Below are 72,089 nucleotides of genomic sequence, written 5' to 3' on the forward strand. Positions count from 1 at the left end.
CTGGCGCAAATTAAATTAATGTAATTTTTTTGCACACAAATAAAGCCTTCTTTTGGTAGTTTTTGATCACTACTGGGTTTTTTATTTTTTGCGATATAAACAAAAAAGTCTGGAAAAAAAACAATATTTTCTACTTTCTGTTATAAAATCTACCCAAAAAATCAAAAGTCCTCATAAATTTAAGCCAAAATATATTCAGCTACATGTCTTTTGGTATATTGTATATTTTGAATTTACACAGCTGTGACACTATACTGTGACACTATATAAGTAATGATGGTGTTCAGAGACTTGCTGTATAGTGAGATTGTTATAGCTGGTGCTAGCTGACACTGGCTGGGAGGTGCACTAGCTGACTAATACTGACATCAATAATGACACTAATACAGTGATCAGTGCTAATACTGTTAACTGTCACTGCAATAATGTCTCTGGCTGGGAAGGGGTTAACATCTAAGGGCAAAGGGTTAACTGTGCCTTACAATGTGTAATGTGTGTTTTACTTGCTTTGCAGAGGGGAATAAACAGTCAGATCACTGTTCATAGTACACAGAGTTCTGTGATTTAGCAAAACACAGAACCATGTATGTGACTGGCTACAGCCAATCAGCTGATTTCAGCCAAAATCATTGGCTAAAATCAGCTGCCAAACTCATGCCATGTCCAATGAAAGCAGGGATCGGCAGAGGGTGTGCACATGCTTAGCCCAAACCCAGAGGAAAGGCCATAACAGTAAAGCCGCATACACACGGGCGGATTGTATGGCCTACTAAGTCCGCCGAAACACATTTCAGCGGACAGTCCGCTCGTGTGTGGGCTTCAGCGGACTTTTTCAGCGTGCAGTCTGGCGTACTAAGTATTTTGGATTTTTCGAAATACTGTCCGTCATACTTTGGTTTCAGCGGACAATCTGCTCGTGAGTAGGCTAGTTCGACGGACTAAGAATGGCGCATGCTCAGAAAGGATTTACACGGCGGAAGGTTGCATTGCTGTGTATTGGACGTCCTATTTCTAGTCCCGTCGTACGTGCTGTACACGTCATCGCGCAAGCTTTCGACGGACTGTTTGTGCATCCGTGTGTGGTCAAGTCCGTTCATTCGAAAGTAGGACGGACTGTCCGTCGGATTGTATGATGGACTAAGTAGGCCATACAATCCGCCCGTGTGTACGCGGCTTTAGTCGCCCAGTATGCAGCCGCTGCCTGCATGCAGTACAACTACTGTGGGTGGGCAGCAAGCAATTAATGCAACTTTGAGGGAAACATAGAAAAAACACCCTAGTGCACAAAAAGGGAACCAACGTAACATCATGGCGATTCACGCAGCCAAGCCCTGTTGCTGCAGTATAACTGTGGCTGCTGGTCAGCAAGCGGTTAAGGCCCAGTGGCTTTGTGGCCCAAAAGGAGTGAATACACCAGGTCTCAATATGCAAGATCCTATGATCAAAGTCACCCACTCTCGGGGCCAGATGTATAAGTGGCAGGGCCATAAATCTCAAACTATCAAGTTTATATTGGTGTTTTTCAGAAAAATGTCTGGCTATAGGTTTTTCAACTATACCATAGGTGACATCATCCACGTGATCCTTGATACTTTTCCAAAATTGTCTTTTGATCTTCCCAACATAGAAAGACCCGCAGTCGAAGGTCATCAAGTAAACGATGCCCACGGTATTGCAATTCACATAGTGTCTGGGTTGAAATTATGTCAAGTTTGGAAATGCTATATATTTCCTGTCATTGATAAATTTACAGTAGTCATACTGGTAATATTGAAATGTGCCTTTCGTGAGAGATTTACATTGATCTACAGCACCCCCGGGGAGAAATGACTCAAGGATCTGTTCCTGTGAAATGTAATATGTGGTCTTTCATCAATGAATCCACTGATTATGGGGGTCCCCCATTAGGATATGCTAGTGTTTATCCAAGATTTTACTAATTTTGTCTGATTGGTTAATGAATGTAATAATCGGATGTATTGTAGGCAACATATTCATCTATTCTTGGAATAGAAGTAAATCCCTTGGGCTATCCTTAGCCTGTTTGTAGGCTGCTTTCAGGCATTTCCTAACTCCTCCTAAGAACCATTGTTGTAATTCTGCTGTCTGTTTTCAAAAATTAACAAGATGTCTGAGATGGGTACTGTTAAAATGTAAAAGAGAATTCCCAGCCATAGGTTTCATATATGAATCAGTTTGAATACAGTTCAAGGAATCTTTTTTGATTGTAAGAACTCATCTGAAATATGCAGTTAAGTTTTGGGGACCAGTTCCCAAAAAGAATATTGGGGAACTGGAGAAAGTGCAGAGAAGGGCAACCAAACTGATAAGAGACATGGAGGAGATCAGCTATGAGGAAAGATTTGAGGAATTGAATGTATTCTCTTTTGAGAAGAGGAGATTAAGGGGGATATAATCAACATGTACAAATACATAAATGGTCCATATAGTGAACTTGGTGTTGAGTTATTCACTTTAACCACTTCAGCTCCGGACCAATAAACACCTTAAGGACCAGAGGTCTTTTTGCAATTTCGCACTGCGCTGCTTTAACTGGTAATTGCGCGGTCATGCAATATTGCACCCAAACGAAATTTGCGTCCTTTTCTTCCCACAAATAGAGCTTTCTTTTGATGGTATTTGATTGCCTCTGCGATTTTTTTTTTTTTCGATATAAATGGAAAAAGAGCGAAAATTTTGAAAAAAAAAGATATTTTCTTCTTTTTGTTATAAGAAAAATCGAATAAACTAAATTTTAGTCATACATTGAGGGCAAAATGTATTCAGCCACATGTCTTTAGTAAAAAAAATGTCAATAAGCGTATATTTTTTGGTTTGCGCAAAAGTTATAGCGTCTACAAACTAGAGTACATTTTCTGGAATTTACACAGCTTTTAATTTATGACTGCCGATCTCATTTCTTGAGGTGCTAAAATGGCAGGGCAGTACAAATCCCCCCCAAATGACCCCATTTTGGAAAGTAGACACCCCAAGGAAATTGCTGATGGGTATGTTGAGCCCATTGAATATTTATTTTTTTTGCCCTAAGGGATTGAATAATGACAAAAAAAAAAAAAAAAATTTTTTTTACAAAAAGTTGTCACTAAATGAGATATTGCTCACACATGCCATGGTTATATGTGGAATTGCACCCCAAAATATATTCCGCTACTTCTCCCGAGTATGGGGATACCACGTGTGTGGGACTTTTTGGGAGTCTAGTCGCGCACGGCACCCCGAAAACCAATCACCACCTTCAGGATTTCTAAGGGTGCAAATTTTTGATTTAACTCCTCACTACCTATCACAGTTTCGAAGGCCATAAAATGCCAAAATAGCACAAAACCCCCCAAAATGACCCCATTTTGGAAAGTAGACACCCCAAGCTATTTACTGAGAGGCATGTTGAGTCCATGGAATATTTTATATTTTGCCACAAGTTGCGGGAATATTACAAACTTTTTTTTTTTTGCACCAAGTTGTCACTAAATGATATATTGCTCACACATGCTATGGGCATATGTGAAATGACACCCCAAAATACATTCTGCTGCTTCTCCCGAGTACGGGGATACCACATGTGTGGGACTTTTTGGGAGTCTAGTCGCGCACGGCACCCCGAAAACCAATCACCACCTTCAGGATTTCTAAGGGTGCAAATTTTTGATTTAACTCCTCACTACCTATCACAGTTTCGAAGGCCATAAAATGCCAAAATAGCACAAAACCCCCCCAAATGACCCCATTTTGGAAAGTAGACACCCCAAGCTATTTACTGAGAGGCATGTTGAGTCCATGGAATATTTTATATTTTGCCAAAAGTTGCGGGAATATTACAAACTTTTTTTTTTTTTTGCACAAAGTTGTCACTAAATGATATATTGCTCACACATGCTATGGGCAGAAGTCAAATTACACCCCAAAATAAATTCTGCTGCTTCTCCCGAGTACGGGGATACCACATGTGGGGGACTTTTTGGGAGCTTAGCCACGTACGGGACCCCGAAAACCAAGCACTGCCTTCCGGATTTGAATATAAAATGCTATAAAAAACAAACTAACCAGAGTCACCCGTAACACTTATACGGTGATCAGTGGTGAAAGGGTTAACTAGGGGCAATCAGGGGGTTCAAATTTTTAATAGGTAGTATATGGGGGTCCCTGGCGCTATATAAAAACCTGACGGGGAACCTAAATAACTAACTGGCTAACCAGCGTCACCAGTGACACTTATACTGTGATCGCTGGTGAAAGGGGGTGAAAGGGTTAACTAGCAGCAATCAGGGGGTTAAAACCATTATTGGGTAGTATATCGTGGTACCTAGCGCTATAAAAACCTGGCGGTGAACCTAAAAAAATAACTAGCTACCTAGCGACACTAGCGACACTGATGCAGCGGTCAGAAAAATTATCGCTTAGTGACACTGGCAAAAGGGGGTGAAAGGGTTAACTAGCGGAAATCAGGGGGTTAAAACCATTATTGGGTAGTATATCGGGGTACTTAGCGCTATAAAAACCTGGCGGTGAACCTAAAAAAATATCGGGATCGGGGGGGGTTTGTGTGCCTGTGTGTACCTACATGTCAGTGTAGTGTTGGTGCACACTTACTATTAGTCTTCTCCTCGTAGTCCGGTCAAAAAGACCGCCCCGAGGAGAATGACATCACTTCCTCCTTCCTGTGTAAACAATACACAGGGGAGGAAGCTTCTCATTGGCCAGGAGCGATCCAGAGGGGGTGGCCGAAAACCAACGGCCATCCCCTCATCACGGAGCGCTCCTGGACCGAATCGGACCGCCGTAAACAGCGGGAGGGGGTCCGATCGGACCCCCCACCCGCTGGAAGGCAATCACGTAGATGTACGTGATTGTGCCTGCCTGTGCCATTGTGCTGACGTACAATGGCAATACGGCGGTCCTGAAGTGGTTAAGGTCATCATAGAGGACAAGGGGGCACTCTTTACGTCTAGAGGAAGAGATTTCATCTCTAAATATGGAAAGGTTTCTTCACAGTAAGAGCTGTGAAAATGTGGAATAGACTCCCCCCAGAGGTGGTTCTGTCCAGCTCAGTAGATTGCTTTAAGAAAGGTGTGTATTCTTTCCTAAATGTACATAACATAACATAACTGAGTATTAACATCTATAGGTAAAGTTGATCCAGTGAATACCCGATTGCCTCTCGGGGGATCAGGAAGGATTTTTTTCCCCTGCTGTTGCAAATTGGGTCCTTCTTTGCTGGATTTGTTTTTCACCTTCCTCTGTATCAACTGTGGGTATAGAATTGTGTATACGGGATTGTATGATTTTTTTTTTTATTGGTTGTATTAGATGGACTTGTATCTTTTTTCAACCCAACTAACTATGTAACTATGTAAGGAATTAGAGAGTGTTCTCATGTCCTAGGAGAAGATTTTGTGAGTGGACCGTGTGCTTGGAAGCACTACATTTGAGCATGTACTACTAAGTACTGGCCATTTTTTTTAAACCAGGCCTAATGGCTATATCTCTGATCTTTTTGAAAAATTGGGGATATGGCAGAAAGTTGAGATGGACCTAAGGTGTGCAACATTTTTGGTGTACCCTGTTTTTACATTTTTTTTCAAAGAGTGCAGTGAAAAAGCCAGCTCTTGAAAGACTGTCATTAATAAGTGCTTAACACTTTATAATCACTCCAGGCTAAAAGTCATAGTCTAAAAATAAAATGGAAAAGACAAAATCAATAGACACACATAAGCTAAGGTGTTGATAATTGAAGAGCTAGCTATAAATCAGTTTTTGCAGACAGATATTGGTCCTAAAAAGCACACGGGCATTGCATATGTTAACATGTTCCTATCATTGGAGTTCAAAGAACTCAAGTATGGTTTTGTTAAGATAGAAAAGTCAACCACTAAAATCTCATATAGGCTTTCACATGATAATATCACTTGGAAAGCCTAATTGCTAGCTTCATGAAAATAACAGCTGGTGATATTGATATACAGGCCTTTGTTTGTTCACTTTGTGTTATGTAGTCGCAGCACCCCATTGCTTTCTCCCATAATCTTCTGCCTGTAAATCAACCTGTCACATACTTTCCCACAGAACACTAGAGTATAAGCTTCTGTGTTGATGCACATTCACAAGCATATTCCACTGTTGTCACCATTAAAAAAAAAAAAAAAAAACTGTGAAAAAAATAATTGCAGGCATAAACAATTAGGAAATATACCCTATGTTAAAAAACACATGCAGCCTGTTATCACTATAGTGCATGTAGATAGGTACAAGCTGTTAAGAGGGTGCAGGATATTAGTAGGTTTAAGATGTAATTCTCTAAGGTACACAGGGTTTTACATGACACTCATATATGATCTTTGGTAACTTTCAACAGACCTGCCAGTGCCTACAAGTTCTATGGCGATCTCTCTCTATGCAGTTTATCAGCAGTAGGGATGGGTGCATGGTTCAGGCTGAACTTTGGTTGTTCAGATTTACAGCAAACAATATGCGATGTTTGGGGAAAATGCGAAAGATGCCGGAACACCATTAAAGTCTATGGGACACTAGCATGAAAAATCAAAAGTGCTCATTTTAACGGCTTATATGCAAGTTATTGTCATAAAAAGTGTTTGAGGACCTGGGTCCTGCCCAAGGGTACATGTATCAATGCAAAAAATCTTTAATCTTTTTTTGGGAGCAGTGATTTTTTTTAATGCTTAAAGTGAAACAATAAAAATGAAATATTCCTTTAAATATCATGCCTGCAGGGTGTCCTTAGTATGCCTGTAAAGTGCCAAGTTTTTCCATGTTTAGAACAGCACCACAGCAAAATGACATTTCTAAAGGAGAAATTGTTATTCAAAAGTGATCACGGATGTAATGAATTGTCTGGTCTCTGCAATATAGTTAAACCTCATTGAAAAAAAATGACATGGGTTCCTCTCAGTCCACTACCAGGCCCTTTGGGTCTGGTATGAATATTAAGGGGAACCCTGAACCAAAAATTATAAAACAAATTGTGTGGGGGTCCCCCCAAAATCCATACCAGGCCCTTCAGGTCTGGTATGGATTTTAAGGGGAACCCTGCGCCAAAATTTTAAAAAATGGTGTAGGGATCCCCCAAAAAACCATACCAGACCCTTATCCGAGCACACAACCTGTCAGGCTGCAGGAAAAGAGGGGGAACGAGAGAGCACCCCCCTGAACCGTACCAGGCCACATACCCTCAACATGGGGAGGGTGCTTTGGGGTCTGGCCCCAAAGCACCTTGTCCCCATGTTGATGGGGACAAGGGCCTCATCCCTACAAGCCTTGCCCAGTGATTGTGGGGGTATACCGGCAGGGGCTTATTGGAATCTGGAAGCCCCCTTTAACAAGGGGACCCCCAGATCCAGCCCCCCTATTTGAATTGGTAACGGGGTACATTGTACTCTCACCATTTCACAAAAAAAGTGTCAAAAATTGTAAAAAAGGCAAGAGATAGCTTGGGACAAGTCCTTTATTAAAAGTAAAAAAAAAAAAAATGTCCCACAATGTAAATCCACGCTGCCCGAAGGACCAAAAAAGAAAAAAAAAGCTGCAACAGTTCTACCTTCATAGGAGGCTCCCGCAATGTGACGCTTCTTCTGGGTGACAGCTGTTATATAGCTGAGGGCGGGGCCACCTGGTGACATAAACTCTCGCCCCCCTCTTTTCCTGCTGCTCAGATAAGGGTCTGGTATGGATTTTAAGGTGAACCCTGCATCAAAATGAAAAACAAATGATGTGGGGGTCCCCCCAAAATCCATACCAGACCCTTCAGGTCTGGTATGGATTTTGGAGGGACCCCTATGCCATTTTTTAAAAAGTTTGGTGCAGGGTTCCCCTTAATTTCCATATAAGAACTGAAGGGCCTGGTATGGATTTTGGAGGGACCCCTACACCATTTTTTAAAAAAATTTGGTGCAGGGTTCCCCTTAATTTCCATATAAGAACTGAAGGGCCTAGTATGGGTTTTGGGGGACCCCCACACAATTTTTTTTTTACATTTTGGTTCAGTGTACCCTTTAACATTCATACCAGACCCAAAGGGCCTGGTAATAGACTGGGGGGGAACCCATGCTATTTTTTCAATGAGTTTTATCTATATTGCCGAGACCCCACAATTCATTACAGCCGTGAACAGATTTAAATGACTTTTTTCCTTTCCTTTCCTGTCATTTTGCTGTGGTAGTGTTCTAAACATGGGAAAATTGCACCAGTTTACAGGCATACTAAGGACACCCTCCAGGCACAATATTTAAAGAAATATTTCATTTTTATTCTTTCACTTTAAGCATTATTAAAATCACTGTTCCTGAAAAAACTGCTGTTTTTAAAACTTTTTTTGCATTGATACATGTCCCCTGGGGCAGGACCCGGTCCCCAAACACTCTTTACGACAATAACTTGCATATAAGCCTTTAAAATTAGCAATTTTGATTTTTCATGTTCGTGTCCCATAGACTTTAAAGGTGTTCGTGTGTCCTTCCAAATTTTTTGCCTGTTCATAAGTTCTGGTGTGAACTGAACCGGGGGTGTTCGGCTCATCCTTAATCAGCAGTACTCTCTATGCATACCTCCAGACTTCAGAATGAGGGACACTTGGGGGAGAAAGTGACCTGTGGTGAACATAGCATGACAAAATGGGTGTGGCCAAATGCTTATACGAAGGAGGGGCTGAATGGGGCATGTTAAAAAAAACTGTGCTTCCTTGTACTTATAAAATATGTTTTAATTGCTGTGCCACAAGTCTCACAGACAAAAAAACAGCACAATCATAAAAAAAGAATAAAAAGCTTCTTATACAAATGGTTTTGCACAAACTGTGGAAGAGTCCCTTACGCTAAGTGTGGATGCATTCAAGAGTGTATTTTGTACAGAGTGTAAGGTTCATTACATACAGTGCATGGTTCAGGAGTTAGTTAAACTGCAAAGACACCAATGCATTAAACATAGCATGCTTATGTTCTAAAATCTTGATTAACAGCATACAGGAGCCAGGGCAAGAATGCAGGCATCAGATGGCCAACAAATGAGTGCAGCCTAGTAGGACATGCAGCAGTGTGACCAGTGTAGGTTATTTACTAAAGGCAAATCCACTTTGCACTACAAGTGCACTGCAAGTGCACTTGGAAGTGCGGTCGTTGTAGATCTGAGGGGGGCATGCAAGGAAAATAAAAAACAGCATTTTAGCTTGCACATGCTTGGATGATAAAATCAGCAGAGATTCCCTCATTTCAGATCTTCCCCTCAGATTTACAATGACTGCACTTCCAAGTGAACTTGCAGTGCACTTGTAGTGCAAAGTGGATTTGGCTTTCATAAATAACCCCCAGTGTGTCTATGCACGGGTTGCCTGACAAAACCCCCAAAATGCATATCGGCCCCACCCATTACTGACATCAGAGATTGGATTTGACATCTGCATTCACTCTCATTCTCATTGCGGCCGTACCCCCACTGGATTGCCCACCAATCCCTGTCTATGCTGTATGAATGTTCAAAAAAGCACAAAAAAGAGCAAAAAAGAGGAAAAGGTCAAGCTATTTGAAAAGATTAATTTCCAAAAAAGATTTCAACTGATATAGATGTGTTACAAGATCCAAATAACATAATCTAAATAAAACAATATTGAACTTAATCAGCATCAATAAACACAGTATATAATTGTAAGAAGTCCACATAAAGGATTCATATCATGCAATAAATGAAAAAACACTCTGCAAAGTCCACATAAAGAAAAATATTGAATCCAATTCCAAAGTGAAGAAAGAACATGAAGATAAAAGTTGAAGGTTAAACTTCCACCACAACCACTGGGGAAACATGGAATAAACCTCACCTTGGGGTGCACACCAAAAAGTAGTGGAGACCCTTACCAGATAAAGTGGACCTCCTATCTCTAGTGGGGTCTTAACGCTTCCAGATGTAGCCCTCTGCAGGGTTTTTAGGACAAATCCATGGTATCAGAACCTCCAGTCTCCTATCGTCCTTCTCTCTCCTTACACCACTTTACTGTCCTGTATGTGGATGGACTCTCCTACTGATGGCAAAGCTGGACGCTCTCTCATACTGGAATGGGCCTTAGAAGAGGGTGCAAAAAAGGGGACTCCAATAGTGTGTTATCCTTAAACACTATTACTTTTATTCATAAAAAGGTTAAAAAACAAACATACAAAAAGATATCTAAAAAGTTTGATGGCAATAAAATACACAATACGAATGCCCGTGCTTCCGGGGTCACATGGAGAGTAGTGACTTCAATACGTAGCCCCACCCTGACATGTTTTGTCACACATGACGTTCTCAAAGGGCACGATCGACGCACTGAATCATCACCATAAATATACATGGAGATGGATAGATGTTCACACTGCTGCATGTCCTGCTAGGCTGTTAGCACATAATGAAGTAATCCAGGACAAAGCACCTGTGCACTGGGACCGTGGGACAAAAATTTAAATGCGGGAAAGTCCTCCCAATCTGGGACTGTTGGGAGTTATGTCTATGCATTCCCTATCACAGATAAAGCTCATTGTGAATATGGCTGCTCTGCCCTCACCCGTTTACACTGAGGGTGCTGGCTTATCCAAAAGCCACCTTTAATGACCCTTCTAAGCCAGCTGACCTAAGTTCACAGGCCATAGATGATTACAAAAAGTTCAGTCTGGTGAATTCCCACATAAGCCCTAAGCACACAGGGTTCATCTTGAACTCATGGTAGCAGTGAAACCAAACCTCAATCGTACATACGATTACAGCATTACAAAAGAGTGGCAACTTTCCCAAACTATACCTAGCCTTTTCATTAAGGGGCACATGGAAGGGAAACACACATAACAGCTTGCTTACCAGCTAGCTTGCAAAAAGAAACAAAACAAAAAAGACCCTGTCTAACAATTCTCATTAAAAGCAGAGGGTTTTATTTCCACACATTTGCAAATATATGCTTAAGCCTCCATGGCAAAACTAAAGCTCCTCTGTGTACTGCAGTCCTAACTCTATAATTTCCTAAGTTGGAGCACATATAGCAGTCGATATATTAAGGCAGATTAACTGTACCTGGAGGGAGCCCACCCCTCCTTAAAGATGCAGGGATGCACGGGACACCCAGCAAGAGCACAATGGCAGCTGAAGCCATCCAGTGCTTCCCCACATCAATTTCAACATCAAATTCAATCAACTGTACAAAAAAGTGGCAACCACACCAACCTATAACTAGACTTTGCAGTAAAGTGCAAGTGGAAGGGAAATGCACATCACAAACAAAGACTTCCCAGCACGCTGGCATTCCTTTGTTTCTGGAATAAAATAATGAACCCTTAGCCTGTCATGAGCTGAAACTGCTCTAATTAAACCCATAATTGCCTTTCCTCACTGACTAAATTGATAGAGCAAATGTATTTACAATGTAAATGACTCATATTCTTTTGTTTAGTAATAATTTCTTCTTTGGTATCTTAGTGGTGCATTCACCCCTTATTTCTCCTTAGAGTGGAACTACACTGCATCCGAGAACCATAAGCCAAAAATGCTATTTAATTTATTTTTAATATTCAAAGCAAACTCACCCATACAGCCATGTCACCATGCTTTATTTTGCTGAGAAATCACTTTTAAAAACACACCTCAGAATTTCTGACCATGACCATCTTAAGCATTGGTCTCCAAACTGCAGCATGAGGATTGGATTTGGCCCGTTGCTTGCTCACATGCTGTCACTGATACCAACAATGGGACACTATTCCTCTCACTGACACCAACAATGTGGCACTATTACTTCCAATGACACCAATAATGGAGACTATTCCTCCCATTGACAACCTACGATGGGGCACTACTCCTCCCACTGATACCAATGATGGGGCACTGTTCTTCCCACTGACACCAGTGATGGGGTACTATTCCTCCCACTGATAGCAATGATGAGGCACTATTTCTCCCACTGACACCAATAATGAGACACTATTCCTCCCATTGATACCAATGATGGGGTACTATTACTTCTCCTAATACCAATCATGGGGAATTGTTTAATTCCACTGATACCAGGACATTTTCTTTTGCCACTGGCCACAGACCGGCCCCCCTAACATTTGAAAAACATTCAACTGAGAAAGGGCAGATGATTCATGTCACATTTAGGCTAGGTTCACATCTATGCATTTTTAAGTACGACAACAGACTTGCAGGGTTGAATGTAAAAAGTCTCATAGTGTGTACCAGGCTTAAGATTCAGTTCAAACACAAGTTTAGGGAAGGTGGGGGAAAACACTGCGCTAAAAAAATGATACTAAAGTGGTAAGCAGCTGACACTCAAGCAAACAAAGCCAAGCTGAAAAATGGTAAATTAGTGTAGCGCTAAGTGTTGTGAAAATGATATACGTGAAAGTGTAATTAAACTCACAGTATGAAGGAAATCATACAGTGTATTACAAGAAAAAGATCAGTGTAAAACAAACTAGGAAGGGAAATTATATAAACATGGTTTAAAATTTGAGAAATCAATCTAAAGTGTCCTCATGGCTATAACAGTCCACAAGTGGTGCAGAAAAATGAATATTCCTGTAAGGGATTGCCAAAACACAGATTCAATCTGACTATGGTGCTGGAAACTTGAAACCAGTTGTCTGAAGACACATCTACACCGAGCATTGAAAGATGAAAAGATGGGTACTCTTACCGGTGTGGTTGGACACACATGCCATACGACAGTGGGTCATAAAGGCTTAGAGTCTCAGTCTGGTGCTGTATGTGGACGGTGGTTGAATGAATCCTGATAAGGGGTCTTCACCTCTCCGTCTTGGAACTCCAAAGGAGCTGGCACTTAGATCGTAAGCGTATGCAGGACTGGCTCTCTCTTTCTCCTCCAAAACTCGCTGAGCAATCCCCTGTTGAAGACCCTTAGTGTCAAAACGCGTTGGGACAGCTTCTCTGTACCCCACATTTTTTACTTTCAGTGATCACTTGTTTTAACATTTTGCATGTCATCTGCTATCTGTGACATATAACAATACATTTACGGGTCTTTGTTTGACCTGCGCCATTTGGAGCCCCTTTTGTGTTCTTTTTTCATATACAACCAAAAATCTTTTTTCCCATTCCGAGTTTTGGAGGAGAAAGAGAGAGCCAGTCCTGGATACTCCTTTGGAGTTCCAAGATGGAGAGGTGAAGACCCCCTATCCGGATCCATTCAACCATCGTCCAGATACAGCACCAGACTGAGACTCTAAGCCTTTATGACCCACTGTTGTATGGTATGTGTGTCCAACCATACCGGTAAGAGTACTTATCTTTTCATCCTTGAATGGTCGGTCGATGTGTATTCAGACAACCGGTTTCAAGTTTCCAGCACCATATTCAGATTGAATCTGTGTTTTGGCAATACCTCACAGGAATATTCATTTTTCTGCACCACTTGTGGACTGTTATAGCCATAAGGACACTTTAGATTGATTTCTCAAATTTTAAACCATGTTTATATAATTTTCCTTCCTAGATTGTTTTACACTGATCTTTTTCGTGTAATACACTGTATGATTTCGTTCATACTGTGAGTTTAATTACACTTTCATGTATATCGTTTTCACAACACTTAGTGCTACACTAATTTACCATTTTTCAAACACAAGTTTAGACTAAACATTGACTTTTTAGGCATTCAGACAAATGCCCGAACATTAACCTATTCAGTGGGAGCTGAACATCATAGCAGTAATACTTGACAGTTTCTCATTTTCAATGATTGTTAGAGGTAAGGTTAGGCACATTCGACCACAGGTTCTATAGACAGATTGTTATTGTCAGAGTCACATCGAATCTCCTATTCTATATCGAACTGATGTAACAATGAAAACGAAAATAAAGCATTTATTTATGTTGGATCTTTCATTTTTCGGATTCTGTGCTTTCGTTATCGTTTGTCAAAACGAAAACGAAAATAGTTGAAATTCGGATGAAAATGCATTCGGACAAAAACGAATGCACATGTCTATTAAGTACACCAGTGGGTACAAGCACAACTGGGTCCTCTACAACTAGTGGCCTCTCTGGACCCATTCACTTACATGAGTGGGAATCCCTGGCCATGAAAGAAAACTGGCAATGGTTAAAAAAATGGTAAGATGGTTCACCCTTTAGGTTTTTTCTTAAATTTTAGCACAAAAGTACCAAACCCAAGTACAAAAAACAAAAACAAAAAAACTAATAAAAACAGTGTGAGGTCCTTCATACCCTTTTGTATTAATATTAAGGGGGGACCTCATGCAAAAATAAGATTTACAAAATGCAAAGTGTGCCCCTAAAATCTATACCAGATCCTGCAGTCTGATAGGCCGTGGGGGGGGGGGGGTTACCTTGACAGTGGTGGGCACCTTGTCTCTTTGTTTATGAGGACAAGGACCCATTCCCCACTAACCTGGCCTAATAGTTGGAGGGGTCTGTGAGTGGAGAGGGGGTTGTCAGGATCTAGGAACCCCTTTTTAACAATTGGGGGGTCCCAGATACTACCCCCCATGTGAAACAGTAATGGGTGCAAAGTACCCTTCCTAATTAATAAAGATAATGAATTCATTAAAACCTGTGTCTGTCTTTATTTACACTTTGTTTCTTGAATGTGAAGGGATACTACAGTAGTGGAGGGAAAGGAACATAAAAAAAAGAAAAAAACGGAATAGTATAAATAGACTACTTATAATAGTGGGTGACATCCCATTTGGAATTGACTCCTTTGGGGTCTCCAAATGGAAAATCCAAAATGCCTCTTTCCTGCTAAGGATAGAGAATGGATTCCCATCCCTTACCGGGTTGTCATGTTGTCATTTGATTAATCTGTATTGAGATCTATACCTATGTAAACCATCAAAAAGATGTACAACATTGGTATTTTTTTAGTTTTGATTTTAGAGAGGTAATCCTTAATATATTCACATAAACATGGTTCTCCTAACACACTGTTTCTTACAGATGATAAAGGAAATCCCATTAACAACATATGTAGTTCGACAATTAACTATTGTCTTATGCCAAAAAATAACTGTTCATACAGGATCTCCCAATAATTTTTCATCTATATTGCCGGGAGCCAGGAATAAATTACAGTCACAAGCAAGTTTGAATTACATTTTTTACTTTAGAAATTTTGTTTTGCTGCTGCACTGTTGTACACATCACACGGATGCACCACTTTACAGGCAGACTAAGGGGGACCCAGGCACAATTGATTAAAGAAATATTTCATTTTTATTGTTTTAAGCATTATGAAAATCACTGTTCCTGAAAATATGGTAATTTTAAAAACTTTTTTTTTTGCATTGATACATATCCCCTAGGGCTGTGTCCCCATACACTTTTTATTGCAATAACTTGCACATAAGCCTTTAAAATTAGCACTTTTGATTTTTCATGTTCGTGTCCCATAGACTTTAATAGGGTTCGCATGTTCGCACAAATCTTTTGACTGTTCGCATTTTCTGGTGCAAACCAAACCGGGGGGTGTTCGGCCCATCCCTACTGTCGACCAATGAATGTGAGTAAGAATTTTTATTGTTTTAAAATAAATGTTTAAATAAAATGAGGATTTTACACCATGCAGGTTTCTTTTTTTCTTGTCTCTATCTGGACTTGAGTGGAGGTACTAGGGGGTAAAGATGGAGCTGCTGATCTGGGACCCCCTTCCCTTAAAGAGGAAAAGCGCTATATGGCCCATAATGTGAATAGGGTCATGGCCAGCCAGTGCATGTTCTGCGTCAAAAGTGGTGACACTTGGGTATTTGTTTGCACAGAAGAATATAAGAGCCTTTATGAAGCATGAAATATCACATAATGTGATGAACACTTTATGGACACCAAGTTTAGACTTGTGTCTGAAAAGGGATCCTGGTCAGGTGTTTAACAGGTGGGGAGGAGGCAATGTGATGCCCCCTCAACACCTATTTTAACCCTGAAATGTCTGCACCAGTGCGTTATAACTGCTTGTGTTTGAGGCAATCCTCTATTCAGCTGAATGGGTCATGGATGGCCCACCAAATGCAATCGGAATAACCGATTTTACTGCTGCCATCATGAAGCAAAACAGTGCAGCCACAACATTTGAACAACCCAATCCACTGTTTTTGCAGCTTAAGGAGGGGTGCTAAAAATGTGACTCATTTTTAACACCCCCCCCCCCCCCACTACAAGTCTAAATAAGCTCTTAATGCTGTAATAAGTCAGTTACCTCTACTTTGGTAGTAATATACACTTTACATGTTCAAATATAAGTTTCTGAATAAACACAATTTGCACATACAATAACCTTCACAAACTTCTGAAAGAGTAACTTCACCAAAGAAACTGGTAAAGCTAAGGTAATCGTCTGACAAAACAGTTTTTCTATTAAATATCATATTAGTTGTTGTCTGTTCACATTAATCAACTCTCTACGATCTTTTCAGTTAATTGAAGAACAGAGCTATGAAAGCTGTCATATATTGAAGTGTTAATTATCTAAATGATTTTATACATCAAAACCAATGACATGTCACTGAATTATATTAAGAATTTAATGTTAAATAATTGACCTTTTCTGTTTTTAGGATATCCGTTAATGTGTTTGAGTGTATATGCTTCAGTTACCTGCAGCCACTGTAATTTACATCAAAATGATGGAGAAGAATATGTATCTCAGAAAATCCCAAATGAGAATTTCACTGTAGCATTAAAAACTAAACAGTTTGTCACTTCAAGTTTCAAAGTTCTTTAGAGGTGATAACTTTAATTGTTGTTGCAACATCATTTTAGGACACAACATACATGCTTAAGTAACAGTGTATGTTTTTTTTTTTTTCTCTAATTGCACTTTCAAAATTGAGACTTAAAATTAGTGTGGACTCTGATTAAAACATGTCAAAATGTTATTGTTTTCTGTTATCTGTAACACTTTAAATAACCCAAATTAGTGCAGTGCTACCATACAATAGTGTACAAACATCAACAGTGCAATACTAAATAAAATCAGTGAAAAACACTGATGTCAATAAAATCTAATATGTGCAACACAAAAGTGCATCCAATAATCAATTTCCATTAAAGTATATCCAATATTAAAGTCCACTAGTGTCACAAAGATCTGTGATACAGAGCAACCGAGTGTGTTTAACCACCTCAGCTCAGGAATGTTTTACCACACTTCTTTACTTCATGATCAGGCCATTTGTTGCTGTTCGGCACTATTTTAACTGGCAATTGTGCGATCATGGAACACTGTTCCCTAATCAAATTTATATAATTTTTTTCCACACATAGAACTTTCTTTTGGTGGTCTTTGGTGGTATTTTATCACCAATGTGTTTCATTTTTATTTATATAAATGAAAAAAGACCCAACATTTAAAACAATTATATTTTCTTTGTCTGTTATAAAACATTCAATATTTTAATTTCTTCATAAATATAGGCCAAAATATATCCCCCCGGTTTGGTTCAAAATAGAACTCCTTGAACAGGCAAAACGTTCTAGCAAACATGCAAACCCTATTAAAGTCGGATTGGGACACGAACATGAAAAATCGAAAAGTCCTAATTTTAAAGGCTTATATGCAAGCTATTGCCGTAAAAAGTGTAGGGGGGCACTGGGTACAGCCCTAGGGGACATGTACTGTATCAATGCAAAACAAAGCTTTTAAAACAATCGTTTTTTCAGGAGCGGAGATTTTAATAATGCTTATAGTGAAACAATAAGAATTAAATATTCCTTTAAATATCGCGCCTGGGGGTCTCCTTAGTCTGCCTGTAAAGTGGCACATATGTGCGGTGTATAGAACATGCCGTAGCAATTTCTAGAAGATAAAATGTAGTTTAACTGCTTGCCGACCGCCTCACATCGATATACTTTGGCAGAAGGGCTCATACAGACAGAATAATATACCTGTACGTGGCCCTTTTTTAGAGGCAGCCAGCGGGTGCGAGTACCCGCGATCGCCTCACAGGGAGGAAGAACGGGGAGATGCTAATGTAAACAAGCATCTCCCCGTTTTGCCTGATGACAATGTCACTGATCTCTGCTCCCTGTGATCGGAGCAGAGATCAGTGACATGTCACACACAGCCATGCCCCCCCACATTTAGAAACATGCCCCAGGACACACTTAACTCCTACACTGCCACCTAGAGGTTAACCCCTTCACTGCCAGTGTCGTTTACAAAGGAATCAATGAATTTGTATAGTACTGATTACTGTATAAATGACAAAGGTCCCAAAAAATATGTCTATAATGTTCCGATGTGTCCGCTATAATGTCACAGTCATGATAAAAATTGCTGATCGCCGCCAAAAAAAATTATTAATAAAAATGGCATAAAACTATCCCCAATTTTGTAAACACTAAAACTTTTGCTCAAACCAATAAATAATTGATTATTGTGATTTTTTCACCAAAAATATGTAGAAGAATACGTATCGGCCTAAACTGAGGAAAAAAAATGTTTTTTTATATATTTTTGGGAGATATTTATTATAGCAAAATGTAAAAAATAATGCATTTTTTTCAAAATTGTCGCTCTTTTTTTGTTTATAAAAACTAAAAACCGCAGGGGTGATCAAATACCACCAAAAGAAATCTCTATTTGTGTGAAAAAATGGACGTCAACAAGAAAAGGGAATGTGGGTGGTGGGTTTCATTTGTTCAGTTCAAGGGACAGACAAAATACTTCAAAGTGCATTCTTCACTGGAAGGATCAGTCCTCATGCATGTAGATCAGGGGTGCAACGGAACAGCACCGATCCCCGATCCTAACGGGTCACCGCGGCTTCGGCCTAGTTCCGAAGTGGCGGCCATCTTGGTACACCCGTCGGAATTTACAACGTCATCACTCCGTCACAGAGCGATCATCTGTAAACAAACCGGCGTCATGATGATGCCGGTTCCTCTCTCCCCTCTCTGTACTGATCTGTACAGTGGAGGGGAGAAATCGGATGGCAACCACAGCCATCCGAGCAATACCCTGCCAATACTCTGCAATACTTACCCTGCCAATACTCTGCAATACTTACCCTGCCAATACTCTGCAATACTTACCCTGCCAATACTCTGCAATACATACCCTGACAATACTCTGCAATACATACCCTGACAATACTCTGCAATACATACCCTGACAATACTCTGCAATACATACCCTGACAATACTCTGCAATACTTACCCTGACAATACTCTGCAATACTTACCCTGACAATACTCTGCAATACATACCCTGACAATACTCTGCAATACATACCCTGATAATACTCTGCAATACTTACCCTGACAATACTCGCCAATACTTACCCTGACAATACTTACCCTGACAATACTCTGCAATACCCAGCAATGCCCTAGCAATAATCTGCAATACCCAGCAATATCCTGCCACTACTTATCCTGCCAATACTCTGCAATACCCTGCCAATACTTATCCTGCCAATACTCTGCAATACCCTGCCAATGCTTATCCTGCCAATATTATGCAATACTATCCAATACCCTGCCAATACTTACCCTGCCAGTACCCAGCCATACCCATCCATGCTCAGCCAATTACATTGGGGGAGATGACGTGGATATTACAGTGGGGGAGATGTATATTCCAGTGGGGGAGATGTATATTGCAGTGTGGACTATATGGTGGTGGCATTTTCACAGGTTTTTTCAAATTCAATTATTATTTGCTGATCCGAAAAATGATCCGATCCGTGACTCTGATCCGAGGAATGATCCGATCCCTGAGTTTTTTGATCCGTTGCACCCCTAATGTAGATATATCAGCATTGTCTAAACTCTGAATCATTTCCATCTTTAAGAAATGTGTGCTTGCTCCAGGGTATATGACTAAAAAGCTATTGCTCATTCCTTCCACATTGGGGCAGCCAAAGAGACTGCTTGATGAGGCCTGGATGAGGCAGTTTTAAAATGCATTAGGAGGTGGGAATCTATTAAATACAAACTGTATATTCACTCTCTTTTGGTGTAATTTTTTTTGGTTTTGGACAAACCAGATCTCTCTTTTTATTTATTGGCTTTCCTGTATTGAGTTGCTATAGTTGCAGATTATTACATCATCATTGTTATCCTTCTAGGTGGTAATTTTGCTCTCCTTTGAATTATGCGTGACTCCTTTATGTTTGGGGGCAGACATTAGACTCAATAGCAGAAATGGGGCATCCTGTGGAAGGTAGCAAATGTAAGAGGGATCAATCAGTGTGCTGGGTATGTTATGCAGTAGAGTGGTGGCTGGGATACATCTATTTTCTTGCCAAGATAGGTCTTGATGCATTCTAGTGCTATATGATGGAGGGAATGACCTGGGGGTTAGGTCTATGATGAAGCTCATTTCAAATGTAAAGATTGAATTTTTGCAGCTCCACTCTACCTTCCCAGACATGAGCAAAGTTAGGTCTGACATTGTGGGCCGCACCTCATGGAGATTGGCTCATTTAGTTAAGAGGCCAAACAAAGCTCTTTTTTTTTTATTAAGGTGTTTGTAACCTTAAAAATAAAAAAGCAGTTTTTGAGCACTCCTTTTTGATTTTTCATGTCACTATTGTTTTTGTGATTTTAGTTCCTCTGGATTACCTGGTTGATCCTGCCTATGCCCCTCTTCCTGATGGTACACAAACTACGATAAGCATTGAAGCCGATCTATGCTAGCATTGTCAGTTTACATCACCTGCTATCCTGCAGCTAGATACAGGCACAGTATGGAAGCCCACAGAATGCCTATATCTTCTGTGGTAAGTATATAACCATGCCCCCTGTCCATCTCTCCTCCTTTGATTGATGACAGGTTCACCAGGTATCCAATCCACCTCCTCTTTGCAAAGACCCTGCCCATTACTCCTTTTTGATTGACAGCAACTTCAATAAATCATGAATTTATTTATTGATTATATTTAACTATTTAACAAGGTTTAAAAAAATGGAGATGGGGGGGTTGACTTGTAGTCAGGAATAGTGGTCATCAGACACCAGGAAATGGAAGTGGATATTTGACAATATCATTGGGGGGGAGTCCATCTGAACACAGTAGGGATAGATATGTTGTTCCTAGGACTACAAGATGGGTTTCAGAGAGCTTTTTGGTTTCAAGGGGCACACAAGTGTAAGGTTGTGGCAGTTTGGGGCCTCTGAATTCTGTTAGATTGGAACTGGCGGGTAATGATGGTGGACCCATCTTTATGGGTATGGTGTCCTCAATTTCATTATGGCTAACTGTTCATGGGCTAGGAAATTCTGGATACAGAGATTCTGTGGTTAGTTTTGAGATCATCCCCTAGGCGGTGCGTCGCGGCTGAGGGCCTAATATATTGGGTCCCACAGAAACAGATATCTGATGTGTTATTAGTGCATTTAAAAACCTGCAACCTTAAGTTGTTTGTTGTTTTAAAGTGAACCTTGTATTCCTGTTACATTGTAATAAAAAGGCTTAAATGGCCATTTAACTCCACTTTGAATGTGATCTGGATATTTACAGGTAATGGGCAAGGATGGACAGGCTTGGTAGCTGGTAGCTGGTTGGGAGTTGACTGGGTACATTTATGCTAGTCTTGTAGCCTAGCTGTTACAGATGATAAACTGTTCCTACATACCAAAAATACATCATAAATTAAACACAAATTACAATCTCACAAATATTCAATTATGTTTTAAGAGACAAGGCAAAGGGTCGTTTTTTATTTTTGAATCTGCTTATAGTATAATTAAATTTGCTGAATGTTATGATCTGCATACACAAAATAAACAAGTATCTCCTTAAATATACTATAAATTACGATACTGGCAAAACTTACTGAAGCTTAACTTTGGAACAGTAACATAAGTGAATTCAGGAAATAAAAATATGTTAAGCAGTGACAACAGCTCACATTTTGCTTAATTAAAGTTTAATGTTGTTTACTAATTTCCTTTCTGTAAAACATTTTACATTATGCTCTGAAGGGTACATTATGTCAAATCAACTTACTCATGGATCATCTCAGCGGGGTGTTTGTTATGTTGGGGATATCAAGTCCCAAACCATACTTAAATACTTCTTCTTACAAATATCCAAGAGCAATTGAAATTAACTTTGAAAATCAAAAGAAAAACACATATTTTCAAATATAACACATAAATCAACAGAATAGATGAACTATTAAAAATAATTTCAAATTTATATTTGTATGCATTTTTTTTGGATGTGAATGAAGACTACAGTGCTATAGAACAGATTTCAATAATGTATAGATTACTTTTAAATTTCTAGTTGCCATTACTAAACTGTGTACAGTGGGAACATATCAGATTTGGTTCCTTCTGTTTAAATATTTGATTCAATAATATAAGTAACATGTAGTCAAAGGCTTTCCATAGATCTCTGCTCCTTGACACAGGCATAAAAAAATATGTATATTCAATATATTCAATGTGGCAAGGGCACAGTTTATCTACTATAACACAAATAATCCAATATCATAACATCAGCTAAGCAATTGTTGCATGTTGATGTACTTGGTGTCAGGTTTCCTTTGAGTATATAAAAAAATATAAGCTAGTTATACCATAGTTGTACAGTATCTCACAAAAGTGAGTACATCCCTCTAATTTTATATAATATTTTATTATATCTTTTCATGTGACAACACTGAACAAATTATACTTTGCTACAATGTAAAGTAGTGAATGTGCAGCTTGTATAACAGTGTAAAATTGCTGTCCCCTCAAAATAACTGAGCACACAGTTATTAATGTCTATAAACCGCTGGCAACAAAAGTGAGCACATCCCTAAGTGAAAATGTCCAAATTGGGCCCAATAAGCCATTTTCCCTCCCCGGTGTCATGTGACTCATTAGTGTTACAAGGTCTCAGGTGTGAATGGGGAGTAGGTGTGTTAAATTTGGTGTTAGGATCTAAAAAAATAATTGTTGCTCTACATAAAGATGACCTAGGATATAAGAAGATTGTCAAGACCCTAAAACTGAGCTGAAAAGTGTAATTTCTTCAGTGTTGTCACATGAAAAGATATAATAAAATATTTACAAAAATGTGAAGAGTGTACTCACTTTTGTAAGATACTGTATGCTTATATAACATTGATGGGGCTACTAAAAAAGTAGAATGTTCATTGCCAAATGGAGTTGTATTCAACCCTGTAATTTTCAGTAGAATGGATAGTTAAAGCCTAATTTCAGCCAAATTCTTGGATTGGGAATGAAGTTGAAATATCTGTTTTTTTTTATTTTTCATATCCTGCCCATGTAATGCATGTGCAAGAAAATGGGTCATTCTTGGTACAGGAAAATAGAAAAATGGAGAAACCCCCCAGGTGTGGGACTTTATAGGTACTACCATATCACATTCGTAGGAAAATATGTAAAAAAAAATTATTATACAAAGAAATACATAGTTACAATATCAGAGAAAAATATAAATAATCAAGGATGCATAACAATACACAAAAAATCATGGATAGGTGTAATGGAGTAACCCAAACCCAACGACGTTTCAGAGATGAGTCGTATTCTCCTTCATCAGGGGTTTTTTCAGGTAACACCATATCTACAAGATTTAGACAAGGGAATCAGCCCAAAAAATCACAACTAAAATTGTTGTAATATTATTTGATAGTACAATACATATACTTACATCCTAATCACTAGATCGGTACATTTTAGCATCCAAAACAATTTTAAAATAAATGCAGAAGAGACATCCTGATGCAGGGGCCAATCTGAATCCCGTCCAACCAGATATTCTTTAAAGAGTATATAGATGGTGAAAAAAAAAGGGAAATTGGAGAAAGCAAGGGAATAATATTTCATTCCCCACTTGATCACCTATCCTATCAGCCACACTGCAGTCCAAAATATCAGACCAACAGGGGGCCTACATGTGCACTGGGGTCCAGAAAAAGCTGGAGAATCTGCCAGGGAAAACAGAGGGACATCACTAATAAAATTAATTACGTGCTATATACAGAGGGATGCATATCATGTTGTAAAATGCAGCCTCACCTTAGTCAAACAGTGATGTCGCTTACAGGCCACTAATGAACAGGAGAGGGAAGCATCAAGGACCCCGGGGTCCCAATAAGTTGTACCCACTAGCAGGTAAAAAATAAGAGAAAAGGAATAAATATATGTATATATATATATATATATATATATATATATATATATATATATATATATATATATATATATATATGTTAAATCTCCAATTGGGAAAAATACAGCAAATAATATGGCCGGATGTATATGCATGCAGCATAACATATCCATAATGAGTGAGAGATCCATCCATCCCAAGGGACATTGATGTTCACACAACAAACAAAAAGGAATACTTGCACAGACTGGGCTCAAGTCATGACCCCACCAAGTATGCCAAAATCAGCGTCCATCTCCAAGCCCTGTCTCACCTGTACTCAAGCAAGAGCTTAAATAGTACAGGAAAGCATTGCCAACAATAAAAAAAAAAAAAACATTGTTAGAAGTTCTAATCTTTCCCCACTCTATGTACAATAAGTTTTTGCGTATTGTTATAATCATTCCCCATCTCTGTCCAAAATAAAATAAAACTTTTTGGCTGAAGTTGGGTCTTAATGTAAATATAGGTTCGCTGAACTAATTAAGCTTACTGATCCTATAGTACATGAACCCTAATGCCCTAAGTATATGAAGTAATTACAGTTAAGACATATAAAAGTAATATTTTGTATGCTGGGCAATGTAACCAAGATGTTAATTATAAATACACATTTAGCGTCAATAAAGCAAAAATTGATATGTTGGTTTTTGGTGGATGCTGTTAGTCTGAATTGCTGACTGGTTCCTTATATGTCTCAGGAACCCATTGAGAATTTACTAAAACTGATGCATACAGAATCTGGTGTAGCTTTGCATAGTAACCAGTCAGTGTCTAGGTTTTATTGCCAAAGCTTATTTGAAAAAGCTGAAGTTAGAAGCTGATTGGCTACCATCCACAGCTGCACCAGATTGTTTGCTTCAATTTTATTAAATTTCTCCTATATGTATATACTGTAATGTTTTCCCAGGGTATTAGAAAACATTGTTTTAGAAACATATCTACGTTTGTTTTGGCGATATGAAAATCATTCTATGAGTTAGATGGCTATCTGGTTAGGCATATGATGAATTAATTAATCTTATTTAATCATACATTCTTTGGTGTATATAATGTTTCAAGCACAGTGCAGAGTTTGACAACCTTTCATGTCCAGAATAGGTAATGCCTAGAGGTCTTGACCAAATTTAGCAACACCAGTATATTTTGGTTAGTCTTCACTAAAAATGTATGACTGAATAGCCCACCTAAAATATGTTTACATTACTTTTTAGGCATTCTTTTGGCATTTCTTATGTATCTCAATAAAAAAATAGCACATTCAGTATTTTGTCAAAAGCCATCAATATGACAGAAACATCACTCCATAGTAAAGATGCTACATTTTGGGTCTAAACAAACATTTTTTCATGCAAGAGTTGAAGTGCCATGTTTCTCTGACACGGTTTTCACATGACTAGGGACTAGACATGGGCGCCGTCAATAAATTTGTTTCGCTCCGTTTCGTTCCAGTTCATGTAATGCCGCGTACACACGATCAAACAATCCGGTGGAAAAGTCCGGCAAACTCAAGTCCGCCAAACAATCCCCCCGTGTGTAGCCTCCGGCATACTTTTTTGACCCGACAGTACAGGGGACTTAGAAGTTCGGTTTGCACAAAAATTTGCACGCCGTACTCGCATTTCGGCGGACAATCCGGCCGTGTGTATGCAAGTCCGCCGTACTTTTGAAATGAGCGGACTTTTCTTCTTCTCCTTCTCCAGGAGAAGAAGGAGAAGAAGAAGAAGAAGAAGAAGAACGTAAGGCGGTAGCGGCGACAGAAGACCGGGCCACCACCTGTAAAAGAGCTATAAGAAGGCACGGTGGCCCGGCAGAAGAACCGAAGAGGGGGACAAGACCCCCGAAGTCGGGAGAAGAGGCCGGCGGCGAGGAAGAAAGCCGGACTCCTCCGCTAGCAAAAGAGCTACAAGAAGATAGCGGAGGAGTCCGGCGAGAAGACCCCGAAGACGGAAGACCCCCGGAGCTGTGCAATAAAGTATTTTATCTCGTGTGTTGTGTTTTTTTTTGTACTTTTTTTTACAGGTGAATGGGTAGGGGTACATTGTACCCCATACTCATTCACATAGGGTGGGGGACCGGTATCTGGGGGCCCCCTTATTAAAGGGGGCTCCCGGATTCCGATAAGCCCCCCGCCCGCAGACCCCGACAACCAACGGCCAGGGTTGTCGGGAAGAGGCCCTTGTCCTCATCAACAAGGGGACAAGGTGCTTTGGGGTGGGGGGGCCGCGCGGCCCCCCCTTCCCCAAGGCACCCCCCATGTTGAGGGCACGCGGCCTGGTACGGCTAAGGAGGGGGGGCGCTCGCTCGCCCCCCTTTCCTGGCCGGCCGGGTAGCGTGCTCGGACAAGGGTCTGTTGTGGACTTGGGGGGGACCCCCACGCCGATTTTTTTCGGCGTTGGGGGTTCCCCTTTAAGTCCATACCAGGCGACGGGGCCAGCGACGTCTCCTTCGCGGGCCCCGCCTACCTGGAGACCCGCTCAAAATGAGCGGACTTTCCTCCGCGTGTGTGGGCGAGTCTGTTCATTTCGAAAGTACGGCGGACTTAGTACGGCGGACTTAGTACGCCGTATTAGTCCGCTGAAAAAGTAGCCCGTTCGAAAATTCCGACGGACAGTTTGGCGGATGTCCGCCAGACTAAGTACGTCGGACAGACGGCTACGTGTGTACGCGGCTTTAGAATTAATTCGTACTTCGTATTTCGTATCCGAAATTCAATTTCAATTCGTACGAAATATGAATTGTCGTTAGGTTCGTTAACTTGTACGAACGTTCTTTACGATGAATTTAAAGGAAAAAATATATACCTCAATATGACAATATGTCCAAATTTCGTTACTACAGAAACAACACGTGACTTGGTTGACCAATCAGAGGTTTTCTTCTGCTGCTGAGGCCTACAGGGCAGGCCCGATCATGTGACTTCCCTTTGTGGGTTAGTTAGTGTAGTGGAGCAGATCACACGATTATTTCTCTGTGCATCTGAGCGAATATCTTTGCAATCCTTAGCTTTTCATTGTTCATTTTAGTTTATATCAGTTGTAGTTTGCAAGTGTATCATCTCTTAGGCCGCGTACACACGCGCGGACTGTTCGCCCAACCTTGTCCGCTGAACAGTGTTTGGGCGGACAGTCCGCTCGTGTGTGGGGCTTCAGCGGACAGTTTCAGCGGACAGTTGGCCGAACAAGGTCTTACGGAAATTCCGAAAAACTGTCCGCTGAAACCTTGTTTCAGCGGACTGTTCGCTCGTGTGTAGGCTTGTTCGGCCAACTAAGTCTCACGCATGCTCAGAAAGGATTTCCACGTCGGAAGGTTGCATTGCAGTGTATAGGACGTCGTATTTTTCGTCCCGTCGTACGTGCCGTTCACGTCATCGCGCACGGTTTCAGCAAACTGTTCGTCCGTCGTGTGTGGCCATGTCCGTCCATGCTAAGTTTGAGCGGACTGTTCGCTCAAACTGTTGGACGGACAAAGTTGGGCCAACAGTCCGCGCGTGTGTACGCGGCCTTAGTGTTTAGTTTCTGGTTTTATTCGTTTTTTTGGTTGGTTTTGAGAGATCATTTTTTTTTCATTTCTTGTTTCATTTAGTTAATATTTTGTTATTTTCTGTTGCTATAATATTTTTTTTGTACATTTGGTGATTTTGGTGTTAGTTTGCTGCAATCAAAATCATATTTTTTTTTGTCTACATTTTTCTAACTTTTAAAGGAAAAATGAGCAGCAAACAAGGCCAAAAAAGCAGTAAGAGTGCTGCTGGGAGAGGGAGAGCTATGAGCCGTGTACATGAGCAGCAGGTGGGATGTTCTGTCTCTGCGCCCTCTGAGCTCAGCTCACCTCCCATAAAGCTGAGGCGACTGGGAGTGAAGACTGCTGGTGGTAAAGAGCCTGGCAAACAGCAGACATTTGCATGTCGCCAGCTGTTCCAGGATTTACCTCCTAGAACCAGCAGCACAATTCATAGCAAAAGTGGCGCTACCACCTCTGCCACTGCTGCTGGTAACATGCTGCCCATTGGTACCTTTTATGGAAGAGGGCAGGCCAAAGGGGTTCCCAGTGCACATACATTTGTGCAGCCAAAGCTGGAGATCCTGGCCATGCAGCAGGAAACATGTCAGGAGGCCGAGGCTCATGATGATGTCACCACCACCATTGCTGCCAGTGCCATCACCATCAGCACTACAGGGAGCTTGGCAGTGGTCAGCAAGGAGACAGAGTTTACTGCTTCTAATGATCACTGTTCCCTTGGCAATGTGAAAGAGGTGGAAGCAGGCTTTCCTGACATTGTTGTAGACAAATGTAATTTCCAGCCCTCTACCCATGTTGGCACCACCGACAGCCCAGAAAGTATCTCCCCTCAGTCCCCACTACTTTTTTCTCCTGAAAAGACCCCTGCCCAAGTGCTTTCTAAGCCTCCAGCATCAGAATGGGCCAATGCAACCATTAGACCTCAATCCATCACAGCACCCAATATACCTGGGATGTTCAGGTCTCTTCCTCCCGCTCCTGCTGAACCTCAGAAAGAGAGTGTGACCACTGCAGTGGAAGGTATTCCATCAGGCAGTGTCCGAGGTGGTGGCTGCCGTTCCAGCATTTGGCAGCATTTTCAAAGAATTGATGTCGGTCAGAAGGCCAAATGCAATCACTGTGGCAGGGAGGTCAGCCGGGGCCGAGACATAGGGCATCTCAGTAAAAGTGGCATGAACCAGCACATGCGTGTGCACCACCATGCAGTGCTGTTAGGGGAGAAAAGTATCATGGCCACTCCTCCAAACACCAAAAGGGGAATCAATAGTGGCACCACCACAGCCACCATCCCGCATCCAATCCATACCAGCCAGGCCACCCTGGAAGATTTTGGTGGCTTTCAGAGTAAGGGTATGTCTCGGGCGCAGGTGCATAAAATAACACGCCTGATTGGCCAGCTCATTGCAATTGGAGGAGCACCTTTCAACATGGTGGAAAGTGAGCCCTTCAAGCAATTGATGCAGGCTGTTTCACCACAGTACCGTGTGCCATCACGTAAGACCTTCAGCCAAACTGTGGTGCCAGCCTTATACAGGTCTTGTATCGGGGTGCTCAAGGAGGAGATTGGAAGGGCAGGTGGACAGGCAGTGCACCTGACCACTGACCTGTGGAGTGCGTGTAGTGCCCAGCATGCCTTCCTGTCCCTGACGGCACATTGGTGGCAGGCCAAGGTGTCCCATGATGTAGTTCAAACATCTGGATCCTCGTCAGTAGTTGACAAACATGGGTACCGTTCCTTCCTCCTGCACGCTGAGGTGCTTGATGAAAAGCACACAGCACGAAACATCCTGCAAGCCCTGCAGAAAATGTTGTTGCAGTGGTTTGGACAGGCAGACAGCAACTACAGGATTGGCTATGTTGTCACTGATGGAGGCAGCAACATGGTCAAGGCTGTAAGGGATGGCAGCTTTGTGGGTGTGCGCTGCTCAGCCCACCTTCTCCACCAGGTGGTAACTGACAGTTTTCGGTTGGTGGAGACCATTTCTGGTGGCGATGGAAGGCTGTCCAAAGTGGTGGACTCTTGTCGGAAGATGGCTGGCGACTTCCATCGGAGTGTGAGGGACAGCCACCTCCTCAGGGTGGAACAGAGGAAGGCAGGCCTTCCAGAACACTGTCTAAAACAGGATGTGGGGACTAGGTGGAATTCAACCCTAGCAATGCTGGAACGCATCCTTGAGCAGCAGAAGGCTCTCCATGCCATGGCCTGTGATCATAACATTGGCATAGAGAGACCTTTAGGCAGGGAGGACTGGGCCATAATCGGGCAGATTGTGGCAGTCCTCAAGCCTTTCCTCTCTGTCACAGAACACCTAAGCCGCGAGGATGCCAGCATTGGTCATGTGCTCCCACTCTTCAACCACCTTCAGAGCAAATTGGAGCGGTTCAAGTCGGCTGAGGAACCTTTGCCTGGTGGTGGCCCTCAACCTGATGTGTTGGCTCTGCTAAACACATTTCTGATGGAGTTGGGCAGGCGCACGCAGGAGTTGACCGCCTCTTGCCCAGAACTGATGCTGGCTGCCATGTGTGACCCTCGCATCAAGGGCAAAATTGCTGTGCAGTGTAGTGCTCTGACAACATGGCGGGACAGACTAATCGACAGGGTGCGTCAGAGGGAAAGGCAGATGGTAAGTCTGGGAGAAGATGAAGAGGAGGAAGAAGATATTGAAGACCCCCTCTCCAATGCATCATCTACATCTAGTGAAGTGAGCAGAGCTCCTGCCAGCGGAGCATCTTCTGTCTTGGCTGAGGCACTTGACACCCTAATGGGAACCTCCAACATAGTGCACCCCAAGAAACCCATATCAGCAAAGGAGGTTGTCATGTCCTATTTGTCAGCCCCACCAGTGCACCCCACCACAGATCCAATGTTTTTTTGGCAGGGGAAGAGCGAGGAGTGGCCTGCCCTCGCAGATATTGCCAAGGAGCTACTGTCCTGCCCTCCGACAAGTGTCCAGAGTGAGCGGGTGTTTTCTGTGACGGGAAACATCCTGTCACCCCAAAGATCCCAGTTGTCCCCCCAGCTAATGGAGCAGTTAGCATTTTTGAAAATCAATTTGCCAAAGCTGGGGTACCCCTCCCTCACTCTGAACATTCCTTGAACTGACTGTCTGCAGCAGAGATGGCCATTTGGTCTTAGTAGTTGGTCCCTGTCCCTCCTCCACACAATCCCTCCCCTCGCTTCTCATCTACCCCTATTTGCTTGTGACATCATCTGGGATGGACGAGAAGAGAGTGCCCTGATGTGCCCTGATGTGCCCCAATGTGCCCTGATGTTCCCCAATGTGTCCCAATGTGCTCCAATATGCCCTGATGTGCCCGATGTGCCCCAATGTGCTCCAATATGCCCTGATGTGCCCCAATGTGCTCCAATATGCCCTGATGTGCCCTGATGTGCCCCTATGTGCTCCAATATGCCCTGATGTGCCCCAATGTGCCCTGATGTGCTCCAATGTGCCCTGATGTGCCCCAATGTGCCCTGATGTTCCCCAATGTGTCACGATGTGCTCCAATATGCCCTGATGTGCCCCAATGTGCTCCAATATACCCTGATGTGCCCCGATGTGCCCCAATGTGCTCCAATATGCCCTGATGTACCTCGATGTGCCCTGATGTACCCCAATGTGCTCCAATATGCCCTGATGTGCCCCAATATGCCCTGATGTGCTCCAATGTGCCCTGATGTGCCCCGATGTGCCCCCACCATTCTTCTCATTTACACATATAACTGCTAGAACAGATAAAAAGACATTTAGGGAAATTGATCAAGCTTGAAGCGAACAGAATCTGGAGCAGTTGCCCATGGCAACCAATCAGCTTCTCTTCAGTTTGTTCCGTTAAGATTTGAAAATACAAGAGAGAAGCGGACAGTCTGCCATACATCGCTGGTCCAGTTTTCGCCTGATCACCCCACACTGTTTGGGGTCACCGGGGATGTGCGGAGAGCACATGCTTGGTAACACCAAACAATTTCCAGTGACCCCGCATATCCCCGCTGACCCCGTACAGTGCGGGGTATAAAAACAAAAGCAGCTGTGCATGGCAGCCATGTGCTCATTATGAGGGGCTCCCACCATCCCTGTGCTGCTGTGCTGACTTCCTCCTGGGGCTGTACCCCTGCTATGCTCAGTATGTCAGCACAGGAATGGTGGAAACCCCTCATAATGAGCACAGCAGAGGTACAGCCCCAGGAGGAAGTCAGCATAGCACAAGGATGATGGGAGCCCCTCATAATAAGCAAAATGACTGAGTCGTCGATGCGACGACAACTGATCCGAAATTCGTAAACAAAAGTTTGTATTGCGTACAAAATTCGGACGCATGGCAATTCGTATTCCGGATCCTCCCGAACGTACGAATTTAGGGAAATTTGTACGAATTTGCGATTCGTACGAAACTAATCGCACATGTCTACTGGGGACCTCTTTAATTGATTCCTTTTTGTTAGTGGGGACCAAAGCTATCACTTGGGCAGGGTTTGACAGCCGACAAAGAATTGAACCTGAAAATCAAATAAAACTACAAAATAGGTCTGTGTTATTCAATGGTTCACTTTTGTGTTATGAACTCTTCAAGATATTTTGAGGTAGTTACAACAGAATAATGTAAATGTTTTATGCCCATGACCATCTGGTAGTATATGTCAATGGTTATTTACCTGGTTGGTTGTTTATCTATAGTGTGCAATCCCTATATTTGGCAATTAGGGATGAGCCGAACACCCCCCAGTTCGGTTCGCAGCAGAACATGCGAACAGGCAAAAAATTTGTTCGAACATGCGAACACCATTAAAGTCTATGGGACACAAATGTGAAAAATCAAAATTGCTCATTTTAAAGGTTAATATTAGGGATGAGCCGAACACCTCCCGATTCGGTTCGCACTAGAACCTGCGAACGGACCGAAAATTTGCGTGAACTTTAGAACCCCATTAAAGTCTATGGGACTCGAACGTTTGAAATCAAAACTGCTAATTTTAAAGGCTAATGTACAAGTTATTGTCCTAAAAAGGGTTTGGGGACTGGCTCCTGCCCCAGGGGACATGTATCAATGCAACGTTTTTTTCGAGAGCACTGAATTTAATGACTTTCAATGAAAGTGAAAAAAAGAGTGAAATATTCCTTTAAATAACGTGAAGTGGCACGTGTTTCCCGTGTTTAGAACAGTCCCTGCACAAAATTACATTTCTAATGGAAAAAAAGTCATTTAAAACTGCTTGCCACCTTCCGGTTCCGGCGCCGCATGGAGTGACTGCTCTCCTCCTCGGCTCCCGCATCACGGCCCCCAAATCTGCCTTTAAATCCCGCTGAGCGGCCGGGCACCCGACGGAACATCCCCCGGAGGCATCCCCCACGACCATGGACCGGTTCCTGGAGAAAACCGGACCGCGAGCTCACGCGCCGTCCGCGACCGCGGCGCGGCCGCAAATCGAGGCCCCGGCTTCGGCCTACTCGGCCCCCTTCGCTCCACAAAGCGCAACAGACATGGAGGTGAGCGCTGATACTGTGCCTCCCCCTTCTCCTCAAACACTAACAGCCTCTCCAGCCCCTCCATCACAGAGTAGCCTCTCCACTCAGCCTGCAGGGGACTCCACCACAGAGCGCATTGCCCAGGCCGTGGCCGCACTACTATCCCCCATGATCACGGCATCGGTGGAAAAAGCAGTAAATGCTGGCATGCAGCAGCTCAAGGCCCAAATAGGCGAACACCACACCAGATTGAATGATTTGGAACACCGTCTGTCGGACATAGAGGAAGAACTTTACCAGGCCCAAGCCACGGAACGCTCCCAGGACAGAACAAATCAATATGTTCTCCAGAAGCTTGATGACCTGGAAAACAGGGCCAGACGGAGCAACCTGCGATTCGTAGGGATCCCCGAGTCGCTACAGTCCTCGGAGCTGTCTAACTTTTGCGCGGTGCGCATCCCAGAAGCCCTTGGCCTTCCCGGCCCCTGTACGGTCGAACGCGCACATCGTATGGGTCAACCGGCACCAGAACGCAAGTCGCCTAGACCTATCATTGCAAAATACCTTAACTACTCAGACAAGGCCCTGATCCTGCAGAAATTCAGGCAAACACGCTCTCTACAGGTCGATGGGTTCAAGGTCCTAATCTTTGCCGATTATTCCATCGAGGTCTCCAAGAAAAGAAAGGCATTCCAACAGGTATGCTCGGAACTCTTTAATATGCAACTTAAATTTTCCCTGGCCTTTCCGGCTATTCTTCGCCTAAAGGCCCCGAACGGTGACCAACTATCTTTCCAGGACCCCTCTGAAGCCGAAGCTTTTCTCCGCTCTCTTCACCAGGGTACACACCCTCACACCCCTTCCAAGGCATCACCGCTCAACCGCGCCCTGGATCAGAGGAGCCCCCGGAAGGACTCACCTAAACGCTTCAGGTCTGCTGCCCCTGATACCCGCCACCGGGACGTCCCTCGTTGATGTCATTTCAGCTCTCTCCTGGATCCATCTCTCCTCACCTTTTAGGTGACCCCTTCTTCAGGTCCGTCAACCTGCCATGTTTTTGTGAGTTACTATGTTGTTATTTTTTCCTTTTTCTGCTATCGCCCAAGTTTTCTCACGATCCAGCCTGTTGATACTTGACTACCTCGGCCTTCAGCGCTGCCCCCCATTCACTGGGCACACCATCAGTGCTTCCGGCCACCTATGTTCTATTTGATGCCTTGGCCTAACTACACCAGGAGTTCCCACTGCTCCTGATCTCGCTGCTCTTTTTTCTTTTTTTTATCCTGCGGCCATCTGCCTTATCTTTTTTTTCTATATCATACCGTATTTTTGTTTCTATTTTTTTTATGATAATGCACTCTGCCTTTCTTTTTATTATTCAGTTTGTTTCTTCTCCACCCTTGGGTCCTCATATTTGCAATGTGTTACATTAATGTGGGTCTGTTGCTTTATTACGTATGTTTATTGCACTGTGCCTTACTCCTCCTGGAATCACTGCGTATGTTCACTGCCGCAACATGGCACGCGCCCTTTTTGGCTCCAGGGGCGTTCCCGCACCCCTGCTCGATTTTCTTTTTAGACCCGTTGTCCGGACGCTCACGTCCTATACCTCTGGGCCGTGCACTGGGGGCTGGCCTACACAGTGACTCCATGCGGAAAAAAGTGAAGTTCTCTCCAGTGTATATGTTTATGTTTTTGTTTATATTTCAATTTGCTCCACTCATTTACTGTCCCCTTCCCCTACCTTCCCTCAGTGCCAATGTCTCCTTCCTGAACATCCTATTTCCCTTGTCCCACATTATTTCTAGGTCCGTTTTCTCCCAACAACAATTTCTTCTGCCTTGCCCACCGGCTGGCGATTATTTTATAAAGTCTGCCCATTTCTTCTTCTCGTCACCCCTGACATAAGAATAGTCTCATGGAACGTGAAAGGCCTCAGATCACCCAATAAGAGAATGAAAGTTCTCCGACATCTAAAAAGGTTGAAAACAGATATCGCCCTATTGCAGGAAACCCACTTGTCCGCCCCAGATTTTCATCGCATGCGGAAGCTCTGGGTCGGAAAAGTCTTAGGCTCTGATGCCGTTAGTCGCAAAGTGGGTGTTCTCCTATTAATCCATAAGAACCTCCCGTGCGAGGTGCTGTCCACGCACTCAGATTCCCAGGGCAGGCTCCTCTCGCTCCACGTCCATTTGGGGACTAAGGAACTAGTGATCACGAACGTTTACGCTCCCAATAACCCTACTAAGACTTTTTACAGTGACCTGACTTCTTGGCTACTTCAGACCTCCCAGACCCCCCATTTAGTCGGCGGTGACTTTAACGACATCTTACACCATACAGACGACAGATCCTCCCCCCCACGTCGCAGGGCAACTAATGTTTCGTCTACTCCCTCCCTCTTTGCTTCCACCATGGAATCTCTCCGTCTTCGCGATCTATGGCGTCTATCTCACCCAGCGGACAGGGAATACACCTTTTACTCGCATCCTCATAACGTGTTCTCGAGAATCGACTATTTCTTTGGCTCTGACGATCTTATACCAAATTTGTCTGAAGCTGAAGTGCTCGATATCGCTATCTCTGACCATGCCCCAATCTCTGTTAGTCTTGCTAACTTAGATCTCCCACCTCACCCAAGACTGTGGCGCTTCCCCTCGTATCTCCATGACAACCCAGATTTTCAACATTTCATGGCGAACTCCTGGCGTGAATACTCGGAGGCAAACTCCTCCCATTCGGACTCCCCTAACCTCTTCTGGGATGCCGGCAAGGCGTTCCTCAGAGGTCAGATCATCTCCTATGCCTCCTCCTTTAAACGTAACGCACTATCTCACTACAAACGAGCCAGTGCGCGACTACATTTAGCCCAAAGGTCCCTCTCCACTAACGACTCCCTTGATAATAGAACCGAATGGCAGGCGGCCAAAAATAGTTTCGACACTTGGGCAAACACACTTGAACAAACTAAAAGATCCCAACTAGACGCGACGCTCCACAAGTTTGGTAACAAGGCGGGCAAGCTACTGGCGAGGCTCTGTAAGGGCCCATTCCACCCGACGCACATCACTTCCCTCAGAGACGCTAAGGGTGATGTACAATCTACCCCACAAGCAATTAACAAGGCGATGTTAAACTACTATAAGTCCCTTTACGCCCCAGACCCCATAGATAGTACTGCGGCTCGTTCTTTCCTTGATAAGGTTTTGCTATCTAAAGTTTCCCCTGAACAACTAGAAGCGCTCAATGCCCCCATCTCCCTTGTCGAAGTATCCTCCACTATTCGTAAACTCACCCCGTCCAAAGCTCCAGGCCCTGACGGGTTTACCAGTGAATTTTATAAATCCCTCTCCTCCATTACAGAACCCACTCTCCTAAAGGTGTATAATGGCATCTGGTCTGGTGGCCCATATCTTCCTTCTGGAAACCAGGCCGTTATCAAACTCTTATCCAAAAAAGGGAAAGACCCGCTTGACCCAGGCTCTTACAGGCCGATCTCCCTTCTCAATCTGGATGTAAAAATCCTTTCCAAAATCATAGCCACGAGATTAGCTGCCATTGTACCCTCCCTCATACACCCTGCCCAATCTGGCTTTGTGAGAGGCAGAACTGCCACCTTGAACATACGTAAGGTTATGCTTGCTTTGGAACATGCTAAGAACAATCCGGATGGGGATTTTGCTATTATAACTTTAGACGCGGAAAAGGCCTTCGACAATGTCAGTTTTGAATGGCTCTCTATGACTTTATCTGAAATGGGTTTCTCGGGGCATTTCTGCCATCTCATCAAGGCCATGTACTCATCCCCAGCAGCCAAATTAGTCGCGGCTGGAGTTCTCTCCGATGAATTCCTCCTGCATAAAGGCACTCGCCAGGGCTGCCCACTCTCCCCTCTCCTATTTAACATCGCCCTAGAACCTCTATCCAGATACCTGTCCCAATCGGCTCCTCTCCACGGGATTCGTATTGGTCAACACGACCTGCGCACCTCTCTTTTTGCCGATGATGTGCTCATTTTCTCATCAGACCCCGCCTCTGACATACCCGTTATCAAAGAGGTTTTTGACGTTTTTAGATCATGCTCAGGGCTACGTATAAATTATGGTAAAAGTGAAATACTCCCGATAGGGTCCTCTCGTAAACCCCCCTGGACACAACATTCTATCTTTTCAATCGCCAACTCACATATCACCTATCTAGGCATTAAAATTGGTAAATTACCTTCCTCCCTTTACCATCTCAATTACCCCCCCCTGATCACGAAAATATCTCAAGAAATGGTGAACTGGATGGATCTGCCTCTCTCGCTTCTGGGAAGATGCCACCTGCTAAAAATGGTTAGCTTCGCCAGGCTATTGTACCCACTTCAAACTATTCCTTTGCTCCTTCTCCACAAGGACATAAAAATTCTAGAATCAGCTTTTTCCTCCTTTTTATGGAAAGGAAAACGCCCACGCATAGCCCTAAAAAAGTTGCATCTTCCCAGACGCGAGGGGGGTATCAGCCTACCTAATGTAAGACTGTATAACCTGTCATGTTTGCTACGTACTAGTCTGGACTGGATCTCTCAATCCTCCAGATACTCCAACTACTCTCTGGAAGCTGCTATGGTCTCTCCACTCTCATTGCCGGCACTCCTTCACTGCAGGTGGAAGTCAGTGCCGTCTCTGTTTCAACACAACCTCCTACTCAGGGACACTGTCATAGCCTGGAGGGAAACCAGAAAATGCCTTAAGCTCCCCCCTTTCATCTCCAGACACCTTCCGATTCAGGGGAACCCTACTTTCTCCCCTGGCCTTCTCCACAAACCGTTCCACATCTGGAAAGAGAAGGGCATCATCAATTTTGCTACCATCTGCGATCTTGAATCTGGACACCCTCTGCCTTTTTCTCTCCTAGCTGAAAGGTTCTCTCTCCCGCCAGCTCACGCCTTCCACCACAGGCAATGTGTCAGCTATTTAAAGGACATCTGCAACGATGAACGTAAACGTTTCCCCCTAACCTTCCTGGACCGCCTGCTCAAGGACGATACTTGTAAAATTTCTGACATCTACGCACCGCTACTTCAGCAGGCCGCTCCTCCACTGACATCCTCATCAGTCGCCAACTGGAAGAAAGATTTCCCTGATCCAGATATAGTGGATAAAATCCTACATGGACTCAACAAAGTTTACCGCCTAACCCCGAACGAGCTCTGGAGAGAAATGCAACTAAAAATTGCCCACAGGGCTTACCTTCCCTTTCTGCCTTCTGAATCCGACCAGGACAGCACTAAATGCCCCCTATGTCTTCAGAACAGGCCCTCGCTGGCCCACCGTTTTTGGTCCTGCTCCTTCATCTCTTCCTTCTGGGATCAGATCCTCTCCTACATCTTTAAAGTCACCCTGCTGAAATTGCCAAAGGATCCCCTCCTTCTCATTTTTGGTTACTGGGACCCTCTCCTGCTTCCTTGGTCCTCCATCACCAACTGTGTGCCCCCAAGCGGCGCGCCCTCCAAACCCCCCCATGTGGACTGGTCTATGCTGTGCCTTCTCCTTGCCAGGAAATCCATTCTAAAGAGCTGGACTTCTTCTCTCCCACCCTCCGTCGCCCAGACGCAGAAGGAACTCCTTTCACTCCTCTACAAAGATCGCTTCAATACAAACTTCAGGGACGAAAAAGCGAAATCTCGTTTTTATGCGAGATGGCTTCCCTTCATATCTGACTCTCTCCCCCCGGTGGACATCCTCAACCTGGACAATTTCACTTTCTCCTATTTTGGCACTAATCTCCCAATCCCGGGGTTGGCTTCCCCCCAATCCTCCACTTGTACCTCGCCCAGCAGCCAACTAACCCCTGGACCATCTCTCTGAAACCTTCCTACCCTAGGGACTCTACCTGGTAACCTCGCACCCCTCTTCCCCCCCTCCCTTACCTGTTTATTTCTCCTTCATGTATCTGCCTGCATTCCCCTCTCCACCTCCCTCTCCTCTCTATGTTTCTTTTTTTTATTTCTCTTCCTTTCTGTTCTTTTCTTTTCCTTTCTTTTGATATATCATATTGTTATTTTTGGGAAATGATATTCCTGCTGTTATGCATACATATTACTTTTGCAACTGTCTTTTTTATAAGATCCATCCAGTCGCTGTTAGTACGCCGCTTTATTACGCTAAATTCACTACTATACTCTTGGTTTATGTATTTATGTCTATGGTCTTAGTTTGCTACGATTCGGTTGCATTCTGCTCCAATTTTCTTATGCACCTCATCTGCGATGATGGTTCCGAATTCTTGCACTTATTTTCTGTTGCATTTGTATTGTTCTCTTTGTTTATTTCTCAATAAATACTCTTTAAAAAAAAAAAAAAAAAAAAAACTGCTTGCGGATTTAATGTAATGTCTGGTTCAGGCAATATGGATGAAAAGCATTGAGAAAAATGGCATGGGTAGCTCCCCCTGCCCATTACCAGCCCCTTTGTATGAATATTAAGGGGAACCCCGTACCCAAATTAAAAAAAGGAAAGGCGTGGGGGCCCCAGGCCCTATATACTCAGAACAGCAGTATACAGGCGGTGCAAACAAAACAGGGACTGTGTAGGTTTGTTGTGTTAAGTTGAATCTGTTTGTAATTTTGAACTGGTATATTTTTAAAGTGTAGCTCCAGTCAAAATATCTATTGTTAAGCTTTTTGGAAAACATAGGGAAGGGTTATTACCCCTGTATAATTTTTTTTGCCGTCCGTCTTTTTTCATCTCAATTCCTGTTGTCTCCTTCAGTTTTCAAGTAGGAGACGTTTGTAAGTTGAATTTTGAAAGTGCCATATATGCTCTGCAGAAATTTGCGCCTAAGGTGTTGGTGTTGCCACAACACTGTAAGCCCTCAAAGTGACTCTTGGTGGGCGATGGAATGTCCTGCTGTGAATTATTATATCAAGAATTGTAATTACATGTCATTGTTGAACAGTGGTAGAAAAATTGGGCCTTTGATGGTTGTGGTGGTGGTGGTGCTGGTGCCACAACCCTGTAAGTCCTCACAGTTACTCTCGGTGGGTGCTGGAACGGGCCTTGCTGTGAAATATTATATCAAAAAATTGAATTACATGCACCTATTAAACAGGGGCTGAAAAATTGGACCTTAGACACTTGTGCCACAACACTGCAACACTTCACAGAAACCCTAGTTGGAGAGCAGGAATGAGCCCTGCTGCAAAGTATTGCATCAAAAATTGTAATTACACACCCCTGTTAAACAGGGGCTGAAAAATTGGGCCTTAGGCACTGGTGCTGGTGCCACAACACTGCAACCACTCACAAATATTGTAGTTGAGCACAGCAAAGAACCCTCCTGCAAAATATTGCATCACAAATTGTAATTACAAGCCCTTGTTAAACAGGGGCTGAAAAATTGGTCCTTAGGCACTGGTGCTGGTGCCACAACACTGCAACCATTCACAAATATTGTAGTTCAGTGCAGCAACAATCCCTCCTGCAAAATATTGCATCAAAAATTGTAATTACACTCCCCTGTTAAACAGGGGCTGAAAAATTGGGCCTTAGGCACTGATGCTGGTGCCACGACACTGCAACTCCTCACAGATACTCTAGTTTGAGTGCAGGAATGAGCCCTGCTGCAAAGTATCGCATCAAAAATTGTAATTACATGCCCCTGTTAAACAGGGGCTGAAAAATTGGGCCTTGGTGGATCATTGAGGAGGAAGAGGATAGTCAGTCAGCATAACAGGATAGTCACTCAGCATCAGAATAGGCAGTCTTAAAGGGATGGGACATTTCATCAGCTTCAGGTGCTTGGTAGCTGGTGGTGATCCAAGACTGATTCATCTTTATGAAGGTCAGTTGATTAACCGAGTCGGTGGACAGGCACGCCCAGTGATTGGTTACAAAGCCTCCAGCAGCACTGAATGTGCGTTCCGAAAGAACGCTGGATGCAGGACAGGCCAGGAGCTCAATTGCATACTGTGCAAGCTCTGGCCAGTGATTCATCCTCAAGACCCAGTAACCCATAGGATTTTCAGTGGGAAAGGTGTCCAAGTCTGACCTTGCCCCTAGGTATTCCTGCCCCAAGTAAATCAGATGCTGGCGATGGTTGTTGGAACCGATCATACCTTGGGGCTGTGGACTAAAAAATTGCCTGAACGCATCGGTCAGACGGCCACCTTCTCCACCGCTCCTTCTGTGACTGACCGAAGCCTCAGCAACATATTGTCCAGGACCAGGAATTTGTAACCTCCCAGTCTCTGGGAATATGTTGCACAGACATTTCTGCAAGGCCTCCCGAAGATGTCTCATCCTCTGCTCCCTCTGCGATGGCAAGATAAGTTCCGTAACCTTACCCTTGTACTGTGGATAAAGGAGAGTTGCCAGCCAGTAATGATCCTTCTCCTTGATCCGCTGAATACGAGGATCCTTCCACAGGCTTTGCAGGATCAGGGAGGCCATGTAGTGTAGGTTAGCTGAGGCATTCGGTCTGGAGTTCTCTGGGTCACTAAGGACGACATGATCCGCAGCCACCTCCTCTCAGCCACGTACAAGTCCACAGGTTTTTGGAGACTGTAAATCATCCCTAAAAGACTGCTGCTGATTCTGAGTGCCAGGCTCCACCTCCATGCTGACACAAACCTCCTCTTCATCCTCTTTCTGTGTGATCCACAGGCCAGCAGGAACACTGTCTGGATAAAGGGGGCTTTGAGAGGCAAGAAAGTCCTCCTCTTCCTGCCTCTGTTCTGCCTCCAGTGCCCTGTCCATTATTCCATGCAGCGTGTGCTCCAACAGGTGGACAAGAGGTACAGTGTCACTGATGCATGCACTGTCACTGCTCCCCTTCCTCGTGGCCTCCTCAAATGGTGACAGGACAGTGCATGCATCCCTGATCATGGCTCACTGGCGTGGGGAAAAAAACGAGCTCCCCTGACCCTGTCCTGGTGCAATAGTCGCACAGGTACTCATTGATGGCCCTCTGCTGCATGTACAGGCGCTGCAGCATGGCCAACATTGAGTTCCACCTCGTGGGCATGTCACAGATTAGGTGGTTCCATCCCGTCGTGAAACTTCCGTCCCATCGCAAAACTTCCGACGTGAACGCGAACCACAAACGCTGCCAAAAGTTTGCAAACCGCAAAGTTCATGGCGGGCCCCATTGACTTCAATGGCAGGCAAACTTTAAAAACCTACAGGTCATATTTTCAGCCACAAAATACTTACTAGCTGTGCACACATAGTCGCACCACATGGCCACTGACATAACACATGAATGATATGAATCTGGGATTGACAACTACAAGCATTCTTTTTTTATCTGTGAAATTTTGACAATTCAGGACTCAGGAGCGCATGAGGGCAATGGAGGAGAGGAAAGGTCAGGGTAGGCTATGAAGAGGGTGCAGGAGATGATCACCAGCACCATGATATAGAGCACTGACACCAGCACCGTGATAGATTGCACTGACACCAGTATCATGATATAGAGCACTGACACCAGCACCGTGATATAGAGCACTGACACCAGCACCGTGATATAGAGCACTGACACCAGCACCGTGATAGAGTGCTCTGACACCAGCACCGTGATAGAGTGCACTGACACCAGCACCGTGATATAGAGCACTGACACCAGCACCATGATAGAGTGCACTGACACCAGCACAGTGAGAGCACTGACACCAGCACCGTGATAGAGTTCACTGACAAAAGCACCGTAATATAGAGCACTGACACCAGCACCGTAATATAGAGCACTGACACCAGCACTGAGATATAGAGCACTGGCACCAGCACCGTGATACAGAGCACTGACACCAGCACCGTGATACAGAGCACTGACACCAGCACCGTGACATAGAGCACTGACACCAGCACCGTGATAGAGTGCCCTGACACCAGCACCGTGATAGAGAGCACTGACACCAGCAGCAAGATAGAGAGCATTGACAGCAGCACTGATACCAGCAACTCGCTGCTGGGCCCCACAAATTTGACACCGGTCAACCTCTTCAAACAGGAGGGTACGGGCATATAGTACGGTGTGCTTTTTTGTACAATGAAGTGAGCCAAAGGTAGAAAAAAAGGTCTGTGTGCTTCATTAAATAAATTGTTTATAGAGATATACATGGTCTACTGGTCACATGAGTTGAATTCCTCCGAGATCCATGCCTCATTCATTTTTAGAAATATGAGGTAATCAACGCTGTCGTGAGCTAGGCGAGTGCGCTTATTGATCATGATCCCCCTGCTGCGCTGAACGTCCTTTCGGACAGGACACTGGACGAGGGGCAAGCCAACAGTTCCATTGCAAATTGGGCAAGCTCTGGCCAGAGGTCAAGCCTGCCCACCCAGTAGTCCAGGGGTTCATCACTCCTCAGAGAGGGCCGTTAACCAGATGTAGTCAGACACCTGACGGTCTAGGCATTCCCTGCTGCTGCATCCGGATGAGACCTGTCGATGGGTCGGCTGAAAGAATGACCTCATATCAGAAGTCACCAACACATCTTCAAACCGGCCTCTTCTTGCAGGCGCTGTTGGATTGGTACCCGCAACTCTTTCTCTAGGAGTGGCAATTCCTCCTCTGCCAGCACACGCAAAAGCAGAATGCAGCATTTCTCGAAGCAAGGCCTGGAAGTGCTCCATTCTGACAGCCCTCTGTGACGGTGGTAAAATTTATGCCATTTTGTGTTTGTACCGGGGGTCTAAGTACGTTGCCACCCAGTACTGGTCCTTGACCCTTATTCTTTTTATACGGGGGTCCCTGTTAAAACACTGGAGCATGAAGGCCCCCATTTGCACTAAACTGGAAGCAGTGTGGTGGCATGGTTCCTGCTCATCATCCAGGATAATGTCGTCCTCCTCGTTATCCTCTCCCCATCCATGCACAACAACAGGGATCCCAGAAAGGTTTAAAGCATGCACTTCTTGCTCCTCCTTATCCGCCCCGGCACCATCCTCCTCTGACTCCTCTTCAGACTCCTGTTGTTGACTTGTCTCAGATAGAGTAGCCCCCCCCCCCCCGGGAATTCATCCAGCATTGCGACTTCCTCATCTTCCCACTCCTGCTCCTCCATGGCTTGATCAATGACACGACACAATGCACGCTCCATAAAGAAGGCATAAGGTACCATGTCACTGATGGCGCCATGGCTGCGACTGACCAGTTTGGTGATCTCATCAAATGGCCGCAGAAGTCTGCATGCGTCGTGCATGAGCAGCCACTGGCGCGGTGAAAAAAAACAAGCTCCCCAGAACCTGTTCTGCCGCAGAGTTCATACAGGTAGACGTTAACTGCACATTTCTGCTGGAACAGCCTATCAAGCATATAGAAGGTTGAGTTCCATCGCGTCGGGCAATCGCAAATAAGATGTCTGACTGGCAGATTGTGTCGCCATTGAATGTCAGCAAGGCGAGCCATGACCCTGTAAGATCTTCTGAAATGGGACGAGATTTTCCTTGCATGCCGCAAGATGTTCTGGACCCCAGGGTATTTGACAACAAATCGCTGCACGACCAAGTTTAAGACGTGTGCCATGCATGGCACGTGCGTAATTTTGCCCTGTTTCAATGCGCTAAGCAGATTGGCACAGTTGTCACACACCACTTTACCAACTATCAAATTGAGCGATGTTAGCCACTGATCTGCCTGTGAATGCAAAGCTGAAAGTAGTGTAGGGCCAGTGTGGCTCTTGGTTTCCAGGCACAACAGACGCAGCACAGCATGGCAACTTCTCACCCCACATGTCGAATAGGTTCTGGGGAGCTTGGGCGGAGGAGAGGAAGGAGGATGGAGTAGGTGGAGGAGAAGAAGAGGCAGGCCTGCATGTAATCCGTGGCGGTAAAACCAAATCTACATGGGTGCCACGGGTTACATGCTTGACGGCCATCAGAAGGTTCACCCAGTGGGCAGTAAAAGTGATATACCTTCCCTGCCCGTGTTTGCTAGACCACGTGTCTGTGGTCAGATGTATCTTGGCACCGACACTGTGTCAGAGACACATTCACTTGCCGCTGAACATGGCCATATAGCTCCGGGATGCCTTTCTGTGAGAAATACTTCCTTCCTGGGACCTTCCATTGTGGTGTTCCAATGGCCTCAAATTTTCGAAAGGCCTCAGAGTCCACCAGTTTATATGGCAGTAGTTGGTGGGCTATCAGTACTGACAAGCCCGCCGTCAACTGTTGGGCAAGAGTTTAAAAGATAAGTGACCTGCTGCAGTACCAAGTAGCAATGGCATGCTTCCATCCCGGGTACATTATGTAAAAAGAAAAGGGGAACAAGTGGGACTTTAAACGAAGCATGTCGATTGAAAATAACAATGCATGAACACATGTGAATAAAATGATTTAGATTTAATTTATAATCAATAGCCACTAGGGGTTGTCCAAGATCGGAATGCATACAATAGTAGTACAGTAGTATAAATATGGATATACACTCAATGTATCTTCATAATAGTAATCCGAGAATCTAGAAGTATAGACAAATCAATGGACATACATGGATGCAGTTCATAACAGAAATGCATAAATCAAAAATCATAAAATCACATGAACGAGTGCAAACTCAATAAGACAAAAGTTGATATTATCAAGGATAAAAATAAGCTTAGGTAGGCATCCTTAGTTTGAGAACCCGACGCGTTTCTTGGCTTCTTGCCAGTCATCAGGGGTGGGATGCATGTTTTTACTAAAAAAGCAAATAAATATGACAAATGTTAATATAGGCGGAACCTCAGTTAAATAGAGAAAATATCAAATTGGTCCACTTGATTGATAAAGTGACTTACAAAATAGCCCAAAGATTGGGCAGAACTTCCAGCAATGGGAACTGTTAGAGCTGGGATAAAACCGTCTCATCCGGGGTTGAGGCAGGGTTCAGACCATCCCCCAACAATGTCAGGGGGCAGGCCAGGGGGAACCGAAACAGACATCCTCAACACAGGTCCACTAGGTACTAAATGTATATGTGTGTTACCCAAATCTGCGAAAGAGAAAAAAGAAAAGAAAAGAAGAAAAGTGTGATGGGTCACAAAAAAAAAAAAAAAAAAAAAAAAAACCCAAAAGCAGGACACTGAGTGTTGGATTGAACGTGTTGAATGAATATAGCTGATGGCTGAAAAGTGTGTGTGAATGAGATATACATAAATGATTGGGAAATAGGAGAAGACTAAATGTGTGTTAAATAGGTGGGAATGGATGATGGGGAAGTACACAATCATCCAATTCAAATGTGTAAAAAAGTCTGTGCAGTGCTCTGAATGAAACAATGTATGTGCAAAAAGGAGAGAGGAAAAACGAAACAAAAACAAAAAAAAAAAACATGCATAAAACTATTACCCATATGTAGAGTTAAGGAGTGATCTCTTCCTAGTGGAGCACAGTGGAGGAGTGAACTGTCTGTCTGTCCCAGCTCATATACCCCAGGCTCTGGGCGGATCCCCGCCAGCGTCATGCATGATGTCTTTTGCAGCTGTGAAAAGATGAGGGAACACTCACAGCTGAGGATAATCCATACCTCAGTGGGTGCCCCTCCATCTTAGCTGCAGCATCAGGTGGAAAGACAGAAGGAAAAGAAAAAAAAAAAAACACAAAAACAAACAATAGACTCCCACCTTGCAGTGTCTATTGACACCACTCGAGGGGCCCCTTTATGCATGGCGCCGATGCGCTGAGATCGAACCCCACCACCCCCTGTGATCCACAAAGGGAGGTAGGGAGGGAGCTGAGCGCATCGCAACCCTGAAAAAATGACTGCAACATACCCAGCAAAAACAGCCCATATGTTCAATTGATTGATAAATAAATTCCAGGAAAAACAAAAACTGGAAAAAATAATATTAAAAAAGTTCTCAATAACTGATGGAAACACATATATAAATAATTTCAAACCGCAGGTTTATAAACCCGAAACTGGGATTATAAATGAATAGGGATATACATACAGACGAATATTAACTAAGGATAAGGATAATGAGTAATTGTGCAGCATGGTCACCAAAGGAGCAGGTGTCTTTCACCCAAATTATATAGTTTAAAAGATAAGTGACCTGCTGCAGTACCAAGTAGCAATGGCATGCTTCCATCCCGGGTACATTATGTAAAAAGAAAAGGGGAACAAGTGGGACTTTAAACGAAGCATGTCGATTGAAAATAACAATGCATGAACACATGTGAATAAAATGATTTAGATTTAATTTATAATCAATAGCCACTAGGGGTTGTCCAAGATCGGAATGCATACAATAGTAGTACAGTAGTATAAATATGGATATACACTCAATGTATCTTCATAATAGTAATCCGAGAATCTAGAAGTATAGACAAATCAATGGACATACATGGATGCAGTTCATAACAGAAATGCATAAATCAAAAATCATAAAATCACATGAACGAGTGCAAACTCAATAAGACAAAAGTTGATATTATCAAGGATAAAAATAAGCTTAGGTAGGCATCCTTAGTTTGAGAACCCGACGCGTTTCTTGGCTTCTTGCCAGTCATCAGGGGTGGGATGCATGTTTTTACTAAAAAAGCAAATAAATATGACAAATGTTAATATAGGCGGAACCTCAGTTAAATAGAGAAAATATCAAATTGGTCCACTTGATTGATAAAGTGACTTACAAAATAGCCCAAAGATTGGGCAGAACTTCCAGCAATGGGAACTGTTAGAGCTGGGATAAAACCGTCTCATCCGGGGTTGAGGCAGGGTTCAGACCATCCCCCAACAATGTCAGGGGGCAGGCCAGGGGGAACCGAAACAGACATATATGTGTTTCCATCAGTTATTGAGAACTTTTTTAATATTATTTTTTCCAGTTTTTGTTTTTCCTGGAATTTATTTATCAATCAATTGAACATATGGGCTGTTTTTGCTGGGTATGTTGCAGTCATTTTTTCGGGGTTGCGATGCGCTCAGCTCCCTCCCTCCCTTTGTGGATCACAGGGGGTGGTGGGGTTCGATCTCAGCGCATCGGCGCCATGCATAAAGGGGCCCCTCGAGTGGTGTCAATAGACACTGCAAGGTGGGAGTCTATTGTTTGTTTTTGTGTTTTTTTTTTTTTCTTTTCTTTTCCTTCTGTCTTTCCACCTGATGCTGCAGCTAAGATGGAGGGGCACCCACTGAGGTATGGATTATCCTCAGCTGTGAGTGTTCCCTCATCTTTTCACAGCTGCAAAAGACATCATGCATGACGCTGGCGGGGATCCGCCCAGAGCCTGGGGTATATGAGCTGGGACAGACAGACAGTTCACTCCTCCACTGTGCTCCACTAGGAAGAGATCACTCCTTAACTCTACATATGGGTAATAGTTTTATGCATGTTTTTTTTTTTTGTTTTTGTTTCGTTTTTCCTCTCTCCTTTTTGCACATACATTGTTTCATTCAGAGCACTGCACAGACTTTTTTACACATTTGAATTGGATGATTGTGTACTTCCCCATCATCCATTCCCACCTATTTAACACACATTTAGTCTTCTCCTATTTCCCAATCATTTATGTATATCTCATTCACACACACTTTTCAGCCATCAGCTATATTCATTCAACACGTTCAATCCAACACTCAGTGTCCTGCTTTTTTTTTTTTTTTTTTGTTTTTTTTTTTTGTGACCCATCACACTTTTCTTCTTTTCTTTTCTTTTTTCTCTTTCGCAGATTTGGGTAACACACATATACATTTAGTACCTAGTGGACCTGTGTTGAGGATGTCTGTTTCGGTTCCCCCTGGCCTGCCCCCTGACATTGTTGGGGGATGGTCTGAACCCTGCCTCAACCCCGGATGAGACGGTTTTATCCCAGCTCTAACAGTTCCCATTGCTGGAAGTTCTGCCCAATCTTTGGGCTATTTTGTAAGTCACTTTATCAATCAAGTGGACCAATTTGATATTTTCTCTATTTAACTGAGGTTCCGCCTATATTAACATTTGTCATATTTATTTGCTTTTTTAGTAAAAACATGCATCCCACCCCTGATGACTGGCAAGAAGCCAAGAAACGCGTCGGGTTCTCAAACTAAGGATGCCTACCTAAGCTTATTTTTATCCTTGATAATATCAACTTTTGTCTTATTGAGTTTGCACTCGTTCATGTGATTTTATGATTTTTGATTTATGCATTTCTGTTATGAACTGCATCCATGTATGTCCATTGATTTGTCTATACTTCTAGATTCTCGGATTACTATTATGAAGATACATTGAGTGTATATCCATATTTATACTACTGTACTACTATTGTATGCATTCCGATCTTGGACAACCCCTAGTGGCTATTGATTATAAATTAAATCTAAATCATTTTATTCACATGTGTTCATGCATTGTTATTTTCAATCGACATGCTTCGTTTAAAGTCCCACTTGTTCCCCTTTTCTTTTTACATAATGTACCCGGGATGGAAGCATGCCATTGCTACTTGGTACTGCAGCAGGTCACTTATCTTTTAAACTATATAATTTGGGTGGAAGACACCTGCTCCTTTGGTGACCATGCTGCACAATTACTCATTATCCTTATCCTTAGTTAATATTCGTCTGTATGTATATCCCTATTCATTTATAATCCCAGTTTCGGGTTTATAAACCTGCGGTTTGAAATTATTTATATATGTGTTTCCATCAGTTATTGAGAACTTTTTTAATATTATTTTTTCCAGTTTTTGTTTTTCCTGGAATTTATTTATCAATCAATTGAACATATGGGCTGTTTTTGCTGGGTATGTTGCAGTCATTTTTTCGGGGTTGCGATGCGCTCAGCTCCCTCCCTACCTCCCTTTGTGGATCACAGGGGGTGGTGGGGTTCGATCTCAGCGCATCGGCGCCATGCATAAAGGGGCCCCTCGAGTGGTGTCAATAGACACTGCAAGGTGGGAGTCTATTGTTTGTTTTTGTGTTTTTTTTTTTTTTTTTTTCTTTTCCTTCTGTCTTTCCACCTGATGCTGCAGCTAAGATGGAGGGGCACCCACTGAGGTATGGATTATCCTCAGCTGTGAGTGTTCCCTCATCTTTTCACAGCTGCAAAAGACATCATGCATGACGCTGGCGGGGATCCGCCCAGAGCCTGGGGTATATGAGCTGGGACAGACAGACAGTTCACTCCTCCACTGTGCTCCACTAGGAAGAGATCACTCCTTAACTCTACATATGGGTAATAGTTTTATGCATGTTTTTTTTTTTTTTTTTGTTTCGTTTTTCCTCTCTCCTTTTTGCACATACATTGTTTCATTCAGAGCACTGCACAGACTTTTTTACACATTTGAATTGGATGATTGTGTACTTCCCCATCATCCATTCCCACCTATTTAACACACATTTAGTCTTCTCCTATTTCCCAATCATTTATGTATATTTCATTCACACACACTTTTCAGCCATCAGCTATATTCATTCAACACGTTCAATCCAACACTCAGGCCGCGTACACACGGGCGGACTGTTCGCCCAACCTTGTCCGCTGAACAGTGTTTGGGCGGACAGTCCGCTCGTGTGTGGGCTTTCAGCGGACAGTTTCAGCGGACAGTTGGACGGACAAAGTCTTTCGGAAATTCCGAAAAACTGTCCGCTGAAACTGTGTTTGAGCGAACAGTCCGCCCGTGTGTGGGCTTGTCCGCTGTACTTTCGAAATGAGCGGACTGTTCCCGCTCGGAAAGTCCGCCCATTTCGAGCGCGTGTACAGGTAGGCGGGGCCCGCGAAGGAGACGTCGCGGGCTCCGCCGCCTGGAATGGGCTTAAAGGGGAACCCCAACGCCGAAAAAAATCGGCGTGGGGGTTCCCCCCAAGTCCACACCAGACCCTTGTCCGAGCACGCTACCCGGCCGGCCAGGAAAGGGGGGCGAGCGAGCGCGCCCCCCCTCCTGAGCCGTACCAGGCCGCGTGCCCTCAACATGGGGGGTGCCTTGGGGAAGGGGGGGCCGCGCGGCCCCCCCCACCCCAAAGCACCTTGTCCCCATGTTGATGAGGACAAGGGCCTCTTCCCGACAACCCTGGCCGTTGGTTGTCGGGGTCTGCGGGCGGGGGGCTTATCGGAATCCGGGAGCCCCCTTTAAGAAGGGGGCCCCCGGATACCGGCCCCCCACCCTATGTGAATGAGTATGGGGTACAATGTACCCCTACCCATTCACCTGTGAAATAAAGTACAAAAAAAAACACAACACATGGAAAAAGTATTTTATTGCACAGCTCCGGGGGTCTTCCGTCTTCGGGGGTCTTCTCGCCGGACTCCTCCGCTATGTGTGTGTAGCTCTTTTGCTAGCGGAGGAGTCCGGCTTTCTTCCTCCCCGCCGCCGGCCTCTTCTCCCGACTTCGGGGGTCTTGTCCCCCTCTTCGGTTCTTCTGCCGGGCCACCGCGCCTGGTCCGGTGGCCCGGTCTTCTGTCGCCGTCTTCCGTTCTTCTGTCGCCGCCTTCGGTTCTTCTGCCGGGCCACCGCGCCTTCTTGTAGCTCTTTTACAGGCGGTGGCCCGGTCTTCTGTCGCCGCTGTCGTCGTCGCCGCCGCCTTCCGTTCTTGTTCTTCTTGTTCTTCTTCTTCTTCTCCTGGAGATGTTGACTCGACGAGCTCTCCGGCCGGAATGCCAGGGACACGCTCCGCTGCCACTTATATAGTGACAATGGGGCGGTGTCACATGGTATATGTCACATGGGTTGGTCACATGGGTTGATGTCACATGGGGACTATGACATCGTAAGGGGGCGGGGTCACCATGTGACCAACCCATGTGACATATACCATGTGACCAACCCATGTGACATATACCATGTGACACCGCCCCATTGTCACTATATAAGTGACCGCACAGCGCGGCTCTGGCATTCCGGCCGGAGAGCTCGTCGAGTCAACATCTCCAGGAGAAGAAGAAGAAGAACAAGAACAAGAAGAAGAAGAAGAACAAGAACAAGAACAAGAACAAGAACAAGAACGGAAGGCGGCGGCGGCGGCGGCGGCGACGACAGCGGCGACAGAAGACCGGGCCACCGCCTGTAAAAGAGCTACAAGAAGGCGCGGTGGCCCGGCAGAAGAACCGAAGGCGGCGACAGAAGAACGGAAGACGGCGACAGAAGACCGGGCCACCGGACCAGGCGCGGTGGCCCGGCAGAAGAACCGAAGAGGGGGACAAGACCCCCGAAGTCGGGAGAAGAGGCCGGCGGCGGGGAGGAAGAAAGCCGGACTCCTCCGCTAGCAAAAGAGCTACACACACATAGCGGAGGAGTCCGGCGAGAAGACCCCCGAAGACGGAAGACCCCCGGAGCTGTGCAATAAAATACTTTTTCCATGTGTTGTGTTTTTTTTTGTACTTTATTTCACAGGTGAATGGGTAGGGGTACATTGTACCCCATACTCATTCACATAGGGTGGGGGGCCGGTATCCGGGGGCCCCCTTCTTAAAGGGGGCTCCCGGATTCCGATAAGCCCCCCGCCCGCAGACCCCGACAACCAACGGCCAGGGTTGTCGGGAAGAGGCCCTTGTCCTCATCAACATGGGGACAAGGTGCTTTGGGGTGGGGGGGGCCGCGCGGCCCCCCCCTTCCCCAAGGCACCCCCCATGTTGAGGACACGCGGCCTGGTACGGCTCAGGAGGGGGGGCGCGCTCGCTCGCCCCCCTTTCCTGGCCGGCCGGGTAGCGTGCTCGGACAAGGGTCTGGTGTGGACTTGGGGGGAACCCCCACGCCGATTTTTTTCGGCGTTGGGGTTCCCCTTTAAGCCCATTCCAGGCGGCGGAGCACGCGAAGTATCCTTCGCGGGCCCCGCCTACCTGTACACGCGCTCGAAATGGGCGGATTTGCCTCCTCCTTACGTGGGCGAGTCCGTTCATTTCAAAAGTTGAGCGAACTGTTTGCCCAACCTTGTTCGTCAAACAGTCCGCTCGTGTGTGGGCAAGTCCGCTCATGCAAATTTTGAGCGGACTGTTTGCCGAAACTGTTTGACGAACAAGGTTGGGCAAACAGTCCGCGCGTGTGTACGCGGCCTCAGTGTCCTGCTTTTGGGTTTTTTTTTTTTTTTTTTTTTTTTTTGTGACCCATCACACTTTTCTTCTTTTCTTTTCTTTTTTCTCTTTCGCAGATTTGGGTAACACACATATACATTTAGTACCTAGTGGACCTGTGTTGAGGATGTCTGTTTCGGTTCCCCCTGGCCTGCCCCCTGACATTGTTGGGGGATGGTCTGAACCCTGCCTCAACCCCGGATGAGACGGTTTTATCCCAGCTCTAACAGTTCCCATTGCTGGAAGTTCTGCCCAATCTTTGGGCTATTTTGTAAGTCACTTTATCAATCAAGTGGACCAATTTGATATTTTCTCTATTTAACTGAGGTTCCGCCTATATTAACATTTGTCATATTTATTTGCTTTTTTAGTAAAAACATGCATCCCACCCCTGATGACTGGCAAGAAGCCAAGAAACGCGTCGGGTTCTCAAACTAAGGATGCCTACCTAAGCTTATTTTTATCCTTGATAATATCAACTTTTGTCTTATTGAGTTTGCACTCGTTCATGTGATTTTATGATTTTTGATTTATGCATTTCTGTTATGAACTGCATCCATGTATGTCCATTGATTTGTCTATACTTCTAGATTCTCGGATTACTATTATGAAGATACATTGAGTGTATATCCATATTTATACTACTGTACTACTATTGTATGCATTCCGATCTTGGACAACCCCTAGTGGCTATTGATTATAAATTAAATCTAAATCATTTTATTCACATGTGTTCATGCATTGTTATTTTCAATCGACATGCTTCGTTTAAAGTCCCACTTGTTCCCCTTTTCTTTTTACATGTTGGGCAAGAGGGTTATCCGGCGTCATAATTTTTTTACGCTCGAGACATTTGGCCCACGAAAGCCTGCCTTTTTGCAGAAAAACATGAGGATGGCGTGATGGAAGGTGGAGTGGAGGACAATTGTGAGGAGAGAGGAGAAGGAGAAGTAGAAGACGAGGCTGGACGGTGTATAAAACTTAGGGGATTTGTGCCTCCCACTCACTACTACACCCACCCCCTTCTAAATAACTTATACTAAATAGTCACTGTGTCACCATAATGTCCTAAAATTATACACAAAATAATGATTTTATGATGACATATATGTCTGCAAAAACAGTGTCCTTCTTCTGCAATGGTTGATGCAACCCCTCCAACCGTGCCATTCATCTTCTAATGAAAAAAGGCGACGTGTGTCAACTAAGAAAACCAAATCTGTGCCACCGTCACCAAGCAGAATGGCTACTCACCAGATGTCACCAACCAGTAAGCCTTTGGTTGATGTCACATGGTGACCCCGTCCCTTATGATGTCACAGCCCATGTGACATTAACTGGTGACCCCGCCCCTTGTCCCTATATAAGTCGCCGCACACAGCGTCCCTGGCATTGCGGCCGGAGAGAGCGTTGAGTCAACATCTCAAGAAGGAAGAAGCAGAAGAAGAAAAAGAACGGAAGGCAGCGGACGCGGTGGCGGCGGCAGCAGAAGAAGAAGAAGACCGGGCCACTGCTAGTAAAAGAGAAGAACTGAAGAGGGGGACAAGAACCCCGAAGTCGGAAGAAGGGGCGGCGGCGACGGAAAACCGGGACTTCGCTAGTAAAAGAGCTAAAGGAAGAAAGCGGAGGCCCGGCAAGAAGAACCGAAGAGGGGGCAAGACCCCCGAAGTCGGAAGAAGACCCCGGGCGGCAGCGAAGAAGAAAGCCGGCTCCTCCGCTAGTAAAAGAGCAAGTACAAGAGCAGAAGATAGCGGAGGAGTCTGGCGAGAAGACCCCCAAGACGGAAGACCCCCGGAGCAGTGCAATAAATTAGTTTTAAACCTTGTGTGTTGTGATTTTTTTTTACATTTTTTTTCACAGGTGAATGGGTAGGGGTACATTGTACCCCATACTCACATAGGGTGGGGGCGGGATCGGCGGGCCCCTTATTAAAGGGGGCTCCCAGATTCCGATAAGCCCCCCGCCCGCAGACCCCGACAACCAATGGGCAGGGTTGTCAGGAAGAGGCCCTTGTCCTCATCAACATGGGGACAAGGTGCCTTGGGGTGGGGGGCAGCGCCCCCTTCCCCCAAAGCACCCACCCCCCATGTTGAGGGCACGTGGCCTGGTACGGCTCAGGAGGGGGGGACACTCGCTCGTCCCCACTCCCTTTCCTGACCAGCCGAGCTGCGTGCTCGGATAGCGGTCTGGTATGGATTTTGGGGGGAACCCCATGCTGTTTTTTTCGGCGTAGGGGATTCCCCTTAAAATCCCTACCAGACCTAAGGGCCTGGTATGCCTCTGGAGGGGGAACCGATGCCGTTTTTTTTTTAATTTGCGTGGAGTTCTTCCTTAGGATTCATACCAAATACAGTGCCTGGTATTGGCGGGAATCCAATTCGGATCCCCGCACCAGTGTGAACCCGGCCAGCGATACTTGTCGCTTATCGGGAAAGCAAAAGAAACATTTTTCCTTTCCCAATGCGGCTCGGCGCTGGCTCCCGCGACGGGGCTCGCAGGGTGTCAATCTTGCCAATAAAAGCGGCGAGATTGACACAATATCGCGGTCATCTACTGTAGTAGCTAGTGATTTGCAGACTGTCCCTCAGTCACTACACTGATAAAGGACTGCTGCAGAATAGGGCAGTAATCTGCAGCACAGCCCTGCACCAGCACCCTATATATTGTACACCTATACCAGTCCTTACAAGGACCTTTGTGGACCTAGTGACTAGTGATTTGCAGACTGTCCCTCAGTCACTACACTGATAAAAGACTGCTGCAGAATAGGGCAGTAGTGCACCAGCACCCTATATATTGTACACCTATACAAGTCCTTACAAGGACCTTTGTGGACCTAGTAGCTAGTGATTTGCAGACTGTCCCTCAGTGACTACACTGATAAAAGACTGCTGCAGAATAGGGCAGCAATCAGCAGCAGTGCACCACAACCCTATATATTGTACACCTATACCAGTCCTTACAAGGACCTTTGTGGACCTAGTAGCTAGTGATTTGCAGACTGTCCTTCAGTCACTACACTGATAAAGGACTGCTGCGGAATAGGGCAGTAATCTGCAGCACAGCCCTGCACCAGCATCCTATATATTGTACACCTATACCAGTTCTTACAAGGACCTTTGTGGACCTAGTAGCTAGTGATTTGCAGACTGTCCCTCAGTCACTACACTGATAAAAGACTGCTGCAGAATAGGGCAGTAGTGCATCAGCACCCTATATATTGTACACCTATACAAGTCCTTACAGGGACCTTTGTGGACCTAGTAGCTAGTGATTTGCAGACTGTCCCTCAGTCCCTACACTGATGAAGAACTGCTGCAGAATAGGCAGTAATCTGCAGCACAGCCCTGCACCAGCACCCTATATATTGTACACCTATAACAGTCCTTACAAGGACCTTTGTGGACCTAGTAGCTAGTGATTTGCAGACTGTCCCTCAGTCACTACACTGATAAAGGACTGCTGCAGAATAGGGAAGTAATCTGCAGCACAGCCCTGCACCAGCACCCTATATATTGTACACCTATACCAGTCCTTACAAGGACCTTTGTGGACCTTGTAGCTAGTGATTTGCAGACTGTCCCTCAGTCCCTACACTGATAAAAGACTGCTGCAGAATAGGGCAGCAGTCAGCAGCCCTGCACCAGCACCCTATATATTGTACACCTATACCAGTCCTTACAAGGACCTTTGTGGACCTAGTAGCTAGTGATTTTCAGACTGTCCCTCAGTCCCTACACTGATAAAAGACTGCTGCAGAATAGGGCAGTAATCTGCAGCACAGCCCTGTACCAGCACCATATATATTGTACACCTATACCAGTCCTTAAAAGGACCTTTGTGGACCTAGTAGCTAGTGATTTGCAGACTGTCCCTCAGTCCCAACACCGATAAAAGACAGCTGCAGAATCGGGCAGAAGTCAAGTATAATATTCTTTCTATATTTGGAAGAAAGTATATTATACGTGCACAACCCTATATACTGTACACCTATACCAGTCCTTAAAAGGACCTTTGTGGACCTAATAGTAATAGTTAGTGATTAAACTGACTGTCCCTGCTGCACACAGCGTCCTGTCCCTACACTGACAAAAGACAGCTGCAGAATCAGTCAGCAGTGCACTCAGCAATCACCAGCACAGCAGTGCACCAGAACCCTATATACTGTACACCTATACCAGTCCTTAAAAGGACCTCTGTGGACCTAATAGTAATAGCTAGCTAGTGATTAAACTGACTGTCCCTGCTGCACAGAGCGTCCTGTCCCTACACTGACAAAAGACAGGCTGCTGCAATCACCAGCACAGCAGTGCACTGAACCCTATATACTGTACTACGCCTATACCAGTCCTTAAAAGGACTTTCGTCGACCTAATAGCTAGCGATTTGTGTCACTACAGTCTCTCCCTGCTCAACACAGCGTCCTGTCCCTAAACTGACATAAGACAGAATGTAAAATGGCCGCCAGATCAGATCTATTTATAAGGTAGGGGGAATGTCCAATTGTCCATGTGCTGAAATGTCTCAATTGGCTGTCCTGTACCCCATGATGGATGTGTTATCATGGGTCAAAGTTCTTTCACACTGTAAACACATATGTCCACCAGGAGAACAGCGGCAATAGTCCGCCGATTGGGTGAATCGCGAACACGCCAAATTCGCCGCGAACCGACCGCCGGGCGAATAGTTCGGCCATCCCTATTGGGCAGGTTCAATCCCTTTTGGAGGTCAGCCAGTCAAGCACTGGCATTATATGACCGATGGAAATGCACACAGACTTTGCTGGCCTGCCTCAGGACATCCTGTAAGCCCGTGTACCTGTCCAAGAACCGCTGCATCACCAAGTTAAGGACGTGAGCCACACAGGGCACATGGGTCAGTTGTCCCGGTTGGAGGGCAGAGAGGAGGTTGGTGCCATTGTCGCAAACCACCATTCCTGGCTTAAGCTGGCATGGTGTCATCCACCTCTCAGCCTGCCCCTGCAGAGCTGACAGAATATCTGCCCCAGTGTGGCTCCTGTCCCCCAAGCACACCAGCGCAAGCACGGCATGGCATTTTTTTGCCTGTGTACTTGAGTAGCCCTGTTTCCGAGGACAAAGCACAGGAAGAGGCCATGGAGGAAGAAGAAGAGGAGGGGGTGAAGGAGAGAGATGTGTCAAAACCAGTAGTAGCATTTTGGAGACATGGTGGCGGAACAACCTCCAACACTACTGCACCTTGTCCTGCATCCTTCCCAGCTGCCAGAAGAGTCACCCAAATGCACTGTGAAAGATAGGTAATGTCCCTGTACATGCCTGCTGGACCATGAGTCAGCGTTAATATGTACCTTACCACTGTCCGACCTGTCCAGAGAGGCTTGGACATTGCCTTCCACATGCTGAGAGAGCTGGAATCGCCTTCCATGAGAAAAAGTGGCGTTTGGGAATCTGCCACTGAGGAACCACGCATTTCACAAACTCATGGAAGGGGCAGAGTCTACCATCTGAAAAGGCAGCAGTTGAAGTGCTAGCAATTTAGCCAAGCTAGCATTTAACCGCTGGGCATGTGGATGGCTGGGAGGGAACTTTTTTTGATGGTCCAGCAGTTGGGGCAGGGAAATTTGCCTGGTACAATCGGACATCTGTGTACTGCTAGCAGAGTGCCCGCAAGTACTTGGCTGTGACACACCTAATTCTACATCTTCATTCCTCTTAGTGCAGGTTACAGAGAGGACTGAAGGTCTAGTGGGGTTGGAGATCCCAGCTGATGAGGAGCAAGGAGAGGTCCGCTTTGTTCTTTGGTGTGGGTCTTTAAGGTACACTTGCCAAACTAACTGCATGGCAGGTCAACATATGTTTGGTCAAGCATGTGGTGCCCAATCGGCTGATTTTTTGGCCACGTGAGATACGCTTGAGACATATGTTGCAAATAGCAGGTGTGCGATCTGATGCACTCGTCCCAAAAAAGGCCCACACCAAAGAACTTTTGGAATAACACGCTGAGGCAGAGCTCTACACAGGCGGATTCAGTCGGTGTGCTGCCCTTAAGCTGGCCCCTGGAGGGCATCCTGCCTCATTGGAGATGTGACTCCTCCTCCTCTTTTCTCCTATCAGGCACCCACGTGGAGTCAGTGACCTCATCATCCCCTCCCTCCTCATCACTGGAGCAAACCTTGCAGTATGCTGCAGCTGGTGGAACATGACTGCCAGATTGCTGTCCTTCTTGGGCATCCCCTCTCTCTGGGCTCACGCTACTGCCTTCCTTTAGCTGGGTATGATCATCAGAGCCTTCAAAACGCTGGGCATCCTCCTGGAGCATGTACCCAACACTGTACTCAAACAGTTCGGGGGACTCCTCCGGAGGACATGGTTGGTCTAGGGAAGGAGTGACTGATGCCATTAAGATGAGGGAAGAGGCCACATTGACAGCTGCTTTGCCAGTACCCTGAGCCTGGGTGAGAAAGGATGAGGTGCTTGAGGGGGGCTTGGTCATCCACTCTACCAAGACTTTCGGCATGTTGCGGCTCAACACGTCCAGCTGCCAAAAATAAGGACAAATGTGTCCCATGGCCACGTGCTGATGACGATGCACCGCATCCACGACCAGCCCTGTTGCCTCTAGACACAGTGCCTGCTTTTATTGGCTTGTGGCTGTCTGCCTCTCCTTGTTGGCCTTCCAGACATATTAAAGGCCTACAGGGTGATGAGAACACCAGCAATTGGGGTAGCTTTAGGTACACACTGAGCAGATAACACAGTGCACTGACTGTAATTACTGCAGCTGCGTGCGGTATAGGATCAGCAGAAAACCAGAAATTGGGGTAGCTTTAGGTGGACACTGAGCAGATAACACAGTACACTGACTGTAATTACTGCAGCTGTGTGCGGTATAGGATCAGCAGAAAACCAGAAATTGAGGTAGCTTTAGGTGCACAGTGAGCAGATAACACAGTACACTGACTGTAATTACTGCAGCTGTGTGCGGTATAGGATCAGCAGAACACCAGAAATTGAGGTAGCTTTAGGTGCACACTGTGCAGATGACACAGTACACTGACTGTAATTACTGCAGCTTCCTGCCTGTTGTATAGGATCTGAAGAACAGCTTCAGACTGCTGCAGCTGCCTGTGGTATAGGACCAGAACAACACCAGCAATTGGGATAGCTTCAGGTGTACACTGTGCAGGGGGCACAATACACTGACTGTAGTTGCACTAGGTTCAAAGGAAATGACACTGTCTCTGCGTCTGTCTCTATGAGCCACCCACAACACACTATGCAAGGCCGCCACCCAGGTGGCCTTTTATAGTGTGGGGCGTGTGCTAAACCCCCGAGCCATAATTGGCCACAGGCTCTCCTCGCTGACGGCGCTGTGATTGGGCAAGCATGCGAGTCATAGTGCATGTTTGGCCCCTCATCAGCCAGCAATGCAGGTTTGGATTTGCTGGGGCCTTTGTCCATGGATTCCGGGCACTTTATCACCATCCCCGCACTAGGATTAGATTACCAGGATGCAATTCTGACTACTTCATGTTAGGCAGGGGAACAAGGCAAGGCTGCCCCTTGTCACCACTTTTATTTGCCCTGGCCATAGAACTGCTTTAGAGGTTGCCCCGAGAAGGGGACCCACTTACAAATTTTTTGGAGTTGTATAGCTCTGAGAGACCTCTGGCAACGAGTCACAGCCAAGATAGCGGAGATCACTGGGGTACAGATAACTCACCAAATGGGTCTTCTGTTTGCAGATATCCCCGGGGCCTCCCCCCGATCAAACACTCTCCCACACACTAATTAGTGCGGCCCATTGGTGTATCACCTTATTCTGCATTACCCCTGGAGTCCCCTGGGATCAGGTCCTTAGGCGAATGTCTGCCATTCAACTTATGGAGAAAATATTCCATACCATCATGGATACCATGTATATTTATGACCTGAAATGGAAGTTGTGGGCCCCCTGATCACCCTTCATTCCTATTAGGCTTTGTAACTCTGTACCCCATATGTAGTGGCACTAGCTATGGCTTATCTCAGACCTATATCCCGTAACCCTTTCTAATCCACTTTTTAGTGGTTGAATTTCTACTTGTTCTTGTTATTTCAGTTATTTTCAAATACGGTCTATATATTCTCCAACATATGCCCTAATGACTTAAGGGTCAAGGCGTAGCAGAGAGACAGACAGATAACTTTCAGTGCTTCAGGTCCTCTCCTGCCAAGTGTCCTCCCTTTGTGAGCACTTTTATTGTTTCACTTTAAGCATTATTAAAATCACTGCTCCTGAAAAATGGCAGTTTTTTAAACTTTTTTTGCATTAATACATGTACCCTGGGGCAGGACCCAGGTCCCCAAACACTTTTTATGACAATACCATACATATAAGCCTTTAACATTAGCACTTCTCCCATAGACTTTTAAAGGGTGTTCTGTGGCTTTCAAATTTCTCCAAATTGTTCACTATTCAGCGAACAGGCGAACACCCGATGTTCGAGTCAAGCGGAACATCGAGCTCATCCCTATTGGCAATCTGTTCAAATTTATTATGCTGGTACAGTATGTTTCTACACTGTATAAATATCCTTGTCACAGAACAGCTAGTGGAAATTCTCCCACTAGTTCTGTGACAAGGACATTTATACAGAGATTCTCCATGACCTCATGTGTTTATAAACGTGCTTACTGTTTACGGTAATAATGCGGTCTAAATTGCACAAAACAGCTAACTGCAACCCAAAAAACTGACTGCTGTCAAAAGGATGGAGTTTATTAACTTATTTTCAGCATACAGCATTGGAAATGAAAGTTAATCCGTGCAAAAAAACACACACAGTTACATCTATTTTGTCACCCAACTTTTGATTTCTCCTTAAAGTTAAATTCAAAAATAGTTTTTATTAAAAGATTTAGGCACTTTCTAATGTTGCTTTTAGTCACCTGGAAATGTGATACTAAGGTATTCAATACCACTGCAGAATCATCAAATCAGTAAGACCCCTTTCACATTGGAGGTGTTTTTCAGGAGCTAAAGGGCTAAAAATAGCACCTGTAAAGTGCCTGAAAAATATTTCCCCTGCAGCCCCAGTGTGAGAACACAAGTGCTTTCACACTGGAGTGTAGGGATGAGCTTCGTGTTCGAGTCAAAAATACGTTCGACTCGAACATCGGCTGTTCGTCCGTTCGGCGAAGTCCGAACATTTTGGTCCGTTCGCGCCAAATTCGTGTGCCGCTCACGGCCCACAATGCACTACGATGGCTCATGATTGGCCAAGCATGCACTGTGACCCCCGCATGCTTGGCCAATCGCAGCGCCAGCAGCGAGGAGAGCCATGATTGGCCACAGGCAGGATGCCTGTGGCCAATCATAGCTCAGGCTGTGTAGTGCACGCCCCACACTATATAAGGCCGCCAGCGCTTCGGCCTTGTGTAGTGTGTTGGCGTCTGAAGCAGTGGGTGTTCTGTGTACCTTCAACACAGTACACACCGATCGTTTTCGGCCGATTTTCGATCTTGCTGTTGTGTAGTGGTTGTTGTCTGCGTGCCCTGACCGCAGTATACACCGCTATATTCACCTCACCTATATAGCTAGTGATCTATCTTTTATAATAGAGCTTGCAGTCAGTAGTGTTAGGAGCTAGTGCGTGCTGTCTGCGTGCTCTGTACCCAGTACATACCGCTATATCCACCTGCATAGCTCTTCTCTATTTGAGCCCACTTGCCATCTGCAGGAGTTATTGGAAGTTGTGTGTGCCTCCAGCACAGCACAGTATACATCTGTATATACCCCTTTATCTCTGGTGTTCGATAATAAAGGCATCTGCAGGAGTTAGTGGGTGTTCTGTGTACCTTCAACACAGTACACACCGATCGTTTTCGGATGATTTTCGATCTTGCTGTTGTGTAGTGGTTGTTGTCTGCGTGCCCTGACCGCAGTATACACCGCTATATTCACCTTACCTATATAGCTAGTGATCTATCTTTTATAATAGAGCTTGCAGTCAGTAGTGTTAGGAGCTAGTGCGTGCTATCTGCGTGCTCTGTACCCAGTACATACCGCTATATCCACATACATAGCTCTTCTCTATTTGAGCCCACTTGCCATCTGCAGGAGTTATTGGAAGTTGTGTGTGCCTCCAGCACAGCACAGTCTACATCTGTATATACCCCTTGATCTCTGGTGTTCGATAATAAAGGCATCTGCAGGAGTTAGTGGGTGTTCTGTGTACCTTCAACACAGTACACACCGATCGTTTTCGGGCGATTTTCGATCTTGCTGTTGTGTAGTGGTTGTTGTCTGCGTGCCCTGACCGCAGTATACACCGCTACATGCAGCTCGTTGGCAAGTGTACCTCAAAGACCCACACCAAAGAACAAAGCGGCCCTCTCCTTGCTCCTCATCAGCTGGCATCTCCAACCCCACTAGACCTTCAGTCCTCTCTGAAACCTGCTCTGAGAGGAATGAAGGTGTAGAATTAGGTGTGTCACAGCCAAGTGCTTCCGGGCACTCTGCTAGCAGTACACCCACGTCCGATTATAGCAGGCAAATGTCCCTGCCCCAGCTGCTGGACCGGCGAAAGAAGTTCACTCCCAGCCATCCACATGCCCAGTGGTTGAATGCTAGCTTGGCTAAATTGCTAGCACTTCAACTGCTGCCTTTTCAGTTGGTAGACTCGGCCCCCTTCCGTGAGTTTGTACAATGTGCGGTTCCTCAGTGGCAGGTCCTCAAACGCCACTTTTTCTCACGGAAGGCGATTCTGGCTCTCTACCGGCATGTGGAAGGCAATGTCCTTGCCTTGCTGGACAGGGCGGTCAGCGGTAAGGTGCATATTACCGCTGACTCATGGTCCAGCAGGCATGGACAGGGACGTTACCTGTCTTTCACGGCCCATTGGGTCACTCTTCTGGCAGCTGGGAAGGATGCAGGACAAGGTGCAGTAGTGTTGGAGGTTGTTCCGCCACCACGCCTCCAAAATGCTACTATTGGTTGTGACACACCTCTCTCCTCCACCCCCTCCTCTTCTTCTTCCTCCATGGCCTCTTCCAGTGCTCTGTCCTCACAACCAGCGGTGCCCCGTAGGCGTTCCAGGGGCTACGCAAGTACGCAGGGAAAACGATGCCATGCCGTGCTTGCGCTGGTTTGTTTGGGGGACAGGAGCCACACTGGGGCGGATGTTTTGTCAGCTCTGCAGGGGCAGGTCGAGAGGTGGTTGACGCCACGCCAGCTTAAGCCAGGAATGGTGGTTTGCGACAATGGCACCAACCTCCTCTCCGCCCTCTGACAGGGACAACTGACCTATGTGCCCTGTGTAGCTCATGTCCTTAACCTGGTGGTGCAGCGGTTCTTGGGAAGGTACCCCGGCTTACAGGATGTCCTGAAGCAGACCAGGAAAGTCTGTGTGCATTTCCGCCGATCATTTAATGCCTGTGCTCGGCTGGCTGAGCTCCAAAAGGAGTTGAACCTGCCCAAGAACCGCCTTATATGTGACACGCCCACCAGGTGGAACTCAACGTTGGCCATGCTGCAGCGGCTGCACACGCAGCAGAGGGCCATCAATGAGTAGCTGTGCGACTACGGCACCAGGACAGGGTCAGGGGAGCTTGGATTTTTCTCACCACGCCAGTGGGGCATGATCAGGGATGCATGCACTGTCCTGTCACCATTTGAGGAGGCCACAAGGATGGTGAGCAGTGACAGTGCATGCATCAGTGATACTGTACCTCTTGTCCACCTCTTGGAGCATACGCTGCGTGGAATAATGGACAGGGTACTTGAGGCAGAACAGAGGCAGGAAGAGGAGGACTTCCTTGCCTCTCAAGGCCCCCTTTATCCAGACAGTGTTCCTGCTGCGCCACCCATCACACAGGAAGAGGATGAGGAGGAGGAAGAGGAGGAGGAGGATGACTGTGTCAGCATGGAGGTGGAGACTGGCACTCAGCATCAGCAGCAGCAGCAGTCTTGTAGGGATGATTTACAGTCCCAAGAAACACGTGGACTTGTACGTGGCTGGGAGGAGGTAGCTGCGGATCATGTTGTCCTTAGTGACCCAGAGGACTCCGGACTGAATGCCTCAGCTAACCTACGCTGCATGGCCTCCCTGATCCTGCAAAGCCTGCGGAAGGATCCTCGTATTCTTCGGATCAAGGAGAGGGACCATTACTGGCTGGCCACTCTCCTTGATCCACGGTACAAGGGTAAGGTTGCCGACCTTATATTGCCATCACAGAGGGAGCAGAGGATGAGACATCTCCGGGAGGCCTTGCAGAAAGGTCTGTGCAACGCGTTCCCAGAGACTGGGAGGTTACAAACTCCTGGTCCTGGACAACGTGTTGCTGAGGCATCGGTCAGAAGGAGCGGTGGAGAAGGTGGCCGCCTGACTGATGCTTTCAGACAATTTTTTAGTCCGCAGCCCCAAGGTATGATCGGTTCCAGCACCCATCGCCAGCGTCTGATTTACATGGTGCAGGAATACCTAGGGGCAAGGTCAGACTTGGACACCTTTCCCACCGAAAATCCTCTGGCTTACTGGGTCTTGAGGATGGATCACTGGCCAGAGCTTGCACAGTATGCAATTGAGCTACTGGCCTGTCCTGCATCCAGCGTTCTTTCGGAACGCACCTTCAGTGCTGCTGGTGGCTTTGTTACCGATCACAGGGTGCGGCTGTCTACCGAATCAGTTGATCGACTGACCTTCATCAAGATGAATTAGTCTTGGATCACCCACAGCTACCAAGCACCTGAAGCTGATGTAACCGAATAATTTTTTTTGAAATATCACATCCCTTCAAGACTGCCTATGCTGATGCTGAGTGACTGTCCTGTTATGTTGATTGTCTATCCTCTTCCTCCTCCGCTGATATGTTGGAAGAACATTTCTGTTTCTGGGTGATGCCATCAGCCCAATTTTTCTGCCCCTGTTTAACAGGGGTGTTTAATTACAATTTTTGATGCAATGCTTTGCAGCAGGGCTAATTCCTGCAATAAAACTAGAGTATATGGGAGAGGTTGCAGTGTCGTGGCACCAGTGCCTAAGGCCCGATTTTTCTGCCCCTGTTTAACAGGGGCGTTTAAGTACAATTTTTGATGCAATGCTTTGCAGCAGGGCTAATTCCTGCAATAAAACAAGAGTATATGGGAGATAGTGCAGTGTCGTGGCACCAGCACCAGTGCCTAAGGCCCAATTTTTCTGCCCCTGTTTAACAGGGGCATTTAAGTACAATTTTTGATGCAATGCTTTGCAGCAGGGCTAATTCCTGCAATAAAACAAGAGTATATGGGAGAGGTTGCAGTGTCGTGGCACCAGCACCAGTGCCTAAGGCCCAATTTTTCTGCCCCTGTTTAACAGGGGCATTTAAGTACAATTTTTGATGCAATGCTTTGCAGCAGGGCTAATTCCTGCAATAAAACAAGAGTATATGGGAGAGGTTGCAGTGTCGTGGCACCAGCACCAGTGCCCAAGGCCCAATTTTTCTGCCCCTGTTTAACAGGGGCGTTTAATTACAATTTTTGATGCAATGCTTTGCAGCAGGGCTAATTCCTGCAATAAAACTAGAGTATATGGGAGAGGTTGCAGTGTCATGGCACCAGCACCAAAGGCCCAATTTTTCTGCCCCTGTTTAACAGGGACATGTAATTACTATTCTTGATATAATATTTCACCGGAGGGCCCATTCCTGTGCCCACCCAGAGTAACTGTGAGGACTTATAGTGTTGTGGCACCAGCACCACAACCACCAAAGGTCAATTTTTCTACCACTGTTCAACAATGGTATGTAATTACAATTCTTGATATAATCGTTCACAGCAGGGCGCTCCAGCGCCCACCAAGAGTCACTTTGAGGGCTTACAATGTTGTGGCAAAACCAACACCTTGTTCCGCCATTTCTGCAGAGCATATAGGGCAGGCCCCTACTTTCAAACATCCAACTTACAAATATCTCCTACTTGCAAACGGAAGGAGACAACAGCAAGTGAGATGAAAAAAGATGGACAACAAAACAAATTATACAGGGGTGATAACCCTCCCCTATGTTTTCCAAAAAGCTTAAAAAAATTTTTTTTTGACTGGAGCTACACTTTAAAAATGTACCAGTTGAAAATTACAAACAGATTCAACTTAACCCAACAAACCTACACAGTCCCTGTCTTGTTTGCACTGCCTGTATACTGCTGTTCTGAGTATATAGGGCCTGGGGGCCACACGCATTTCCTTTTTTTAATATGGGTACGGGGTTCCCCTTAATATGCGTACAAGACCCAAAGGGGCTGGTAATGGGCAGGGAGGGCTACCCATGCCATTTTTCTCAATGATTTTCAACCATATTGCAGGAACCAGATATAACATTAAAACCGCAAGCAGCTTTAAATGACGTTATTTCCGTTAAATGTCATTTTGTGCAGGGACTGTTCTAAACATGGGAAACACGTGGCACTTCACAGGCATACTACAGACACCCCCCAGGCACCATATTTAAAGGAATATTTCACTTTTTTTTCCACTTTAATCGTCATTAAAATCAGTGCTCCCGCCAAAACGGCCGTTTTTAAAACTTTTTTTTGCATTGACTCATATCCCCTGGGGCAGGAGCCAGGTCCTCAAACCCTTTTTAGGACAGTATCTTGCATATTAGCTGTTAAAATTAGCACTTTTAATTTTGAACGTTCGAGTCCCATAGACTTCAATGGGGTTCTAACCTTCGTACGAATTTGGGGTCCGTTCGAAAGTTCCGGTGCGAACCGAACCGGGGGGTGTTCGGCTCATCCCTACTGGAGTGGTGCGCTTGCCAGATTTTAGAAAAAGTCCTGCCAGCAGCATCTTTGGAGTGGTTTAGGAGCAGTGTATATAAGGGTCCTCCACTGCCCCTACCAATTGAAATGAATGGGCACCGCTGCCAAAGCACCTGCAAAGCACTTCAGCTGTGACACTTTTGCGTGCATTTAACCCATTCTTCGGCCAATAGTGGGGGTTAAAAGCGCCCCGCTAGCAGTTGAAAAGTGCTGCTAAACTGATGGTAAAGCGACGCTAAAACTAGCAGTGCTTTACCGCTAATGAGGCCTCAGGCCATGCTGTAAGTATGAAAAGGGTCTAAGTTTAGTAATACACTGTATAGCTAAGTTATATTTCTAGTAGGGATTTTGTGCGTTGAGATAAACATAACAAGAAAGCATTATGCTTTGAGATAAACATAAAAAGAAAAAAATAATTTTATTATTGATTGATTATTTGAGTATGCAAATTACTTTTTCAGAAATTAACACAGTATCCATATTAGCTATAGTATAACACATGGCAAAGATAAAATACGAGCAGGATAAGGTATTACTTTAGTAATTAATTAGTTTTTCATTTTCAGTGATTTAAATACAATAAATATAATATTTATGCTTTCTATAAAAGGCATTATAATATGGTCCAGAAAATACAACAGGGAAATAAGGCTTGGGCATATCATTTAGCTATATTAAATGAATAAATAGTGATGTTGCGCTGCGAACCTTCTAAGAAAAAAAAAAGTGCTAGTGCAATAATCAACACACAAAGTGTATATCTATACAATAAAAACTGAGTACTAACGTGCAAGGTAAAACAAATAGTTACTACAAACATGAAACATCCATAACTGATGGTGACAACTTAAAACCAAACACATATTGATAAAACAGTAAATGCATAATTACAAATTTTTAATAAAACATAATTATGACATAAATGACATGACACATAGCATAACATGGTGTGGAAGAATAATCTCCATGACAGAATTTCCTATAAGACTATATAACATGTAGAGTCTAAAATATATTGCATTAAAAGCATGGTAGACTATCTGTAGGAAACAGTGCATCTGTGTAATCCCAACGCATTTCGTGGGACAAATCTGACTCTTTAGGGCTGATGCAGCATCATTCTATAGAAATACAAATGTACATAATTAGCCGAGTTTAATAAGTATACCTAAAGATTGGGAAAAGTAGTAGGTATCAGGGACCAAACTGACAACGCTGGAAATACTTACGCCAACTGTGCATGGAAAACAAAGGACTTATAGTCTTATAGGGAATTTTGTCATGGAGATTATTCTTCCACACCATGTTATGCTATGTGTCATGTTATTTAAGTCATAATTATGTTTTTATAAAAAATTTGTAATTATGCATTTGCATACTGTCATAGACTTATAAAATCACTATTGTAGAAGGAACAAATAAATATATGTTTAACAATTACTCATTATTCAATAATATGTGTCATTCAAAGTCCCAATGGATCAGAACTTAGTCTCACATATGTACTTTCTTCAGATAACATATTATCAAGCTGGGTATCAAGGAAAATTTTATCCAGAATTATAACACCTCCGCCCTGTCGGCTGGGTGTATTATAATGTCTTTTCTTTCCTCAAGTTGCTCAATGGCTTCCTGAATAAAGCCCCATACACACTATCAGATTATCTGCTGACTTTTTCCTTCAGATTTACCAAAACCATATAATATGAGGACAAACCTTAGGAGTTTCAATTTGTTTGCAATCAGGCAGGCCCTTCTACTACATGGTTTTAGTAAATCTGAAGGAAAAACTCAGCAGATAATCTGATAGTGTGTATGGGGCTTAAATCTTGGATTTATATTTTTCTTTGGTGTACTATGATCCAAGTCTTTCAGACCAAATTCTTAAAGACCTCTACATGTTGGTTTGCCTTACTGGCTGGATTGAACATCGATGTATTCTTTAAACCGCTATCCACACCTGTCACATTACTATTCACAATGTTATTATTTCTAGGTCCACTGTTCAGAAAGTATTTCTTTATATTAAACTTTTATATATCCCCACTAGTCCAGCTCCCTCCTTCTTTTTTTTTAAATTGGACCCTCCTTCCTGCCCTACACACTCTCCTTCCTTTCTTGATGGTTCTGATGGGTGTTGGTACAACCTCTCCTTGTGTTGGGGTTTCCATCATCCCTGATGGTTGGGAGGGGGACTGGGCCAGGTGGTCTTCCCCTGAAGGGCTGTTTTCCCCAGTAACCCCCGAAATACACTCCTCCCCAGCACAAAAAAAGGACGAGGAGACCTAATTTTCCCCATTCGTTGTATTGTATCAGAGGGTCAAATCTATTATGTGTGGGCATCAGACACTGATAGTCATTGTATATTTGTGATGCCCTATTCTTTTGTTTTGGCTTAAGAACTAATTCCTGCAATTTAAAGCCCACCCCATTAAAAAATCAAGCCATTCTGTCATAGACTCTAAATCATCTAAGCCATCTTGGGGTGTTACTTCCGATCTTAAACTTCCCACAATAATTTTCTCTTTCAGGTACTATTCCATGGTGCAGATATCCCACCATGATCTAACCTGTTTTTCTAATGTGTTCCCAAGTAGAGATGGACGAACTTCCGAACGCGAACCGCGAACGCGGCCAAAAGTTTGCGAACCGCAAAGTTTGCAGCGGCCCCATTGACTTCAATGGCAGGCGAACCTTAACAACCTACAGGTCATATTTTCAGCCACAAAATACTTACTAGCTGTGCACACATAGTCCCACCACATGACCACTGACATAACACATGTACGAAGTGAATCTGGGATCGACAACTACAAGCATTCTTTTCTTATCTGTAAAATTTTGACAATTCAGGACTCAGGAGCGCATTAAGGCAATGGAGGAGAGGAAAGGTCAGGGTAGGCTGGTATAGAGCACTGACACCAGCACCGTGATATAGAGCACTGACACCAGCACCGTGATAGAGTGCACTGACACCAATGCCGTAGTAGAGTGCACTGACACCAGCACCGTGATATAGCGCACTGACACCAGAACCGAGATAGAGAGCACTGACACCAGCACCTAGATATAGAGCACTGACACCAGCACCGTGATATAGAGCATTGACACCAGCACCGTGATATAGAGCACTGACACCAGCACCGTGATAGAGTGCACTGACACCAGCACCGTGATATAGAGCACTGACACCAGCACCTTGATATAGAGCACTGACACCAGCACCGTGATAGAGTGCACTGACATCAGCATCGTCATATAGAGCACTGACACCAGCACCGAGATAGAGAGCACTGACACCAGCATCGTCATATAGAGCACTGACACCAGCACCGAGATAGAGAGCACTGACACCAGCACTGTGATATAGAGCACTGACACCAGCACCGTGATATAGAGCACTGACACCAGCACTGTGATAGAGTGCACTGACACCAGCATCGTCATATAGAGCACTGACACCAGCACCGTGATATAGAGCACTGACACCAGCACCGTGATAGAGTGCACTGACACCAATGCTGTAGTAGAGTGCACTGACACCAGCACCGTGATATAGCGCACTGACACCAGAACCGAGATAGAGAGCACTGACACCAGCACCTAGATATAGAGCACTGACACCAGCACCGTGATATAGAGCATTGACACCAGCACCGTGATATAGAGCACTGACACCAGCACCGTGATAGAGTGCACTGACACCAGCACCGTGATATAGAGCACTGACACCAGCACCTTGATATAGAGCACTGACACCAGCACCGTGATAGAGTGCACTGACATCAGCATCGTCATATAGAGCACTGACACCAGCACCGAGATAGAGAGCACTGACACCAGCATCGTCATATAGAGCACTGACACCAGCACCGAGATAGAGAGCACTGACACCAGCACTGTGATATAGAGCACTGACACCAGCACCGAGATAGAGTGCACTGACATCAGCATCGTGATAGAGTGCACCAACACCAGCACCGTGATATAGAGCACTGACACCAGCACCGTGATAGAGTGCACTGACACCAGCACCGTGATAGAGTGCACTGACACCGGCACCGTGATAGAGTGCACTGACACCGGCACCGAGATAGAGAGCACTGACACCAGCACCGTGATAGAGTGCATTGACACCAGCACCGTAAGATAGAGCACTGACACCAGCACCGAGATAGAGTGCACTGACACCAGCACCGAGATAGAGAGCACTGACACCAGCACTGTGATATAGAGCACAGACAC

At 44.8% G+C, this 72,089-nt stretch overlaps 4 long non-coding RNA genes across 4 annotated transcripts; 2 read left to right on the top strand and 2 right to left on the bottom strand.

The window, feature by feature from the left end:
- Positions 1–45,438: 45,438 nt before the first annotated feature.
- On the bottom strand, positions 45,439–46,154 carry LOC143974093 (uncharacterized). The gene is made up of 2 exons (XR_013272158.1): positions 45,891–46,154; positions 45,439–45,790 (listed from the first exon to the last, which is right to left on the bottom strand). It is a non-coding gene; the product is annotated as an uncharacterized LOC143974093 (long non-coding RNA).
- Positions 46,155–47,278: 1,124 nt separating this feature from the next.
- On the bottom strand, positions 47,279–47,868 carry LOC143974094 (uncharacterized). Its single transcript, XR_013272159.1, has 2 exons — positions 47,731–47,868; positions 47,279–47,630 (listed from the first exon to the last, which is right to left on the bottom strand). It is a non-coding gene; the product is annotated as an uncharacterized LOC143974094 (long non-coding RNA).
- An 846-nt stretch (positions 47,869–48,714) lies between these two features.
- Positions 48,715–49,411, top strand: LOC143974095 (uncharacterized). The gene is made up of 2 exons (XR_013272160.1): positions 48,715–48,959; positions 49,060–49,411. It is a non-coding gene; the product is annotated as an uncharacterized LOC143974095 (long non-coding RNA).
- Positions 49,412–53,096: 3,685 nt separating this feature from the next.
- Positions 53,097–53,810, top strand: LOC143976011 (uncharacterized). Its single transcript, XR_013272447.1, has 2 exons — positions 53,097–53,358; positions 53,459–53,810. It is a non-coding gene; the product is annotated as an uncharacterized LOC143976011 (long non-coding RNA).
- The last annotated feature ends 18,279 nt before the right edge of the window (positions 53,811–72,089 follow it).

The sequence above is a fragment of the Lithobates pipiens genome, unplaced genomic scaffold (genome assembly GCF_037356315.1).
Source record: "Lithobates pipiens isolate NorthernLeopardFrog02 unplaced genomic scaffold, aLitPip1_a1.2 Scaffold_13, whole genome shotgun sequence".
Taxonomy (NCBI): Eukaryota; Metazoa; Chordata; class Amphibia; order Anura; family Ranidae; genus Lithobates; species Lithobates pipiens.